This window comes from Diabrotica virgifera, chromosome 8, assembly GCF_917563875.1.
Source record: "Diabrotica virgifera virgifera chromosome 8, PGI_DIABVI_V3a".
Lineage (NCBI taxonomy): Eukaryota > Metazoa > Arthropoda > Insecta > Coleoptera > Chrysomelidae > Diabrotica > Diabrotica virgifera.
Window position 1 is genome coordinate 175,149,112 of NC_065450.1, and position 72,089 is coordinate 175,221,200.

General features: G+C 33.3%; 2 protein-coding genes across 3 annotated transcripts; one reads left to right on the forward strand and one right to left on the reverse strand.

Annotated features, from left to right (window-relative positions):
* The first annotated feature begins 21,609 nt into the window (after window positions 1-21,609).
* On the forward strand, window positions 21,610-48,184 carry LOC114328913 (basement membrane-specific heparan sulfate proteoglycan core protein-like). Its single transcript, XM_028277901.2, has 7 exons — window positions 21,610-21,745; window positions 39,777-39,956; window positions 40,622-40,807; window positions 41,648-41,821; window positions 45,935-46,120; window positions 46,644-46,925; window positions 47,654-48,184. Exons 1-7 carry the CDS (start codon window positions 21,655-21,657, stop codon window positions 47,911-47,913), a joined length of 1,359 nt encoding a protein of 452 aa, XP_028133702.1. The 5' UTR covers window positions 21,610-21,654; the 3' UTR covers window positions 47,914-48,184.
* LOC126890506 (uncharacterized) lies at window positions 32,967-37,712 on the reverse strand. Of its 2 annotated transcripts, none has more exons than XM_050659498.1 (3): window positions 37,356-37,712; window positions 36,815-37,011; window positions 32,967-36,643 (listed from the first exon to the last, which is right to left on the reverse strand). In XM_050659498.1, exons 1-3 carry the CDS (start codon window positions 37,627-37,629, stop codon window positions 36,485-36,487), a joined length of 630 nt encoding a protein of 209 aa, XP_050515455.1. In that variant the 5' UTR covers window positions 37,630-37,712; the 3' UTR covers window positions 32,967-36,484. The 2 variants fall into 2 exon arrangements, with proteins under 2 accessions (XP_050515455.1, XP_050515454.1); XM_050659497.1 differs by having other exon boundaries at window positions 37,356-37,691.
* Window positions 48,185-72,089: the final 23,905 nt, after the last annotated feature.

The window sequence follows — 72,089 nt, forward strand, 5'->3', positions numbered from 1 at the left end:
TTATGATCCAAATACAATAGGGAACTAGCATAAAATTTTAAATTCGAAAAAAATGTTATAAACCACAACAGAACATAATTTAAAACATGTATCAAAGATAACAAAGTTTTGTTTGGCTTTCGTTTGGCCCCTAAAGACGATTAAAAATTCAAATTATTCTAGCCAGGCCAAAACGCGTCGTGACGTCATCTGTTTATATGTTTACATTCTTCCAACAAAGTAAACAGAATTTTAAATTAGACGTTATAAACGTCAGTAGAAAATACAGTTATGTGACGTTACAAGTGTTTTTGATCGTTTGAACTATTCATAGAAAACTTATACTTTTACAAAATGGTTTTATTTTCCTTAGTAAACCTTCTTTCCTTTCCTTCAATAACTATATCAAACTCCAATGTCAAAAAACTGGTATATATTATTACAATGACATACGATAAATGTTAATAGAATATAAATATTTTTCACTTATACCGCGACGATGAGCTGGCCAAATACCCAAGTAGGCGGAGGCCAATAAACTAAAGAAGGAGAAGAAGAATATACCTAAATATAACGCTGTGTCTAGGTACACGCTAACGTGTACGCAAATAAAAAAGTCAGAGTGTTAGAATTTGTTTAATCGCGTTTTGTTTACACTTTAATTTTAATATTGATTAATAAAGAGATTTCTTATTTTTTATTTGTTTAGTGTTTGTTTTTAAATTAACTATGGAGTGTGGACAATTATTTAGTTCTTTTAATGAGTTTAACAACATTTTAAAACAGTATGAAAAAGATAAGAAACTATAAATTAATATATATTTTTTTAGTTATAAGTGAAATAGTATTACCGTCCAAAATTAAAATAAAAGGAAGACCTAAAGCTTTCACAATAATAATTAACTTGTTATGAAGCTATTTCTTTGTGGCATTTTTGTAACCAACTATTCTAAATGGGAACTAAGCCACAATTTAACTAAAAAAAGATTTTATTAACGTTTCGACGTCTAAATCGGACATCGTTGTCAAAATACAAAATATTATTAAATTAAACAAAAATGTTGTTGTTTAGTAAAAAATGTTTTCTAATAATTTATTTAATCCGACTAATTTTTGTATTTTGACAATGACATCCGATTTGGACGTCGAAACGTTAATAAAATCATTTTTTTTAGTTAAATTGTGGCTTGTTTCCCATTCAGAATAGTCGATTATAATAATTAACGTACGTATAAAAATTATTTTAACAATATTTTGTACGTGTCGTGTCAACTAAATACATATATTTATTTTGCTAACCTAAATATATACTTTTATATATACATTGATTTATTACAATTAAGTTTGAAACATCTGAATAGTTCTGCTTCCCTTCCCTAACAAATATTTTTCTATCAAACAAACACTAAACATATCAAAATAGCATGTACCAAAATATACAGTCATTGCGCACGCTAAATAATGACGTCACTGGCTTGATGAAGTTTAACTTTTTTATTTGCGTACACGTTGGCGTGTACCTAGACACAGCGAAATATAACCATAATAATAACTAATGTAAAACTATGTGACGTCACGGGTCGTTTGAACTATTTTATACCGCAGAAGACTTTAAATATGTATTTCTAAGTTATGAGTTTTTGAAGTGTGAAATTTTGGAAATCTCATTTTTAAACAAAACTGAACATTATTATGTAATAAAAAAATGTGCAAGTTCCCTATTAAGAAAACAAACATAAAAGTAAACAACTATTATTTCTGATATTCTTCAAAGCATTCTCCCACTTTTTTTATTTAATGGTAAATACATACAAACCTGGTAAAATGGAACACTTTGTACAATGGTAAGATGAGTCTTTTCTACCAGCATAATTTGCAACGTTTGTCCAAAACCCGTCCGGGTTCATTCCTCATTTCTTCAGGTAAATGATTTGGTAAGATGATTGTAGGCTCCTTTTGTGTTTTGTACACTAGGAAGAATTTTTCCAGCATTGATAAATGAAAATCATGATGACATCTCCATTTTACCAAATCAATGTCCGGCAGTACATCAACCGTATAATTTATAAATCGAGGATACGAAGGCGAGCATCAAGGGAATGGCCAGCACGATCCCCCGATCTGACGTTATTAGATTTCTTGCTAACTTGAGAATTCTTCATATGGTTAATTTTTTAAATGGCTGTTAGTTAGTTTATGCAAAGAATAAATAAACTCATTGTCTTATTGTGTATTTTAGATCTTAAATATGTGTTCACTTCAAACATTTCATATTTCAACTATTTATTTTCTTAATACAAAATTGATAAAAACTAATATGCCAGCAATGTTTTAATTAAAAACAACTGTTACCCAAATACTTATTAATAAAATAGTTGTTCTGAAGCTATTTTCTTGTGGCATTTTTACAATTTTAACTATTTATAATGGAAAAGGCCACAATATTATTAAAAAATGATTTTATTAACGTTTCGACGCCCAAATCGGGTGCCGTTGTCATAAATATTGGCAATATCATTTTAAAGTCTTCTACTTTAAAACGTATCATATGTATCTGAATTGCCGATATAAATGAGTCAGATTAAATAAATTATTAGAAGAATTTTTTTTTAATAAGCAACAACATTTTTGTTTATGTTAGTAGTATTTTGTATTTTGACAACGGCACCCGATTTGGGCGTCGAAACGTTAATAAAATCATTTTTTTAATAATATTGTGGCTTATTTTCCATTATAAATAGTTAAAAAATAAAATAGTATTATGCTATAAAGGTCTTCTACATTTTCGTTTTCATGTTTTAATTAAACATTATCATTATCCATCATCATTCCCAAAGTTTTGAGATCCTAGCTTATAGGTAAGTTCAATCAACTGCAGGGGCGGCCCGTCGGAGTAGGCAATGTAGGCGCCGCCTAACCTCTTCAAATGTACAATAATAAATTATTTGTTAATATAAATTACTTATTTTAAAATTGTAATTAATAAATTTTGACACAATACCTAAGCATCTAAAATAAAAAAAGCTACTTTTTAATTTCTTTTCGAAGTTGTAATTAGTGTACGCTCCCCGTAGTACGGCACTACTCTACTATGGCACTACCCTATATAGGCACTTTTAAAGGAGCCTAAAGAACAGAACAGAATGGCATGTTTCTCACTCTCTCAGCTAAGCACAGCGCTGTAATTGCCGCTTGTCTGGCCGTGGCGGGCGAGGAATTTTTTGGGACTAAAAGCTACATTTTTTTGCGCCTTTGACATTGGTTGTTCCAAGCTGCATCTCGGGACAGCCAATTGTGTATTTTAGGATCCTGACTACAAATACTGAAAAAAACTAAAAGTGCTAATTTTGTCATGAAATTTGGTATGTATGGTTAGAATAATATTTGGAACAACTTTTTCAAATAACTTTTTCCGGTATCTCTAATGCGAAGCAAAGTATCGAAAATTCGCCCTGTTTGTGAATTCGCAATAGGCCGCGTTTAAAATTTAAATTTCAGTTGCCTATCTTAAAAAATGTGAACCATCAAACTGTATGACTGCAAAATTTCAAATCTGTATTTATTTTGATAGCCGAAAAATAGGGGTGTCTTCATCGTAAATGCGACACACTACACAGTATGGTGCGAATGAAAGGAATAAATTCGTTATTTCGTAAACCGACGATTTTAAGGAAAAATCTTAAAACAGGTCGATTTTTATTTTAAATTTATGATATTTTGGCATATATGTTATACTAGTATGCTATATATGCCAAAATATCGTAATTTAAAAATAAAAATCGACCTGTTTCGGGATTTTTCCTTAAAGTCGCCGGTTTACCAAATAACGAATGTATTCCTTTCATTTGCACTATACTGTATAATAATATACAGTGCTAGTCAAAAGTCCTTACCACTCCTTGTATCTTTTGAACGGTTATACCTATAGTAGTGAAATTTGGAGGGAGGAAATAAACGGACTTAAGCTTCTTAACTAGTCATGACAGGTGACGTAATAGTGACAGATGACTTTACAGCGCCACTGTGACAAATAATTTTAAATGGGACCTTATGGCTAGTGACACCTCGTTTGAAAGGTATTGAAAATACCTATTCAGTCATACTAATTTTGGTTAAGTTTAAGCTAATTTTGATGAATAAATGAAATAAATATAAAATTGTAGTTTCGCATTTAATTAATAAAAATTCAAAATTCCGCCTACGATAACTTGTCAAAAAGGTTGACGTTGACGTAAAAACTACTAGAGAACTGAAAAACGTCAACCTTTTTGACAAAAAACCATAGGCGGACATTTGAATTTTTATTAATTAAATGCGAAACTACAATATTATATTTATTTAATTTATTCACCAAAATTAAAATCAACTTAAACCCAAAAAAAATAATATGACTAAATAGGTATTTTGAATACCTTTCAAACGAGGTATCACTTGCCATAAGGTCCCATTTAAAATTATCGGTCACAGTGGCTCTGTAACGTCACCTGTCATGACTAGTTAAGAAGCTTACGTCCGTTTATTTCCTCCCTCCAAATTTCACTATTATAGGTATAACCGTTCAAAAGATAAGAGGGGGTACGGACTTTTGACTAGCACTGTATATTATATGGTATATGTGTCGCCTACCCGCATACTGAGGTCACGAGCCGCCACTGGTCAACTGTACAGAAAAGTGATAATTTTACTGAAAAAACGTAGAAAACCCTTCAAAATGAGAGTTTTTAAAGTTATTTTGTTAATTTATTGCAAAAAAAAACTGCAAATGTCGATTTTTTGAAAATTAATAATAACTTTTCTATAAATGCACAAAAAACTTTAATTTCGCGTGAGAATGGGGACAATATCACTAATATTCAGGTATAAAACTTTCAAGAAGTTTCACTTAATAATTATTTTAAGTTTAATTATTAGCTTTTATATACAATGTTATGACAATGCGTAAACTATTGGGTCTACCTACATGAATTCTGAAAGCGCCACATTGAAGATAAAGTCTTATATTATCCAATTAAATCATTTAACGAGTTTATGTTAAATATTGTAAAATAGGTTTAGGAAAGTAACTAAATTTAAGCTTATAAACATTTAAAATATCTCAGAGGCATCAACGTAGGAAGTTAATTTTTTTACTCGAAGTGTTGGCATTACGAAACCTTGTAGATGAAAGCTTTTTGGGATAAAGAATTTCAATTTTGCAATAACTATTAAATGAAATTTCTTGAAATGTTTGTTAAATAAATTTAGTGAATTTTTAGAAAAAGTATTAAGGCTATGGGTACATAATTCGCAAATATTTTACGTGTATCCCTACTTTTTCTGTCTTTACACGGCAAATTACGTGTAGTAAAATTCACACTGGTGTGGATATGTAAACATTACTAGAATGTCATTCTACTTGAAAATGTCATAATTAATTTAAAGAGATGGCTTTTGAATGTTCTTGGATAACTGTTATTTTTATAATTGCAAATTATTAATTCAGTTAATAAATGTGATAATTTTTTCACTAACTATGTTTTCAGTGATTGTAATAATTTATTTGTACAACAAAAACTAATAATCAATCGAGAAAAGAGGAAAAGTGTTAAAGTGATTTTTTAATAATATGTTGTTATTTTGGAACGCTTACAATTTTGAACATCTCTAACAACAAAATACTTGGATCACAGGATATATCTGATGTATTCTCTGCTTGGATCTTTCACAAATAATACACAATAAATAACTTTTTATTAAGTTCACGTCTTAAATCAATTATTTATCAAATACACTATATATCAATAATATTTAATCAATTTCTCAAAATATTCCCGATGCAATGTCAAATATTTAAAATTGTCACTGATTGTCAGTGTCTGACTGACAATATATGCTGACAATATTATATTCGGTTGAGTGCGTTGTAAGACAAAGACAGATTTGGAAAATATTACCACGGCATTGTGTTCATTTTTTTCAAATCCTGAAAAAACCAATAAATATTTTTGAAAAATTTAAACGCAGAATGAAAGACTAAATTATTACCGAGGGCCGAAAGTCCCTTAGAATAAATAAAAAGTTTATTTTGAATGAGATATTTGAATTTAAAAATCACACTAAATTTTTTCTTAGTTTTTTCACCCCTGTAACTTATTAAAATAAACATTGTAGAAGTTCTCAAGGACTTTCGGCCCTCGCTAATAACGTAATCTTTCATTCTGCGTTTAAATTTTTCCAAAATACTTATTAGTTTTCTCAGGATTTGAAAAAAATGAATCCCCATTTGAATAGCATTGCAGCCGAAAATACGTTCCGATCCTCTTAATAATAGTCAAAAAATCAACTTTTGAAGTCTTTTTTCAATAACTAAGCAACAAAAATACCTTTTACTCCCATTTTAAAGGATTTTCTATATTTTTACCAGCATAAGTCAAGCCCTGGCCTCCTCTAGCATCTGTGTCCAAGCTAGTGATGTGGGAGGGAGGGGATGCGGCATACGGTGAAGTAGATGGGCTCGGTTTCACTCGCAAAAACGCTCCATCCAATATGGCGGAACAACTCTTTGGTAGTATATTTTGCTCTATATAAAATATATAACTATAAAATTATATTATATTATATAAATATATAAATAATTAATAATTTTAATAACTAATTAATAACATATTCCATATATAACGTATAAAAACCTGCCCGTCGCCATATTGGATGTAGCACAAAGTGTCAAATCAAGTGGTCCCATTTACTAAATACAAAATCATCCCTTATGTCGTATCCCCTCTCTCCCATATCACTGGTCCAAGCACTCTGCTCTGACCTTTCCCCTGACTGCTCTCCTCCACCCATCCACCCTCAATATTTCTTTAGCATCGGATCTTACTTCGTCTATCCACTTATTCTTGGGTCTTACTACTGGCAGACGTCCCACCATAGTTCCATTAAGCGTTCTACTAGGTGTTCTGTTATTATCCTATGTTTATTCTTCTTCTACGGCACTACAGCCCAAATTGAGCCTTGGCCTCCTTTAGATTTTGCCTCCACCCTTGTTTGTCAGTGGCTTGTGCGTCGCAGTTTACTGCGTCTTTCCAGCGCTTTCTTGGCTTTCCAACCAGTCTCTTTCCCTGCATTCTAGCGTTCAGTGCTCTTGTTGCTCTTTTTGCTATGTTTATTCCCCTCTGTATTAATTTGAGAAATCTATAATCGGATAGAATTCATGATTTAACCAAATTGAAAGTGGTTATTAGTTTTTAATATTTGAGATCTATTATTAACCAAAATTTTTGGAAAAACATTTTGAATACATAATTTATTATTGTTGTACTAAAATATTTGTGTAAAGAATATATGTATATTTTTACCAGTTAGCTCATTGCATAATTTATTGAATAAAAACACATCACGTTAACCTACAGGTTTTAATTCGTTTTTTTTTTAATCGAAAAAAGGAAATTTTTTTTTTAATCGAAAGGAAATTTACTTTAAGATCGATATCGATACATTATGTCGCAAGTATCAGTATCGCGATACAAATCTCATAGTGTATTTGGCTGTCTCAGTATCACAACTCTCTATCTTTGTCATTTACTATCGCCATCTGTTTCACACCGCGTGTAACAATTGTATTGTGTGTTTTCCTTAAAGTTCGGAACACCATGTGGAATATTCTAGCATATATAAAATATTGAAATTAAAACCCAATTGTAGCCTTAGGCTTTCCTGACATTTTCTTTTTTAATTCATTCGCTTATGTTCGATAATAAAAGAAATACATATGTACTTTTATATTACAAATGACTTATGCTGTTTGGTCTTGATCAATATTATTCCAAATCTCGAAATCTACTGTTTCTACCTCTTGTAAGGTTCTAGGGGTTGGCAAACGCTGTCGTAGTCTTCTGCCAATTATGTCACACAAATGTTCGATCGGGTTAAGAGCTAAACTACTATCCGATGGCCAATTCAAAGTCCGAATATTTACCTGTTGTAAATATTCGATTACAGTTTGTGAACGTGAGGTCTTGCATTATTGTGAATTAGCAAAAAATTGTTAACAATATAAGGAGCCGATAGCATGGTAGCTAAGTCCTTCGCTATGTAAGATCACTGCTTGCACAAACTCATCGCGGGTCAAATTCCTTGTAGCGCGTTTAGCCCATTTCCACCAAACAACAACAAAAATACGGACTTAATTGAAACGTTAAATATCAAATCTACTAATTTTACATTTGTGACTGTTAACAATTTGACATCTACTAAATTATTAATTTCTCGTATCCTACTGTAGGCTTGTCTATTAAACTAAGCCGAAAATGAGGATTTATTGAAGAAAAAATTACTTGTTAACGTACTTAACTTTTTTATTATTCAACATAAGCAAATGAATCAAAATAGAAAATGTTAATAAAGCCTAGGGCTACAATTGAGTTTTAATTTCTATATTTTATATGTGCTAGAATATTCCACAGGGTGTTCAGAACTTAGGAAAAATCACAGTATTATTTTTACACCCGGTATAAAATGACATTTATTACCTGTCTAGCAACTATAATAGGTTTGTTCTAGCAAACAGTCAAACTAGTCAGAAACCGTCAGCAAACAGTTGGTCAGTGAGAGAACATAATACAGTCACCAGTGCTATACCCTCTACTCGCGCTGGTCCGCTATTCGCTGATGGTTTCAAACCGTTTGAAACTGATGCTAGAACAAACCTATTATTACATCGATTTTCTTAAATAATAAGGCTATAACATACTAAAAGAATCACTTAAATCAGACAACAGGTTTAGGAAATTCGAGATATCTAACATCATAGTTCCGTTAATTTTGCCGCTTAATGTAGCATGGAAAGAAGAATAATTACCTACAGACTGGGAAATAGGTTTGATTTTACCTATCCTGAAGAAAGGCGATAATAAGAATTGCAGTAACTATAGATAGATTAATTGATGGATTCGACTGTTACTTGATATAAATTCATTTTATCTAACAATAAAACAGAGTTTTTGTTCTAGTAAAAATCTTTTAGACCATAATATTACAAATCCATTGATCACATATGAAATTTGCAGAAATCAGGACTACTTTGAATTGAATTATCAAATATACACAAACAACAGTGCAGGACTTATTTTGGGGAATCCTCTGAGCCCATTACTATTAGATACTTTTATGGACCATCTAGAAACAACGATTTCAAAACATGCCGTATTCAAATAGTTCTTATATTGGTAGAGATACGTAAATGATATACTATGGTTTCTTTTTAAACCATGAGGAGTGATTCAAATTTACCGCGCCGTAATGCTTGTTTGTAATTGGTCCAACCGCTGACAAGTCCACTGTTATGAAATTTTGACACTATTGGCATTTCATAGGTTAATTAAGTTATATCAGCGATTTTTTGTATTTTCTGCGTTATTCCTTTAACTTTTAGATTTTTAGTCTACTTTTATATAAAAAAAAAACAGTTGTTTTTAGAACTCTTTAGCGTCGTAGGTATTAGTATACCTAATATATGTAATATTGATGGATTACCGTCGAAGGCCGACATAATCAACCAAAAAAGAAGATGTATTTGGTGACTTTTCTAGTAACTTTCTTGGGTATGAATCTGTCTTTTTAGTTTACTCCTGGTTTAAAAACAAACCATAGTATACGTTACAGAAACTAACAAGCAACTTGACCAATTTTTATCATACATTCATTCACTTTCACTCACTCCATAGTAATATTGAATTTACAATAGAAGCAGAACAGAATCAGTCAATAAATTTTCTAGATTTAAAAATTACCAGACTGCAAAACAAAAATGAGTTCTCAGTATTTCATAAACCTACCCATACCGACACAGCCATGCACAATCCATCATCCCATTCTACACAACATATATTAGCAGCCTACCATAGCATACATAGATTGACAGAAATTCTCATGTCAAAAAATAACTTCGTTGAACAAACAAAATTTGAAACCAAAAACTGCTTAAGAAAGCCTTATTGAAATTAATATTCCTACTACTACAGATAAAAACCTAGTACCTTCTGCTCTATCACATGTACAGGCAATATATCAACAAAAATAGCCAAACACATAAAAGAGAGGAATAACACCACCTTTCAGAACTAACAATAACTTAGGCAAATACATTAAGAGCCAAAAGAAAAAGCAACTACAGAGTGGTGACTATCCAGAAACTTAAATCGGTCAAACTGGTAGAATTTTTGACAAACTCATAGCCGAACACAAATGGCTTTCAATAATAAAAAACAAATTCTAGACCAGTGGTTTCCAACCTGTGGGGCGCGCCCCCCTATGGGAGCGTGAGATTGTTGCAAGGGGGCATGCAGCTGTTTCCAAAATATTTTCGAATAAAAACCAAAAAAGTCGAATAGGTGTCAAAAAATGAACCTGCAAAATAAGTATACGTAATCCACAATCCTCGCCGCGAATTTTTCTGGTACAAATGCTAAAACATCCATCCATACTCTTGCTGGAACAAAAACATCTCGCTTTCGCGTTTGGAGCCGAACGCCAAATCTTCTTATACTTGTAGATATGTCGATCTCTTAATTCCGACGTTGAAATATTTCTTGAGAGGTAGACTGTCAGCTAACTCTCCCGGTGGTCTATCTACTCCCCATACCTTTTGGTGGTCTCCCTGGTGGACTCTTGCCAGCTGGTTTTTCTTCTAGCGCAATTCTTGGTAGTATGTGCTCCTCCATTCTTTTACATGACTGAACCATTCTCTTCGTCTTTGTCTACTCAATCTTCTTACATCTTGCACGCCACATTGTTCCCTGATGATGTTGTTTCGTATTCTATCCCTTCTTGTCTTCCCTGCTATGGCTCTTAGTGTCTTCATTTCGGCTGTACGTAGCATGCTTTTGGTTTTATTGAAGTGAAAACTTCTTTAGGGACGTTGTGCGATTTTTGGATGGGGGAAAAAGCATTGAATTCGCGACCGTCATCGCGACCTTCATCTTTAGGGACGTTGTGCGATTTTTGGATAGGGGAAAAAGCATTGAATTGGCGACCGTCATTGCGACCGTCATCGCGACCGTCATCGCCACCGTCATCGCGACCGTCATTGCGACCCTTATCGCTTATGCTATATATTATGTGTATGTATATATAAATTGTGTAGAGGCATTTAAGTTTAAAATAAATGTAAAACCTATTTTAGGATGCGGAAAAAGGATTGATTTCGCGACCATCATCTCGACCGTCATCGCGTCGACGAAATAAATTTTGTACATATATAGGTATATTATGTGTAATATATATATATATAAATTGTATAGAAGTATTTAAATTTAAAATAAATGTAAAACCTATTTTAGGATCGGGAAAAATTATTTATTTCGCGACCGTCATCTCTTCGGAGAAATAAATTGTGTACGTATCTACATTCTGAGTATGTATACATAAATTGTATAAAAGTATTTAAATTTAAAATAAATGTGAAATCTATTTTGGGATGCGGAAAAAAGATTGATTTCACGACCGTCATCGCGACCGTCATCGCTTCGACGAAATAAATTTTGTACGTGTATTATTATAATGTAGGTATAATAATACTAATATTATTAAAGTGAAAACTTCTTTAGGGACGTTGTGCACTTTTTAGATGGGGAAAAAGTATTGAATTAGCGACCGTCATCGCCTTGGCGAAATAAATTTTTGAAGTGAAAATTTTTTAGGGACGTTGTGCACTTTTTAGATGTGGAAAAGTGTTAAATTTGCGACCGCCATTGCTTCTACGAAATACATTTTTGAAGTGAAAACTTCTTTAGCGACGTTGTGTACTTTTTAGATAGGCAAAAATATTGAATTAGCGACCGTCATTGCTTCGACGAAATAATGTTGTGAAGTGAAAACTTCTTTAGGGACGTTTTGGTCTTTTTAGATGGAGAAAAAGTATTTAATTAGCGACCGTCATTGCTTCGACGAAATAAATTTTTGAAGTGAAAACTTTTTAGGGATGTTGTACACTTTTAAGATGGAGAAAAAGTGTTGAATTACCGACCGTCATCGCTTCGGCGAAATAAATTTTTGAAGTGGAAACTTCTTTAGGGACGTTTTGCACTTTTTCGATGGGAAAAAGTAATAAATCAGCGACCGTCATTGCTTCGACGAAATAAATTTTTGAAGGGAAATCTTCTTTATGGACGTTGTGCCTTTTTTAGATGGAGAAAAATATTGAATTATCGACCGCCATCGCGACCGTCATTGCTTCGACGAAATACATTTTTCAAATGAAATCTTTCTTAGGGACGTTGTGCATTTTTTGGATGGGAAAGAGGTATTGAATTAGCAACTGTTATTGCTTCGACGAAATAAATTTTTGAAGTGAAAACTTCTTTAGGTACGTTGTGCCCTTTTTAGATGGAGAAAAAGTATTGAATTATCGACCGTCATCGCGACCGTCATTGCTTCGACGAAATAAATTTTTGAAGCGAAAACTTTTTTAGGGACGTTATACACTTTTTAGATGGGGAATAAGTGTTGTATTAGCGACCGTCATCGCTTCGGCGCAATAAATTTTTTAAATGAAAAGTTCTTAGGGACGTTGTGCACTTTTTAGATGGAGAAAAATATTAAATTGGCGACCGTCATTGTTTGACGAAATAAATTTTTAAAGTGAAAACTTCTGTAGGGACGTTGTGCACTTTTTAGATAGGAAAAAAGTATTGAGTTTGCGACCGTCATCTCTTTGCCGAAATAAATTTCGTACGTAGGCACATAATATACAGGGTGTCCCGAAAAGATTGGTAATAAATTATACCACAGATTCTGGGGTCAAAAATAGATTGATTGAACCTCACTTACCTATATAAAATAGTGCACCCAAAAAAAGTTACAGCCATTTGAAGTTACAAAATGAAAATCGATTTTTTTTTTCATATATCGAAAACTCTCAGAGATTTTTTATTGAAAATGGGCATGTGGCATTTGTATGGCAGCAACATTAAAAAAAAATTAAAGTGAAATTTGTGCACCCCATTAAAATTTTATGGGGTTTTGTTCCCTTAAACCCCTCCAAACTTTTGTGTACGTTCCAATTGAATTATTATTGTGGCACCATTAGTTAAACACAATGTTTCTAAATCTTTTTTGCCTCTTAGTACTTTTTCGATAAGTCAGTGTTTATCGAGATATTTTGAATATTTGTCGAATCCGCCACATATTTGTATATGGTTAAGTACGGTTATAGAGACCTGTTAATGATCTGAAAATTTATTTATAATTTACATTTTTAGGTATATTTTGAAAAAGAAGCTACATCGCGGTAAAAGGTGACTTATAAAAGAAGACTAAGAGGCAAAAGTCTTAAAAACACTGTGTTTAACTAATGGTACTACAATAATAGTTTAATTGGAACGTACACAAATATTTGGGGGGTTTAAAGGAACAAAACCCCCATAAAATTTTTACGTAAATATATTGAAAAAGAAGGCAAAGAGCAAAGGCAAAGGCTTATCGAGGCAAAAAAGTTTTAAAAACGTTGTGTTTAACTAATGGTACCACAATAATGAATTAATTTTAACGCACACAAAAGTTTGGTGGGGTTAAAGGAACAAAATCCCCATAATTTTTTTATGGGGTGAACAAATTTCACTATAATTTTGTGATGTTCCTGCCATAAGAATGATACATATCCATTTTCAATAAAAAATCTCTAATAGTTTAATATATTGAAAACAATCGATTTTCATTTTGTAACTTTTTTTATGAGCACATTTGTACTAAGGTAAGTTAGGTTCAATCGAACTATTTTTGTCCCAGAATGTGTGGTATAATTTATGACCAATCTTTTCGGGACACCCTGTATATTATGTGTATGTATACATAAATAGCATAGAACGTACGCAACGCTTATATAATATAGGTATGGCACTTCTTTTTAGATGTGGAAAAGCATTGAGCTTGTAATTTATATACTATAGGTAAGAAGTTTTCACTTCTGTCGGCACTCCCATGAGTGCTTTAATTTTTTTTGTGTCTTCTATTGATTCAATGCCATAGGTCATAACAGGTCTGATGCAAGTTTTATAAATTCTAACTTTGCTGTCCATTCTCATACATGGGTTATTCCAGATCACATCTCTCAAACATCGGGACATGACTACGGCCTTGTTTATTTGTCCTTTTAGGTCTCTGGCTGGGTCATGATAACTTGATAAGTCTACACCTAGATATTTGAACTGGTTTAGCTGTTCTATGGGTTTCCCCTCTACCACAAGCTTGCATCTAATTGGATCTTTCGCAATGGTAATGCATTTTGTTTTCTGCGTGGATATGTTCATGTTGAGTCGTTGACATGCTTGGTAGAATCGATAAAGTTCTCTTTGTAGGTCATCCTCATCTTCCGCATCATCCGCATATATATTTGCAAATATACTCGTTTTGGCTACGAGTAAAGAACGAATTTCCTACTTTGACAAACAAAGTTTTAGAAATTTTATTGACATTTGTAACATCTTCATCTTACCTATGTGAAACTGATTTTTCTACAGTAGCTGTCTTAAACAATGATACCACGGTTTGAGAAAATTTGTGCTGAAAAACAAGCTCAATCGTCGCATTAAATTTTTATAATGTTGTATTAATAATATATTATCTTTTTGTATTTTTGTAAGATTTGTTTTTATTACATTTAAAATTATTATTTCTTATCATAAATAATTATTTTTTTATGTATATTTTTATATGATAATTTATATTATTTTGTAGCCCATTAAATAAGTTACAATATCAGTTGAGTATTAACGAAATTAGATTGTTTGAAAAATTAAGGGGGCGCAACAATTTTTCTTTTTAAAGGGGGGCGCAAGTACGAAAAGGTTGGAAAACACTGTTCTAGACTTTCAATTTCAACTAGATCAGACCTTCAACTACTGTGTTTTTCTTCCTTAAGTCTACCTCGCGCTCGTCTTTCTCTCCTCGCATAAAAATAAATCATGCATCGTAGAATCTTATTACTAAAGCTCGGATTATAGGCAAAATGCCTTTTTTTGCCTATTATAATTGTTTTTTGCACTTTTTGCCTTTTTTCGTAAATTCCGCCTATTTGTGCCTTTTTTAAAATTTCATGGTACTACCCATGATATTATTCTATTACTAAACCATTCTATAATAAAATTTTGGGTCAATAATAAAATATCAATGGTTTGTTTATATAACAGATTTCTAGGAAAATGTACCTGTGCCTAGATTCCGTGCACTGTAGATATCTACATGTCGCTTTCTATCGGTATTTGAATATCAAAATATATGAATTTTTAGCTTTAATTGAATTATTTTCTAGTTTTGCTCTAGTTTATCAATTAGAGTATAACCTAGCAAAACTAGAAAATAATTCAATTGAAGCTAAAAATTCAAATATTTTGATATTCAAATATCAATAGAAAGCGTCATGTAGATATCTACAGTGCACGGAATCTAGGCCCTGATCGAGACTTGAGGGTTAACTATTTGGAAATCCCTAAGCTTTATTAGTTTATTATCAGCTGTACAGTCGGTTACTGTATCAGAGTTTAGTCACAAATTGCTATATCCTAGTTTAGTTTTGTTGCGTATACCGAAAAGCAAAGAACACGTTTTAAAACGTTTTAGACATTTGTGTGAAAAGATGACATCTAAATTAAGGCTATGGATCGCACCTTATTCGGAACTTTCTCTAGAAGGAGATGGAGCATTTTGTAAACCATGCGGCAAATCGGTAAGTTTTATTTTTTCTCTTTTTTTCTCGTCCCACACCACAACATAACAAAATTCTAAAGCGGTTTTAGAATTCTAATTATTTTTTTAATTCTCAGATTTCAAGTAGAAAAAGTACTTTATTGACCAGCATTGTGGAACCACACTTCATAAACGTAATTTGGAAAAATTAAATTCCTCTAAGTTAGCCCAAATATCTCTGCCGGATAGTTTAAGCAGTTCAAAAAAAAGGAGGAAGACGCATTTAAATTTGATTTATGCCAGATGATGATTGCATCCAACATTCCTCTATAGTTAATTAGTTAATTACCCTAGTTTTAAATGCTTTTTCGAAAAATATCTTAATAAATCCTTACCGGACGAGAGTACGTTGAGAAAACATACTGTGGAAAAATGTTATGTGGAATGTATTTCAAAAATTAAGCGGGAGTTAGAGGGCAATTTTTTGTATATTATCGTGGATGAAACGACAGATGTATGCGGCAGGTATATAGCTAATTTAATGATTGGAATTTTGAACGAAAACTTTGCGAGAAAACCTTATTTAGTTGCCGTTAAAGAATTGGAAAAAACAAAGAATTTAACAATAAGTCGATTTATACAAGATAGTTTAACAAACCTCTTTTTACCCAACCCTATACCAGTGAATAAAATAGTTTTATTTAATGCTTTCAGATGCTGCGGCATATATGTTAAAAGCTGCTGTTAATTTAAAGATTTTTTTATCCTAATTTAATTCATTGCACTTGTGTAGCCCACGGGGTAAATAGAATTGCTGAAGAAATAAGAAATCTGTTTCCGTTGGTAAATAATTTTATAAATTTTATGAAAAAAGTTTTTGTAAAGGCTCCGTTGAGGGTGCAAATATATAAAGAAAGACTTCCCGGTGTCCCTTTGACTCCTAAACCAGTAATTACAAGGTGGGGAACCTGGCTCAAAGCAGTTTTTTTTACTTTGAACACTGCAATGAAATAGAATTAGTTATGTCAGAATTTGATGATGATATTTCCGAAGCCATTCGAGAAGCAAAAAAAATATTAAAAAATCCCAAATTGAAACAGGAACTCGCTTATATCAATGACAATTATAAATTAATAGTTACCACAATTACCTTATTAGAAAAACAAGAGATAAATTTATGTGAGTCAGTAAAATTAATAGATAATTTAAAGACGAAAATTAAATCGGCACCTGGAAGTAACAGTCAATTAATTAAAAAAAAAATGAAATATGTTTTCGACAAGAATGAAGGTTTTTCGTTTTTATCTAATGTTGCTAAAGTTTTGAATGGAACATTTTCCGAGGAATTACAAATTATGCCAGATTTATTATCCGCTCTGAAATATGCTCCAATTACATCTGTCGATGTCGAACGTTCGTTTTCAATGTACAAATTAATTTTAAGTGATCGAAAACATAGTTTTAAGACCGAAAATATTGAAAAACATTTAGTTGTTTCTATTAATGATAAAATTTTAAGTGGTTATAAATAATAAGTTATATTCCTTTATTGCCTATATTTTGCCTAAATGTTAATATTCCTGCCTTTTTTTAATAAAAATCTTTGCCTATATAGGCGCCTTTTTCTTCAATTTTTGTTACCTATAAATCCGAGCTTTACTTATTACCCTATTTGGCAATTTAAACACAAACACTGTTTTTTTTACCAATCCATTTTAGGTATGAACGAAACAGCCATGCTCCGTGAACACCGAGGTATATAAATATATTCGGTGAGATAGAAGCGGATTTTGTGCGTGATAAGTAATATGGAAAAACTATACGGAGGTATGTTAAATTAGTTATGTACATGACTTTCCCCAACGGACGGAAACCAGAGTGGGGGACGAGGGTAGTTATAAGGGGTCAAAGTCGCGGTTTTTATTATTTTTTTTTATGTCGCTCATGATCGAGATCATCATCATCATCATAAGGGGCTCGACAATCCGTTGTGGATCTTGGCCTGCTCACAAAGAAGTAGCCACTCCTGTCGATTCCTGGCAACTTCCTTCCATCTTCTGACCCCTAGAATCTTTAGGTCTTCTTCCATGATCGAGATAGTGCACCAAAATTTGGAAATAAGTAGGTCATGACGTAACTAAGTAAAATCTCTATGGGCGGATAGATGCGTCGCCGACAAAGGGGTGGGGGTAGGGGTGAATATAAAAAATATAAATAGTTTTTTGCGACGTTTGTGATTGAGATAGTGCACCAAAATTTGGGAATAAGTAGACCATGACATAACTAAGTAAAATAGCTAGAGCCGGAAACCAGAGTGGGGTACGTGGGTAGTTATAAGGGGTCAAAGTCGCAGTTTGTATTATTTTTTGTATGACGCAGCACAACATTTGTCCTTCACTCAGCGTTCCGCCCCAGGAGATTTTACTTAGTAATGTAATGATCTACTTAGTCCCAAATTTTGGTGCACTATCTCGATAACAAACGGCAAAAAACAACCCTTATATTTTTATACTCACCCCTGCCTACCACCCCTTTGTACACCAAGCAGCGTTCCGCCCCTGGAGATTTTACTTAGTTACGTCATGACCTACTTACTCCAAAAATGTGGTGCACTATCTCCATCATGAGCGTCACAAAAAAAAATAATAAAATCCGCGACTTTTACCCCTTATAACTACCCTCGTCCCCCACTCTGGTATCCGCCTCTGGGGATTTTACTTAGTTATGTCATGTTCTACTTATTCCCAAATTTTGGTGCACTATCTCAATCACGAACGTCGCAAAACACTCCTTATATTATTTATATTCACCCCTGCCCCACCCCTTTGTCGGGCACGCAGCGATCCACCCATGGAGATTTTACTTAGTTACTTCATGACCTACTTATTCCCAAATTTTGGTTCACTATCTCGATCATGAGCGTCACAAAAAAATAGTAAAAACCGCGACTTGTACCCCTTATAACTACCCTCGTACCCCACTCTGGTTTCCGGCTCTAGGGATTTTACTTAGTTATGTCATGGTCTACTTACTCCCAAATTTTGATGCACTATCTCTATCACAAACGTCGCAAAAAACCCTTTATATTTTTTATATTCATCCCTACCCCCACCCCTTTGTCGGCCACGCAGCGTTCCGACTCTAGAGATTTTACTTAGTTACGTCATGACCTACTTATTCCCAAATTTTGGTGCACTATCTCGATCATGAGCGTCATAAAAAAATAATAAAAACCGCGACTTTGACCCCTTATAACTACCCTCGTCCCCCACTCTGGTTTTCGGCCGTTGGGGAAAGTCATGTACACAACTAATTCAACATATCCCTGTATAGTTTTTCCATATTACTTATCACGCACAAAATCCGCTCCCAGCTCTTAGACTAATAGTTTATCTCTCCATATTCGTAGCCTATCTATAGCTTGAAGTGAGTAATGAGACGGCGTAGGTCCAATGAGCTTTCCCAATGATTCTTGCTTCCTCTTGGTGTTGAAGCCTAGTCCTTTAATTATGAAATTTAAAGTGCTTCATCAAACATAACAGATCTTTTAAATGACGCTAAATTTTCTGCACTTTTATATCAAAATATTTTAATACTAAGGCTACTTTTCTACTTGTAGTACTAAATTCACTGGCGAAGCGTCCATGTAATCACTGTTACCATTGGTAACAGTTAAAAATCTTGCAAATAAATATTTTATGAGAATGAATAATTCCATTTACCTATATTTTTACCAATAGAAATAATATATTATTATATTATGTGTTAATAGTACCTAATTCAGTAAATAGCCAACTACTCGTAGACACACGAAAATATTGGCGAGTTTATGTGACTCAGTTGCACTTTATTATACTCTGTTACCAGCTTCATTTCTGGTTACAATGGTTATACCCTCGCTGTCGCTCGGGACCGGCTAGTGTCTGAAAATTTTGAAGGAGCGACGGCGCCGGCGTGAGCGTGCTGTGTATATCAGTAGCCCTGTTACCAGATTTAAATTTGGTTACAGTATGTACCTATAAAAAGTGTGCGTGCAGTTAAATGGATGAGTGTTGCTGCGTAATCGACCAACTACATACTTGAAAAGTAATTCTCCTTGTATAATTTTGAAGAAAAAAATGAGACTATTAAAAATGAAAGACCCATTTTAAACAATTTAAAAAAGGAAGGAAAAATAGACTGTGTTTTTGGCCATGTCTTCTGGTTTCTACAGAAAAAATGGGTGGACCAGGTTCACGATTTAATTAGTTTTAGAGTTTTAAAAAGGAGACATGAAATTTCTCCGTTACCTACATGTAAGATGTAGACCCATATTCTATACCCAATTTGATTCAGTTTAGCAAAACAAGAATCGAAAGTTCTCTTAACCAAGCTTTTAAAGCAAATATTGCTAAACATAATAAGTTTATTAAAAAAATAGATAGGAATATCCTTAGCAGACTTATAATAGATACCGTATGTTTTTTGGTCAAACAAGAATTAGCGTTTCGTGGTCATTTTGAGGGCGACGACTCTGACAATCGAGGCAATTACAGGGGATTGTTAACATTAATTGCCAAAAAAGATCAAAAATCTTGCCAACATCTAGAAATATCAACTGTTTTTTCGAGAGTTTCAAGTGATACACAAAATGATATTATTGAAGCTATATATACACGGTGTCCAGAAACTCTGCCGACAAACGAAGACAGGAGATTCCTCAGATAATTTTAATACAATTGAACCCAATTCACCTAGTTCGAAAATGCTTCCTAAGGGAGCTAGAGCTCTTTGAAGATGGCGTCATGTAATTAGTTTTTCTTAAATACCTCCAGAACGCTTCTATTTAGAAAAGCGAAAATTGGTATGCTTATTTACTTTCCATAAATAAATCGATTCCATCCATTGCGAATTTCTAGTACCGGTCATAGGCGTCCGTTTTGGGTAGGTCAACAGTTATTTTATAGCATAACTTTATTGTCTTTAATTTTTAAGTATTTTTGACACTAGATTATTCAATTATGAGATATTCGAGTACCTAGTAAAAGTTACTCTTGCTTCAAATTGGTAAAATACTTCGTACAAATACATCGTTTTTTTTAATTGTTTTCAATTTTTTTTTCAAATTCCCAAAACTAAAAACTTTTAAATCGATTTTTCTAGAAAACGGTGTGTCCTACCGACTTAAAGTAAGAATACCTTTTAGTACTAGAATACCTCGCAATTTAATAATCCAGTATCAAAAATGCTTAAAAGCTGAAGACAAAAAAGTTATGCGATAAGATAACCGTTACCCTACCCAAAACGGACGCCTTCGCAATGGATGGAATCGATTCATTTCTGGAAAGTAAATATGTATACAAATTTTCGTTTTTCTAAATAAAAGCGTTCTGGAGGTATTTAAGAAAAACTAATTACATGGCGCCATCTTCAAAGAGCTCTAGCTCTCTTAGGAAGCATTTTCGGACTAGGTGAATTGGGTTAAATTGTCTTAACATTATCTGAGGAATCTCCTGTCTTCGTTTGTCGCTAGAGTTTCTGGACACCCTGTATACATTTAGCCATATTTTCAATTTTTTAAATAATATTTTTTGCATCTGGTTTTGGTAACACTTTAGAAAAAGTCACGCGTCGTCACCGACTAAATTACTGCAGGTAAGTAGACTATAATTATGTTCTAATAAAAATTCATTAAGAAAAAGAGACTTGGATTTGGACAATTTTTCGATTGCAACATCTAGGGAGACTCGATACGTCAATGTAGAGCAATATTTATCTAGAATATTGCAAAAGTATCAACAAATTTTCCAAAAATATATCACTTGCTATTTTTACTATTATTTTATATCCATAATTTTTATCCCATTTATTACGGAATTTAATTACCTGACCCATAAAAACTCACAATATGGAATTACCAAAATCAAAATAGTTTTTATCACAATCTCCGCTACTTGAATTTTGATATAAAAGCAGCAACAAATAATTTGCGGCTTTAATTATTTATAATTTAAACGTGCTAAATATTAATTAAAAATGATTGCAAAAAACATAAATCTAATCGTTTTGTCTATATATTTAATTTTACAATCTTCATATGGTGATGATTATACCAAAAGTATCCTAGGTATGTTTTGTAATAATGTTTAAGGTCTTGTGAATTGTTATAGTACTTTATTCAATAATTATATTTTATAATTCAAAGTCATTGCTCTATTGTCGTTACTTGACCTAACCCCTACCATGAGGCCTCATGTCCTTGTCCTGTGTCATCGCTCTGTCAACAATCACTTCAAGTGATCTATGATCACAGGACTTTACATTTATGAGCTATTCAGCCTCATGACATCTTTCCCTTCCTATAAAGCAGAGAACTTACAACAATAAACTCAGAATAAAATATTATAAAATACTAATACTACCTACGACTAACAATAATATTAAGTGATTACAAAACTAGTACATCTCGAAATCATTATATCGAGTTGGGGGTTTAATTACTCTTTTACCTCTGGTAGGAAACTGATTCGGTACTTCACTCTCACAGGCCATTGATGTTGAAGGTTTGTTACTCTGATTATCATCAAGATCATCTTCTAATTTAATGTGATGTTTAGGCGTATTACTAGATGGTCTCAAGTGATATTTATTTCTTCTTACCAATGTTCCATTTTCTTTCTCAATAACATATGATCTTGGCTCTTGTAAACATTGCCTGACCACAGCAGGTTTCCATTGCCCATCTTCCCTTATAACAACGTTATCGCCTTCACTTAATTCTTCTCTTGCAGCTGTATTTCTATCATAGTAGTGCTTGTACAATTTTCTTTTGTCATCCAATTTATTCTTTTCACTTGTTAGGTCTACTTGTTCTGGTAAATATTTTTCATGTAAGACTGGAAGTTTGCTTCTAAGTCTACGACTATTCAAGAGTTGTGCTGGGGACTTGTCTGATCCTAACAGTGGTGTGTTCCTATATTCTAATAAAGCTAACTGAAGATCACCACACTTTCTGAGAATATTTTTAGCTATCTGAACAGCTCGTTCCGCCTGCCCATTTGATCTAGGATATCTTTTAAATCATTAATTTTGCAAACTTTTTGAACAAAACCATTAGGCAAAATGTTAACCTGTGCCCCTGTATCTATTTTAAAAGGTATATCAACATTACTAATTTTTAAATTTTCGATCCAGTCTTTATTATTTTTATTCTTGATTTCATTAACAGTGATTGATGATATCATAAAATCACCTACCTCGTTATTTTCACTTTCTTCCACTTGTACTTCTCTCACTAACCTGCTATGATAACACACTTTATCGAAATGGTTATTTTTACCGCACTTTCTGCACTTTTTTCCATATGCTGGACACCTCCTTGGCCCATGGACTCTCCCACAGTTTCTGCAGCTATATTCATCTCTAGAATTTGCACTCCTGAATGTTTGGACTGAATTTTGCCCCTGCTTGGCTTTACTCCCAATTGATTCAATTTTAACCTTCTCCAAGCTGTTCTGAACTTCTTTTATTTGAGCTTGGGATATTTCATGCATTTTACATATTTCAATAGCTTTAGCCAGATCTAAATTAATGGTCTTTAACATGTTTTGTTGTGCATCCTTACTATTAGTGCCTAATACTATTCTATCTCTTACCATTGAAGATGCTTCTGCTCCAAACTCACAATTTTTTACTTTGTTTTTTAAATCTGTTAAAAAGTGGTCAAACGGCTCTCTTTCTTCTTGAATGCGGTTGTAAAACACATATCTTTCATAGACCACGTTTTTTCTAGGCGTGACATAAGACTCAAATGCTTCCAATACATCTGCTAGCTTGCCTTTTTGGGCCTCCGTTAATTCCAAAGTGTTATAGATTTCAATGCCTTCTTCTCCAATTAGATTGAGTAAAATTGCTACCTTAACGTCATCACTTTTACCACTTTTTCCAGAGGCCATCAGATATATTTCAAAACTTTGTCTGAATCTTTTAAAATTTTCGGCCACATTTCCTTCAAATGACAATGTATTTGGTAACCTCACTTCCATGATTTTGGTTTATTTTCCACTAGACTGCGCCATGTAATAATGTTTAAGGTCTTGTGAATTGTTATAGTACTTTATTCAATAATTATATTTTATAATTCAAAGTCATTGCTCTATTGTCGTTACTTGACCTAACCCCTACCATGAGGCCTCATGTCCTTGTCCTGTGTCATCGCTCTGTCAACAATCACTTCAAGTGATCTATGATCACAGGACTTTACATTTATGAGCTATTCAGCCTCATGACATGTTTTTAATGTACTAAATAATTTTTATATAATATTATAATACAAAAGTTTTATCATTATACCTGTGCTCTGGCATTCTTTGTACATGCTCGTATCACTGTAGAACTCTATTTTCTAACTTTTTTGTAATTGAGCATTCTAGTTCTATTCTGATCCATATTTCCTATGTTCTTATTATATCCCTTATGGTAAGTTGTAGACATCTTCTGATAAAATCCAATTTAACTGTTCCTATTTTATTTCCTATTATTTTTGTAATATGGCCATACTTCTGCTCCATATATGTATAGGCGTTGATTGAAATATTGATATGGCTCCAATACATCAATCAACGGTATAGGTAATATTCGGCACTATGCTGTAAAAGGTCCCTTTTTATTTTCGTTGGTTAAAGTGTCGTTGCTCTCAGCGTTGCCATTGTTCTTTCTTTTAGTGGTCAGACGTCACAGCTGTATAAAGTGATACTTTTACTATTAGGTACTCCACGGATTGTTTTTGTGGCTTGTTTTCCAGGTGCTATTTTTACTTCTTTATCTTTCTTTTTATTATCTTTCTATCTATTCAAACAAAAAATGTGTGATTACATAATGTGATAATAACTGTTGGCTTGTCCTCGGACTCACATTCCAATTATTGATAATCTCTCTGTAGCTGATGGTTTTACCATCATCAATAAACTACTCGTCTGAGCCCCAGGATAGCGGCTTTTCACCCGCGATATATAATTAATGTTTTTTTATTACTTCTACGAGGAATTCCATACTTATTGACTTGGATTAAGTGATTCTACTATCGTTGAAAATGCCCTAATCACCTTAGATAGGTATATATACACCGCTTTTTAGGCGTCATCTTCCTTCCGGTAGGGATCTACAGGGGAGTATCATTGAGCCGCAAGCCTTTATATCCCTTGTTGCTGTTCCCACATAGGCCGATCAGACACCTGCTTCTTCTTCTTTTAGTGCCTATTCGTTTCGAATATTGGCGATCATTCTGGCTATAATTATTTTATTAACTAAGCTTTAAATAGATTAGTTGTTGTTGTGGAGAACCATTTTCTCGGGTTCTTTAACCATGATATTCTTCTTCTCCCATTCCTCGCTTTCCGAATACTTTACCTTGAAGGATTACCTTCAGTAATCTGTATTTAGTGTCGTTTCTCATTATGTGTCCAAGATATTCTAACTTTCTCCTTTTAATGGTATAGGTACATCACCTATCTTTCTTTCCCCACTCTTCGTAATACGGTCTCGTTAATTATCTTGCCCGTCCATGATATCCTTAGGATTAGCCTGTATAGCCACATCTCGAAGGCTTCAAATTTTTTCTCCATTGCTTCAGTGAGTGTCCAGGATTCAACTCTGTAATACAATATTGAGAAGATATTATCTCCAGATTAAGGTTGTGGCTTTTAAAGAGTTTGGCCATGTTGCTGAATGTACTCCTAGCCGCCATGTTATTGAATGTACTCCTAGCCTTCTCTATTCTACGTTTTATTTTTTGTGGGTGATCCCATATATTTTTTGTTTACTGTTGTTCCAAGATAGGTACCTATACTGTTTTACTCGGTCCACTGCTGTATTATTAATATGTAGTTCGGCGTCTCTAATTTTATGTTTGCTGATGATCATAAATTTAGTTTTTGATATATTTACTTGAAGTCCAAATCTTTCACTTACTTCATTTACTTTGTTTATTAGTTGCTGTAAACTGTTCAAACTGTCTGCAAAAATAACGGTGTCGTGTGCTTAGCGGATGTTGTTTAGGCGTTCTCCATTTAGAAGTATTCAATGTTCGCAATTTTCCAAGGCTTCACTAAATATTGCCTCTGAATATAGGTTAAATAATATAGGTGAAAGTATACAACCTTGTCTAACGCCTCGTAGAATCTGGATCGCTTCCATTGATTCACCTCCAAGATTCGATCTTATTGTGGCTGATTGGTTCCAGTATAAATTTTGTATTATACGCCGGTCTTTATCATCCATTTGGGCTTTTGTTAGAACATCCATCATTTTTCGGAACTGTATCAAACGCTTTTTGGTAGTCCACAAAGCAGGTGTAAATATCGCAAGTCATATCTCTGCATCTTTGAAATAATACCTGTAGACTAAACAGTGCATCTCTTGTACCTATACGCCTTTCATGAATCCAAACTGTGTGTCTTGTATTCTCTCTTCGCTTAGCTTGTATATTCTACGATGTATAATTTTAAGAAAAAAGTTTTAATGTATGGCTCGTTAGACTTATTATAGCCTATATTCTCCGCACTTTTTTGCTCCCTGTTTCTTTGGTAAGATAATAAATTCTGAAACTAGCCAATCTGTTGGGATATTGCCTGTGTCATAGATATTATTGAAGATTTTACATAGTATTCTAGTATTCTTAAAGATTCATCATCAAGAAGTTTAAGAAATTCAGATTGTACTCCATCTGGTCCTTGAGAGCACTCCCTTCTTTTAGTGATATTATGGCTGCTCTTATTTCTGCCACTAGTGGTCCTGTTTCCGTAGGTATTGGGGACTGGTTCTCCCTCTCATCAAAAAATAAATTTCGTATGTAATTTTTCCAGGTATTATTGATACTCTCTTTGTCCACGATTATCTCTCCATTGCCATTAGCAGACACCTACTTAGTCCAGACTAAGCAGTAGATCGTTAGAATTTTATACAACGGCGTTAGCCTTTTAATTTTTCTGTTCACCGGGCCATTAGTTCGAACTCAGATCCACTAGATAGAATGCCTCGCACCGTTTGGCTATCTGGCCGTTATCACCTTAGGCACCTATATGCTGGTTATTTTAACAGTTCCATAGTGCCCAACCCTTTTCCGAATTCTAAATTTTGGCAAACATTCCGTGATTGTGAGATGCAGATTTTCCAAATCCTGACTATTGTGTCTCACTGCTACCCAATGTCCAAAACCTTTTTACATTTCATGTAGCAAAATTTGTAAAGCTGTCATTTTCTTAGCATGTAAGGGTTTATACAAGGATTTCTAAGTTAAGCCCGAGCAAGCCTTATAATCTTGTGATGTTCTCCCCCCCCCTGTCGGATATTTGTCCGACCTTTCTAATGAATAATTCAATGAACAATTATTGTAATATGTTCTGTATACTCGTATGAGTTTTTAAAGCATGATTCCTCGTTGTCTCATGCCGTTGACCATTTGTTGATTCTTCCGACCTTTGGACAAAAGAGTGATATCGCCATATCTGACTACCCTCACCCTTATCTCATTTACCATTTGTTCTTCATTAAGGTTTTTCTTTTCAAGTCATTGTTTATGGTAGGGGAGCAAAGTATGCTAAATTTGCAGTCACTCGAGCGTTATGGGGACCTATTGGGTTGTGATTAGTAGGTCAAAAGTTAAGTAAAATTTTACATTTTAGTGGGGACTTTCCATTTTTTAATTTAATTTTCCAACAATAAAGAATCCAAATCTGCATAAAAATTTGAGGGTCCCATTTAAGATTTTAAAGTAACCCCCACCCCAACACCGTGGGGGGTCGAGTTAGGTGCCATTCGATAGATTTTTCAAAAATATTTTGAAAGTGTATTTTGCAGTTTTTCGATTTGATGTTCATTTTGCGAAATATCGCAGGGTTTGTATTTAAAATTTTAAATTTACCCCCACCCCTCTCCGTGGGGGTCATGTTTAGTACCATTCGATAGATTTTTGAAAAATATGGAAGACGTATTTTTTAGTTTTTCGATCTGACGTTCATTTCGCGAAATATTCGCTTTTTTTTGTGAAACTTTTTGACTCACCCATTTCTTTACTTTCTTTTTTTTATATAGTATTTATATAGTATATATATACTATATATAGTATATTTACATATAGTATATATATATATATATTTTTGAGCTCAACTCATCAGATTTTTCAAATATACACTCTTTTGCATGTACTTACCCAAGCAGCAAGAGTCAGTCGAAGAGACGTCGAATGTATGTCACTACTCGACGTCCAAATACGTCGAAACAACGGTCGGTTCAACGTGAATTCGACGGCACAATGTCATAGTTGAAACGACGTCGACTTATGACGTTTAATCGACGACGAGATATACCTCACTGATAACGTTATATAGACGTACAATAGACGTTGGAAGTTATTTATCGCAGGTATAGTTTCTTCGAATGGCAGCTTTCAGTCGTCAATTGGATGTACATGCACTTCATTTTTAGCATTTTCAAGTTAAAAAATAAACAGGGCATGTGTCTTCCGATTAGCAACTGCTGCTCTAACAAACGTAACCTGTGTCAAATAGTAAAGAAATCAAAAACTCTGTCAAAACTTTTATTATATAAAATACAAAAAACTTTGTAAAATGACATATGGATATAAAATACAAGAAACTTTGTAAAGCAAATGGCAGGTAGGGTGGCTAAGATATACCTGGTGACGAGATCAGGTAACAGTGAATAACTTTTTTGTTAATAAACCGATTATTTTGAAATCACATAAATATTCAGCTTTTGGCGGTGCTTCAATTATTACTTCCGGTTTAACCGGAAATCAGAGTCGACCACAAACCTTAGACCAAAGCGGTCGCATTTCGTCCAGCAAATTTTAAAATATTTTATACTGTAACCGTTAATGTGATTTTAATTATTTTAATGTGTTTTTAATATCATATATTCGAATGACCCGGTACTTGTTTTAAAAATAATAAACTCAGTTTTTATTATTGATAAATTGAAAGTGATTCCAATGACAAAACGGAAAAAACTCTCAGCGAAATGGATTACAATATTACTTCGCCGTTTCAACCGATGCAGCCACAGCCACAGCAGAATTTATACGGAGTTCCAACACCAGCGATGATTCAGCCAGGCCAATTTACAACTCAGCCAGTGGCGTACGCTCCGCAAGTTCAGATCAACAACGACCAACTAGTACAAGGTAACGTTTCATTTCCTCAGGTTTTACCCACACCATATTACCAAACAACACAACAACCCCTATACTTTAGCAATATCCCAGCCTTGCCAAACAAAAATAGCCAAGAAATTAGCCAAGACGAAGAATGGAAAACTGTAGAAAACACTAGGAAAAGAGTCAGACTTAGCCCTGAACACAGAGTAACTAAACAGACCAAAATTAATGACTACTGGCTAAATTCACCTGTTCATACATCAAATCGATTTGAGGAGTTGTCTAACGACGCAGATAACGAAGCAAAAAATGAAGAAGTTCAAACTGAAAGAACTGAGATTCAAACTGAAAAAACCTCAAAACCACCTCCCATATTTGTAAATGGAGTGAAAAATGTGACCCCACTCACCACACTATTAAATAATATAGCCAAAAATGGATACGAAATCAAAGTTTTAAATCACGATCAAGTTAAAATACAACCTAAAGAAAAAGAAAATTATAGTACAATAACTAAAGCTTTAACTGAGAAAAAAACAGAATTCCATACATTTAGGCCTCGTGACGAACGCAGCTTCAGAGTAGTATTAAAAAACATGCATTACTCAGCCAATCTGACAGAATTAAAAGAAGAAATCGAAAAGCTGGGGCACTCGGTAGTAAATATGTGGAACATTAAAAATTACAAAACTAAGCAACCTTTATCAATGTTCTTCATTGACTTAAAATCAGCAGAAAATAATAAAACAATTTACGACGTTGAACACTTGCTAAACTACAAAATTAAATTTGAACCACCATACACAAGGAGGGAAATTCCACAGTGCAGTAGATGTCAAAGATATGCGCATACAAAAAAATACTGTCAACATAGGCCCAGATGTGTAAAATGCACCGGAGATCATGCTACTGAACACTGTACAAGAAAAGAAAGATCTGACGATGTTCAGTGCATTCTTTGCGAAGGAAACCACCCGGCAAATTATAAAGGATGTACTATATATAAGGAACTGCAGAAAAAAACATATCCAACCCTACGGCAAAAACAACCTACAACCCCACTAACGAGTAATATTGGAAGAACCATCAATCCAGGCATTAGCTACTCACAAGCAGTAACAAACCAACTACCTCAAGCAAGCACATCTCAGAATACTTTGCAAGCACCAAATTTAACGCATCCTACTCCTGCTAACGACCTGTCTGAACTAAAATCGATGTTTAAAGGATTTGCGGAACAACTGTCCACACTGCTAAACCTCCTAACGATAGTCGTCAATAATTTAACAAAATGAATAAGTTACTAAAAATTGCACTTTGGAACGCCAACGGGCTTGCCAAACATTGTCTTGAGGTAAAAACTTTCATCATTAGTCACGAAATTGATATAATGTTAATATCAGAAACTCACTTCACAAGTAGAAGCTACTTTAAAATACCTAACTACACAACTTACAATACTAGACACCCAGATGGTACAGCCCATGGTGGAACTGCTATTATAATCAAAAACAATATCAAACACTATGAGACTAATGACTTTAAAAAAGACTACTTGCAGGCTACTAACATAGTTATTGAAGATTGGCATGGCTCACTAACAATCTCTGCAGTCTATTGCCCACCAATACACAAGATAAAAAAAGAACAATTTGAAGAATTTTTTAAAACATTGGGTAACAGATTCCTGGCTGGAGGAGATTACAACTCTAAACATACACATTGGGGATCAAGATTAATCACCCCAAAAGGACGACAGCTTCTAGCGGCTATGAATAGTAACAACTACTCGTATATTTCCAGTGGTGAACCTACTTATTGGCCAACCGACGTGAACAAAATACCCGATCTACTTGACTTCTGCATAACAAAGGGAATTCCAAAAAGATCGCAAAGAATTGAATCTTGCTTTGACCTTTCCTCGGATCACTCGCCTGTATTAATCACGATAAGTACTGAACTTGTTGAGGTACAGCTACCACCGAAACTGGACAACAAATATACGGATTGGGAAAGGTTTCGGCGGGTGATTGAGGACAACCTAAACCTAAACATACCTTTAAAAACAAACTATGAAATAGATGAAGCCATACAAAATTTTAACGTAATTATACAGGAAGCAATCTGGCAAACAACACCCCTAAAAAACACGACGCTCATGAAACAAGAGCTACCAAACATAATCAGACAAAAAATCAAAGAAAAACGATATTTAAGAAAAACATGGCAAAGAACGCACGCGCCTCAGGACAAAACCAGACTCAACCAGGCTACACTTCAACTTAAAACTCTCCTAAATAACTACAAAAACGATGGGATTAAAGAATATCTTAGCAACCTATCAGCAACAGAAATTACAGACTATTCTCTATGGAAGGCTACGAAAAAATTTAAACGACCTCAATCAAGCAACCCTCCTATTCGCGCAGAAAACGGCGAATGGGCCAAAAGCAATAAAGAAAAATCAGAAGTGTTTGCAAAATATCTCACAGACGTCTTTCAACCTTTCCCTGCTGAGAATAATCAAAACTTTGAAGCATCCATCCAACAATTTTTAGAATTTCCATACCAGTTAGAACTTCCACCGGAAAAGTTTAAGGTAAATGAAGTGATCAAAATAATACAAAATCTTAAATCGAAAAAGTCCCCAGGCTTCGATCTTATATCCAGTAAAATTATTAAACAACTACCCAGGAAAGGAATTGTGTACCTCACTCAATTATTCAATGCAGTATTAAGAACCGCATATTTCCCTCTCCTCTGGAAAGTCGCAAAAATTATACTAATTCCCAAACCAGGAAAGCCGCTGGAAAATGTCAAATCATATCGACCCATAAGCTTACTGCCGATAGTGTCAAAGATCCTAGAAAAACTGATACTCTCAAGAATTCAACCACTCCTATCAGATCGAGAACTAATCCCTGCACACCAGTTTGGATTCAGATCCCAACACGCAACCATAGAACAGGTTCATCGGATATGCAGAACTGTTAATCAAGCATTGGAAGACAAAATGTACTGCACTGCCGCTTTTCTAGACATCTCGCAAGCATTCGATAAAGTCTGGCACACAGGCCTTCTATACAAATTAAAAAATATGCTTCCTCTCACTCACTTCCTAATTTTAAAATCCTACCTCCATAACCGTTACTTTTTTGTACAACATAGAGATGAGTGCACGTCTCTATTTCCAGTTGGATCTGGAGTTCCACAGGGCAGTGTTCTGGGGCCAGTGTTATACCTATTGTACACAGCAGACTTACCAACAAACTTTCAAACCACTACAGCTACATATGCAGACGACACAGCAGTGATGTCAGTACATCAGGACCCACGGATAGCTTCTCAACTTCTGCAAACCAGCCTCAACAAAATGCAAACTTGGTTAAAACGGTGGCGTTTTCAAACAAATGAAACAAAGTCGGTTCATATTACCTTCACAAACCGTAAAGGTCACTGCCCGCCTGTATATATCAACAACCACCAACTAAAACAGCAAGCAACAGTCAAATACCTTGGAATGCATCTAGACCAAAGATTAAACTGGAGAACACACATTTTTATGAAGCGTAAACAACTTGGTCTCAAATTACACAATCTTTACTGGCTGATTGGTCACAAATCATCACTTTCGATGAAAAATAAAGTACTTGTCTACAAAGCAATTTTGAAGCCAATATGGACTTACGGGATCCAACTTTGGGGTACTGCATCAAACTCCAATATCGAAATCTTGGAGAGGTTCCAGTCGAAGGTTCTTCGAATAATCACAAATGCCCCATGGTATGTTGCAAATATTATTATTAGACGCGATCTAGAAATTTCAACAGTAAAAGAAGAAATTACCAACTTTGCACAGAAATACGAAGACAGACTGGCACAACATCCAAATGTACTAGCCAGAAACCTGATGAGCCAACCAGTCAGACGGAGACTTAGACGAAATACACCTAGTGATTTACCATCGCGATTTTAGTTATATGTGCCGTAATTCCCAGAGACAAACAATTTTATATCTATGTAAAATATTTGTAAAGAAAATGATTATTGAATCATTTTCTCCAAGTCACCTACACTAGTGGTTACAACATTTACTTATTGTAACTTGTTTTACAGATTGTAAATAAATTAGGACGTTAAATAAAAAAAAAAAAAAAAAAAAAAAAAAAACCGGAAATGAGATAATTTTTTTGTGACAATTTTGTTCTTCACAAAATTTCAAATCTAGTGATGTATCATACTTGACAATGTATCTTTTTGAAAATCTTGAATCGCATCCCCATGGCTATTTAAAAATAATATTTGAATGGTCATAAATAAGTATTTTTTTTTAATAAATATAACTTTTTAATAATAATCTTTTTCATAAAATTTGCAAAATATTGATGTGTAAAACATACTTTTTTAAATAGTCAAAAAATTTAATTCATTAAAAATTTGAACATAATCGAGAATATTTTTATTTTTAAATTTTTTGACTATTTTTAAATAAAGATGTTACATTTTATACATCAACATCTTGCAAATTTTATACTTATCCTTAAAAACTTGTGTTTATATTAAAAAAAAATACTTACGACCATTCGAATATTGGAATTTTTATTTTTGTTTTGTTTTTCAAATATTCTTTTATCGAAATAAAATTTTAAAACAAATATTCGGCAGAACACAAGATAATTATTAATTTTTTTATATGCAAGCTAATTTTTCAAAATAATATGTTTAAATAGTCATGGCGGGATGTGATTCAAAGGAAATGACAACTTTAACAATTAGTCATCAATAATTTAAGGATGCGGTTACGTTAAAAATGGGATGAAAACGAAAAATGCAAACCATTTAAATTCCTTTCATAAATTCTTAACCAAAATACTTCATAGAATACCTATCTTACTTAGTCCATGTTGCAATAAAATATCGTTCTTAAAAATTACTTTGTAAAGACAGTTATTGCGCTTCAGTGAAATATCACCAAATTTCATCAAACTATTTTTTGACAACGATATTTTAATTCAACATGGAAAAATATGCGAGGTATTCTATGAAGTATTTTGGTTAAGAATTTATGAAAGGAATTTAACGGTTTACAATTTTGATTTTCCCACCATTTTAAATTTAAATGCACCCTTAAAAACCATATGTTGCCACTTTACAATTTTGACAATATCTGATAGAAGACTTTAATTTATTACTATTTTTATTTAATTTATTTTAGATTCGAAAAAATAAAAATGTACTTTTACATTGCTCATTTCTAAATGTTTGAAAGAATTTAATTTTTTTTCATAAATGGCCAAATGTCCCTCTTAAAAGTATACCCTCCTCCATTAAAAGTAACATTTATTTTTGTAAAAGTCTGCCGAAGTTTGTTTTTTTCCATAATAATGCTAAAATATTTACTTTATAATAAAGGAAATGATAACCATTTACTGTTGTTGGGTGGATCAAGAGGGAATAACATACATTTTGTAATTATACTGTCGAGATTAAAAAGTTCCATATTTTGAAGTAGTTTACTTACGATGCAAATATTAAGTGATTTTGATTCAAAAGGGTAATTATAGAAAGATTCGTAAGATGTAAACTTTTGACCTATTAAAAAATATTCATTTTTAGCATTAACTATGTTATTAATTTTTATTACACAATATTCGTTGTTTAGACAATAACAGTTGACATTGGAATGTGCTTCTACAGTATACACAATATTATTATATTTAAGCTTATTATACTGTTTAGTAGAATTAAAAGATAAATGTAACAGTGGACCATTAAAATGTTGAATTTCACATTTCTTTGTGACACTATCATTAATTACTGATATAGTATTAGCTTCTGTCAGGCGACAAAACAATTGTTCTAATGGTTTATTAGGCGATTTCACTGACTTTTTTATTTCATTTAAATAGTTTTCAAAAGGAAAAGCAGAAATCTGGTCCAATGGACCAAACAACCGAGCTTCTTCACTCAAGTGACACAATACATGAACATTATAAATTAAAAACTCTAATCCATACAGGTCTTTGGAATGGGTTATAAAGCAGTCCAGTAATTTTCTAGGAACATCACAACCAAAATTTGCTAAGTGCCTTTTAGATAACAGGATACTAACAGAAGAATGCAATAGAAGAAAGTGTTCATACATAGCCTTATCAATATTTTTTAAAACTAGGACTCCTAAATAAAGCAAAAGAGTTCTAAATTCTGTTGCTTTAAAACGAGCTACCTCTGAAAGACTTCGAGGTTTTCTATTGAACTCTGAGACAACAAATTTTCCATAAAAAATTAAGTTTTCTGATATGTTTGTAACATCCCTACCACATAACCGAACACGCAAGTCACCACATATCCATGTGAGAAGAAGTTTTTTCATAACACCTAAGTATAAACAATGCATAGAGTCAATTGGAAATTTTGAAACCAATCCTATATTTAAGACTTCCAAAGGTGAAATTCCAGTATGATGATTCTGATCAGATTTTAGCAAAAATGACTGATCCGATCTCCTTGGTGCCAAAATGTTATTAAAAATCATCCTATGTTTAAAGTAGTCTCCTTCTTCAGTACATTTATCACACCCTGAATAACCGTTGTGCGATTTTATACATTTTATAAAGGCTCGAGCTGGAGCATCACAAATGAAACTATGAACATGTATCCTATATTCTTTATCTTTAAAGGTTAGACCATTCTCCAGTAAAAATTTAAGATCATTAATAAAGTCATTCAAATAATCAGCCAGTGGGCTAGGTTTAGAATTTCCACAAAAAACACCTATAGCGAATGGTTTCACTTTTATACTGCTATTTACAATTAAACCCAAGATAGGCCAAAACTGCACTGAAGAGCTTTTAAAAAGAGGTAAACCATCAATATTAAAAGATATTAGAATATCGTTTGAAATTATTGAATCATTTGTAGAAATATAGAATTTAAGATAATTTTCCAATCCAAAATGAACATAACTGCCTGAAGTTAGTTCTTTTTTTAAGGTAATAATAGTTGGTGTGTTCAAAAGAGTCTTAGAACTCAGAGGTAATTCTGGATGAACTGGAACTAACACATGAAGAAGATCAGTTACTGTACTATGAGTGACTTTGTTACGAATTGCCCATCTCTTTAGTTCACCATGTAAGTCGTAAGAGTTTTTTTTGAAATTTATTGGAGTTACTTGCATTATCTAAACAACTTATTAACTCTAAATCCATTTCAAAGTCAGATTCTATGCTCGTGTCATTTTCAATTTCACTAATATTATTACTATTAATTAAATTTTCAGAACTAACTTTAGAGTTGGTGACATCAGTACTAGAAATTATATTAACGGAATCACTATCTACTACTGTTTTACTAACAAGTGAAGAAGTCTGATTTAAATTACTTCTAGTGACATCAGTACTAGAAATTATATTAATGGTATCACTATGTACTACTGTTTTACTAACAAGGAAGAAGCCTGATTTAAATTACTATTAAGACCTTCAATCGTATTTTTAAGTTCCTTAGCCACCCTCCTACACATTTGGCGTTCACCTACAGATTCTTTATAAAACCTTTGCATGTTTAATCAAATAAAAAACTAAAATTAAAACAATTCCAAATTAGTAATTTTTCTTGTTACGGTTAGGAGCATGTTTTAACCAGCGCTCTACCCTAGAGCAACTCACCTAGAACCACTTTGTTTAAGCGCAGTTAATTAAATGGTCGCTTATTTGATACTCTGTCATGCCGCCAGTTGTTACCGAAGTAATTAAAATGCTTCGCAATATTATCTGTCAAAAGAGATCTTAATATCCTATTATTCTTCTGGGTAACATCTTTCAGGTTTGAAATTGAGGCACAGTTTGATTTCTAAAAAAATATAAATTAAAAAAAAGTTATTTTACATTTAGGTGCAACTAATTTCTTTTAATTTATACAAAGAAAGTTTATTAAGGGAATAATTTTCTATTATAAACAAATCAGCAAAAAATTTAAATTTTCTTAATTTCTACAATTGGGTACAAGATGTATACAACTTACAAAAGTGTTGAAGTTCTCTTCTTCTGCCAAACATATCTCTAGTTCTTCCAGGTCTTGTAAGGATTCTATTGGCAATTTTATTTTGAAGTCATCAGGTAAATCTGAATTTTTAAATGGTTTTGATTTCTCCAAAATATTTAGAATTTTTCTGTTCTGTTCCTTAATTGTTAATATATGTTTAAGTAGAACCTTCAATCCTAGAAACAAAACATATTTACAACACATTGAATAAAGTACAGAAGGTTTTCCATTAGTTTTTTGCAATTATTCATTGATACTTATAATGAATGCATGCTAACATTGTGTACCTATATCGTTGGTTGTACCTATGCCCATAAAAAATTGTAAGTTTGGGGAAAACACAATTTGACCATTTACATTAATAGTATCAGTAATAACAACTATAAAAATTAGATGATTTGTTACACTATTGGAAGCTTTTTCAAGTCAATTTTTACGGTGTGCTTTAAACCAACAATATTTTTGGCAAATCAATAAGGTAGTGTTGTGCAAAATTACTCCCATAAATAAAAGAACTTACCATTTGTATCCTGAAGACTATTATCAAAATTTAGAGACTCGTTCAGAGTCGGTGTTTGTATTTCAGTTGCTTCTTGCCTACCAAAAGACGATGAAATAATCCAAATATAAACTAATTTAATAAACGAGGAGCCAATGGATGGAAAAAAGCGAACTCCTTGAACACGATGGATCAAGAAAAACAGGAAAACGTAAACTAACGGAAGACGGCATACACCACCATAACCAACAAAGCCATTTTGTTTGATTTGACTGTCAAAAACGTCAATTGTCATCCAAAATACACAGATAGCGGCAAGACTTTTTTTAGCCAATCACTACATAGTATTTCAAAGTAATAATAATTTGATTGGTTAAAAAAATGAACTCGATATTCTGTGGACAGGACCTTTTTCGCCGTTATGAGTGGTTATGACAACTCAATGAGAAAGTTTCGCGCAAAATTTGAATTTATTTAATGATAAGTTTTTTGAAGATCGATGAGTGAAATCATTGGGTGCATTCAGCAGACACAGTCGCTAACTAATCGATTAGTGATTTTCTGCTGAATGCCACATAAATTGTGACATTTAGCATGTAAATCACAAATCGATTACTAATCGATTAGTTAGCGATTGCGTCTGCTGAATGCACCCATTGTTATAGGTACTAATATTAAATTTATAGGTCTAACGATTAAAATAATGTTGTTTTGCTTTGTACCTCTGGTGTTTTACTGTGTTTTTACTTTGAACTAAACTTTAGAATTGACGCGCGAAGTATTGGTACATTATAGAGTACCTACGCATTCGTTTGTCTAATGTCTATTTTCAGTTTGATTTATAGATATTTCTATATCAAATAACTATAATATTGATGGTTACTTTCATAACGTCTTTTCAACGTTCATTTTTGGTCGATAAATTCTACCGCCCTACAATCGACGTTAAATCAACGTCTATATTATGATGTCGAAAAGACGTCTACAAATCGACACCTAATCGATGTCGTTTTAAGGTCGATCGACGTCAAGGTCTACAAATGACTTAGTATCGACGTATATTCGACTAACTCTTGCTGCTTGGGTATAGACAAGGCGAAAACGACGGGTTCGTTGGAAAAAATATTCCCATGAGATTTTTTTGCATAATCACATTTGTAATACACCCCAGAATAAGGTTCAAGAAGTCGCCCACGAGAATAGTGGTCCAAATTTTTTTCAACAATTTTTTTTGCAAAAATTATTATTTTTGGTCTGGACAATTTTTCTTAGGTTTTTTAGACCATTCTGGACAAAAAATGTCTCTTGTAATTTTTTTCTAAAGTTGATGGGTTTCGAGTTTACGCAATTTAAAATTTGAAAAATGCAAAAATGGCCATATTTAAGACTTAATAACTCGGTTAAAATTATTATAAAAGTCAGAAAGTGACTAAATCAAAGTTTAAAGCTCCCCCACATGATCCTAAAGAAATGTGTGTCATTAATTTATTACTAAGCTGTTATTTTTAATTATTAACAATAAGCCGTAAGTGTATTGACGCGGCTGTAAATGTGAGTGCGAGTAAGATGCCCCATTGGAATCTCTTTCGCACGCACCATAGACGGCCGCCTAATACGTGCTGGCGCTCATTATTATTACTTAAAAATAACAGCTTAGCAATAAAATTATGACAAAAATTTCTTCAGGATCTTGTAGGGGGGCTTTAAACTTTGAATTAGTCACTTCCTAACTTTCATAATACCAATTAACCAATTGATTAAGCCTTGAAAATCGCCATTTTTCATTTTTTCAATTTTAAATTGTTTATAACTCGAAAACGACCAACTTTAGAGAAAAATTACAAGAGAACTTTTTTGTCCAGAATGGTCCAGAAAAGCTAACAAAAATTTGTACGGGACAAAAATATTGATTTTTGCGATTAAAAAAAATTGTTAAAAGAAAATTGGACCACTTTTCACGTGGGTGACTTCTTGAATCTAATTCTGGGATGTCTCACGAATGTGATTATGCAAAAAAATCTCATGGGAATATTTTTTCTAACGATCCCGCCGTTTTCGCCTTGTCTATTAACTTACCTTATCTTAATCTGCATGACAATTTCGAGTATTTTTAAGGATAGATTTTCTTTCGGGCCCCCCTTAACTAACTTCCCTGTGTTAAGAGCCAATGTATGGTAGAGGTAGAGGTACATCTGCAGGGTACCAGGTTTCTCCCCATATGATAATCTGACGCGCTCGAGTAACTGCAAAAATCCCCACTTGGGCTCCCCTACAATTATTTTATTTTTCTGAGATCTCTTTTGTGCAGTGTCACCCTGTTGTAATAGTTCAGTTTGTTTACTATTTGATTGGCAAATTGTCATTTTATTAAATTCAATAACTAAAACCAATATATCTTAAAATCTCTTAGGTACGTTCTTTACAATATTAATTATTTCTTAGGTGAAGACGACGAAGACTATATCATTGCTGGCTCAGGAGAAGGCTTGGAAGACAACGAACCATCCAGACCACATTTCACAACCACCTTCAGACCCGATGAGTATCCCACTAGTAATCAAGAATTTAGAGCACATTTAGGTGGTAGAACTGAGTTACAGTGCAGCACTGGAAAATCAGATGGTAAATAATAAAATTAAATATATGTTTGGATGGAAAAATTCACCATATAAGGGGTGAGCATGCTGCTCAAATATGTCAGGAAATTTTTAATTTTTATGTTTCCTCTTTGGATGTTATTGAGTATATCAGTTATTGTTGGCGAATGCCAACAACAAAGTTGTTATTACCAATATGATCGCCAACGTTCGATAATCTACAGGGTATTGAAACCGAAGATATATTATTTACCTTTGCTTTATTCACAATCTAAGCAGTAAATGTCGGACTAATGTAATTGAAGTTGAAGTAAACTGTAACGAATGCTCTGTCTTCGTTACGTTCATTTTTTCCAATTACTCCTCTTCGCCAAAACTGGCATTGAAAGCTTCGCTTCTCAAATACTGAAGACAAAAAAAATGCACATTCAGACAATAACGATCAATACCAAAATTGAAGAAAGTTATAAACTTGTTATAGATAAGATTAAGTGAAAATCTTATAAAAGAGAAAATTTAATAGATAAAGATAGGAAGAACAATACCAAGCTAGCGTAGACACCACTGAGATGACAAATTCGTATCAAGAAGGATAGTAAGACAGAGGAGGTTTGATAAAGAGACGTGGCATGTGGTCTTAGATATATTAATGATAACAGCAAACCATTAATATTTTTTCTACATTTCAAGGTTCTAACTTAAAACTAATTTGGTCAAGACCAGAAGGTCGTTCATTGCCTACCAACTCTATCCAACGAAATGGAATATTGTACATCGACAAGGTCGAACAAGAAGATGGAGGAGAATACAAATGCACAGGTTTCGATTCCAGTACCAGACCAGTCTTCAACGGCAACGCTTATCTCACGGTTATACGTAAGTATGATTTGCTTTACCCTTCTTTGGAACTTAGGTACAGACTAGTGTCTGCATATTCTAAAGGTACCGGTGGGGGGATGGCGTCTATGCGCAGTATTATAGTCGGTGCATGAGAGGGAAAGTATTCGAAACAATGAAATAGCAAATACTATAAAATTTGTCATTTCAATATTTCGAATACTTTCTCATACACCGACTATAATACTGCGCATAGACGCCATCCCCCATCGGCACCTTTAGAATCTGTGCACTGTAGATAAGTCGATGGTCTCCAATACACGCTGTACGCAGCCTACGGCGTCTATAGGAGACAACCGGCTACGTCGGTGGTCACTTCAATTCACCCCGTAATTTGAGGTTGTTTTAGAATTACTCTTTTTTAACTATTTTCGGTTGCAAGATAGCTTTTGTCCTTCAAAGTTTATTAAGAGTAACGAAAATGAACAATTTTCCTACGGCGTGACGTTATACGCAGCCTACAGCCTTAAATAAATACGTAAACTCATATGCGTATACCTTGGAACAGTCGTTACCGAAATACGATCTAAAGTTAAAAAGGCCAGAGCAACATTAACAACATGAGAAATATATTCACCCATTGCGACAGGTATCTTTCCCACTAAAAATACGGCTGCTAAAATGCTATTGTATTTCCAGTCTTGCTGTATGGTGCAGAGGCCTCGACAATAACGGAAACGGAAATAAGTTATAATAAAATTTTCAATTTGCTAACTTACTGTTTAATTAACAAATACCTAGTCCTTTTATTAAATGCAATAACCAAAACCAATATATTTAATATTTCTTACGTTCTGTGCAATATTAATTATTTCTTAGGTGAAGACGATGAAGACTTCTTTTCTGGCTCAGGAGGAGGCTTGGAAGACAACGAACCATCCAAATCACATTACATCCCCACCTTGAGGCCCTACTATCCCACTAGGATTCAAACATTCCGAGCACTTTTAGGTGATAGAACTGAGTTACAGTGCAGCATTGGAAAATCAGATGGTAAATAATTAAATATATAGGTACTATACAGGGTGTATCATTAAGAATGTCCAATCCCCGAGTTGTAGATTCTAGACCTCAAAATATTAAGATTTAACCCAAATCATCATCATCAATGGTGCTACAGCCGTATGAAAGAGCCTCGATCTTCCCATGACTATTACGCCAGTCAGTCCTATCCATTGCCAGTTTGCTGCACCTATTTTTCTCCCATCCTCGTCTACACTCTAATGGTGTATTGTTGCTTGCTCCCGGGGGTGGTTGATTTGGATCTTCTACTTCGATAGCAAGTAGTTCTTTATAGTGTTCCACCCACCTTTTCAATATTTCTTCTTTTGTATGTGTCCTTCCTTATCCTTACATAGTCTTAGCCTTGGTTTGCATTCCTTTCTTGCATTATTCAGAGTTTTATATAGAATTTAACCCAAATCACTTAAATAAAATAAGGCTCCTTACTGAGTTACGCTTGGGCTACAAGGGCGATTTTTTACGGCGCCCATTGGTTTGACTACCTCCTCCACCAAATCATTTCATCTAAAATTGGTGAAGTATGTAGTCAAACCAATGGGAGCCGTAAATTATCGCGCCGTAAAAAATCGCCCGTGTGGCCAAAGCCTTACAGTGTGTTTTATTTAAAAATTATTTATATCCAGTACTTTAAAACTATTTGACGTATCCTTAGCATACTTGGCAGAAAGTGTGGCTACTGTACACCCTATTAAATTATGATAAAAATAAACGTTTCTAGCTACTACCACATGCGTACGACAGGGGATAGTGAATGGTTGACCCTTTCCAAATTCGACGCCACTATATATCGAAAGCTAATGACTTTATCGTTACCAATGAAGAGTATACTATTTACATAGAAAGTATTGGAGAATCGAAAAATGCGCTAAAATAGTAATTCCCCCAGTAGCGTAGAATTTGGGAAGGGTCAACCATTCACTATATCCTGTCGTATGCCTCTGGTAGTAGCTAGAAGCGTTTATTTGTCATAATTTAATAAGGTGTATATAATAGCCACACTTTCTGCCAAGTATGATAAGGATACGTCAAATAGTTTTAAAGTACTGGGTAAAAATAGTTTTTAAATTTTTAAATAAAACACCCTGTAACTCAGTAAGGAGCCATATTTTACTTAAGTGATTTGGGTTAAATCTTAATATTTTAAGGTCTAGAATCTACAACTCGGAGATTGGACATAATTAATTATTCGCCCTGTACAGCACAACCAGTTTCATTTTGTATTTGAGATTTGGATGCGAACTGGTGTCGACATGATGTTTTTAAATTTTATTTTGGTAACCTCTCGCCAGTGGCGGCTCGTGGCTTTAGGGACAGGGTCGGCAAGGTTTTGTCTCCTCAGATAGGTATGCCATCTAATTAAAAGGCTTCAATTTCATAGAAGATTTTTGGTTCTTTTTTTTTATTTTTTTTTTGTTTTTTCCTATAAATTTAGAACCTAAACCTGTTTATAAATTAACTCTAGTTAATGTTGTTTCGAAGTAGCAAAATGGGTTATAACGTCATTGTAAAATTTATTATTGTTTTGGAGAGGTTTTAAAAGTTTTTTTCTATTGACATTTGAGACAAGTTTGACATTCTCTCTTGTTTCATGGTGTTTCGACAATAGTTTGACTCTTTTGAGACAAGAGAAATCCCGTTCATTTGAGGCAGAATTTGCCCACATTTGAGCACAATAATTTATTAATTTCGGGAACAGTTTGTTATACCTAATGAATTGCAGTATATAAAATTAAACATATTTTGAAACTTATCCCACCTTCCGAAAATATTTAGATCAGCATATAAAACTGTTAATCCATTTTCTTATTTTATTTGATTAAAGAATGATGAATAATTTTTGGAAATAATAATTGAGTTATCCTTCCACTCAAAAAGGTCCGGAACATTGTTTAAATAATCAAAATGTCAAAAAATCAAGAAAAAATTCGATTTTTTTCTTCGTTTTTTGAGTATTCACTTCTGAGAAAAGTTACACTGACATAAAAGTTGCGTAATTAAATTTCCTATAATATAGGATTGGTTAAAAATTTTAAAAAGTGTCATCCTTGTTGCAAAACAGCAATAATGGCGAAAAAAACAAGTATTCGCATTTTACGTTTTTCAACCATTTATGCTACACTTACGACCTTCATAACCAGAAAACCTTTATGATATAATAAAACAATACTGTATATTTCATTGAGATCGATTCAATAGATTTTGCAAAAAAAATTAATTTTTTCAAAATGTTGCAGTACTGACAATAAAGCAGATAGCAAGTCGATTTTTTTTACATATAAGTACATAGAAGAAAGGTACAGTATTCTTCTATTCGCGGTGTGCAAGTACTTAGAAAGGGGAAACGAGAAACGACCGTGCGCGAGTCGCGGAGAAATATTGCAACTATCTTAAATAATTCATATTGTCAATTGAAATTGTCAAATTGACTTATATTTCATACCTTCTGTCATTGAAGCAAAAAAATTATATATTGCTCCACAATATTGATATGATATGCAATTATTATATAAAGGTAAATTTAATTAATTGTATTTTGCTTGCAGTACTGCATTTTAATAACTAATTTTATTTACTACAAACAATTATTTCCGTTTGCTTAACATAACCTGCATCTTATTTTTTTGGACTATGGCCTTGACAATTATCCAGCAACCAGGACTAATATAATTGGCCAATATAATTAAAAGTGCGAATAATAGTACAGAGCGTAGAAATAGGGGTCGCTTTGCCGAACTTGCACGGTCCCACGTAAAAATAAATTCAACTTGCTGTCTGCTATATTTTCAGTTCTGCAACATTTTGAAAAAATGAATTTTTTTTTTGCGAAAGCTTGATTGCAAAATCTATTGAACCGATCTTACGAAGGTCACGGTATTGTTTTATTATATGATATAGTTTTTCTGGGTAAAATTATGAAGGTCGTAAGTGTATGGTAAAATGCGAATACTTGTTTTTTATGATTTTTTCGCAATTATTGCTATTTTGCAACAAGGGTGACAATTTTTAACTAATCCTATATTGTAGGAAATTCAATTACACAACTTTTATGTGAGTGCAACTTTTCTCGAAAATGAATACTTTTAAAGTTATAATCAAAAAATGAAGAAACAAATCGAATTTTTCCTTCATTTTTTGGCATTTTGATTATTTAAACAATGTTCCGGACCTTTTTGAGTGGGAGAATAACTCAAATATTATTATATGAGTTATTTTCAAGCAATTTCTGCAAACAAATATGAGACACCTCTCAACGTCCAAATTAATATACTAATATTTTTACAGATACGCCCGGTCTATAGGTACGTGTCTTGTTGCCGTTTGCAGATCACCGCTCGGCAGATTGTTTATCTGCCGTACTTACCATTCAAATAAATACGGGGAATGTATAATTGGTTGCATATCGGCTAATATTCCATAATGTATAATTGGTTGCATATCGGCTAATATTCCATAGATAACAAGCAAATGGTCAATCTGGGGACGGCTTGCCGAAGCGGGCCTTATAAGAATTCACACAATCGCAATCGGGTGCATGGCTAGGGTCATTAATTAAAAAAGTTACGCACAGCGCACAGGGATCACTTAACGTATCGGATCGATCGAATTCTTTTAAAAACAATGTTTTCATTTCACAGAAACGAATATCATCAACTCTGATTAACTTAAATATTTAAAAAAATCTATGTGTCCATAAATGTGTGGGTCGGCACTGCCGACCCTGACCAGCCGCCACTGCCTCTCGCCAAGTAAAATATCTACACGGTACCAAAATAAAATTCAGAAAATATGGAAAAATCGAACGTCAACAACAGAGTGCGCATCCAAATCTCAAAAACAAAGTGAATCTGGTCGTGCTGTATATGAAAAAAAATTATTAGAGGTGAGCGTGCTGCTCAAAATGTCATGAAATTTTTTATTCATGTTCGTCATTGTACTTATGTAAAATTTCCCACCCGGCCGGGACTTAAACTCACGACCTTTGGGTCAAAGCGTAGGCTCTCTTACCACTGAGGGCATGATACTTGTTATTTATAGTATCATGACTGAGGGGTTACCATTCATATTCTTTTTCTGCATTTTAAGGTTCAAACTTCGAAGTAATTTGGTCAAGACCAGAGGGTCGTTCATTGCCTCCCAACTCTATCCAACGAAATGGAGTTTTGTACATCGACAAGGTTAAGCAAGACGATGCAGGAGAATACAAGTGCACAGGTTTCGATTCCAGTGCCAGACCAGTCTTCAACGTCAAAGCTTATCTCACGGTTTTACGTAAGTATAATTTGCTTATCTTTTATATAACTTACAGACTAATACTTAGCTCGTCTATAGCTTTATATACAACTAGGGGCCATTCCACGAACATACGCCTATTTTGGATTACTTCGACAACGAATATTTTACTGTGCAACATAAGAAGTACGAAAGTAAATGGCGCTAATAATTATTCCAATAAACAACAATGTAATTTGCAATCTACTTTCGTTCTTCTTATTTTGCACAGTAAAATATTCGTTGTCGAAGTAATCCAAAACAGGCGTATGTTCGTGGAATAGGGTATAACTCCATTGTTGTTAGATTAGATAATAGTATTTTTAATTCTTTGATGTAGGGATTAACGTTAATAGAATTTTCGTCTACTTGACCTGAGAAACTTTTAATCAGATAATGAGTCGGATATGTTTATTTGTTTGAGATTTTGATTTTTAACGTATCTATTGACATGTCCGGGCCTAGTCATTTTAAATGAACTAGTCGGCTGTTGATCTAAAATGCTGATTAAATCTCTTTCAAGATCACGTATTAACGCCTGCTATCAAAGCCGAACAGAACGAACAACAAGCTCTTCTCGGCATGGACGTCAACCTTCGTTGCAGAGTAATCAATCCCAGTTACCCCACCACTATCCGCTGGTACAGAGAGGATCCCCCTGGTACCAAAGTTATGTTCGACGACCAAGAAAACGGAGAGGTCCTCTACCTTAGAAACGTCCAAAAACAGGACCAAGGACGGTACTACTGTGAGTTACAGACCAGGAACGGCACAGATGTCGATTATATTGATCTTCTGGTACTAGGTAAGGAATTTTTCTATGTATAAAATTATAAAAATATTTAGTATTGTATGATTGCTTGTTTTGTAAGTAATAGCTATACGATGTTGTAAAAGCCAAAATATTGTTGGTGGTTACATAAAAACTAAATTTTCAAGTCATCGGAAACCGAAGACTTGAAAATCACCCGTATTTATGCACTTGAGTTTCAATTCACTGAGCGGTGGAGGCAATTCTCAAGTCAATCGGCCAATACCAAATTGAAGGTGAGAGCAATACACACCGATACAATGATTGAACAGGACCCAGGCATAGGTACGTATGGTGACAATAAGTATCTTTAATGGTTTTGCACTTTTATGTAAAAATGTATGAGCTGGATGTAAAAGCTCATATGATTTGGTACGTATTTTGATATCATTTTTAGAGAGCTTGATATGTCTCATTTTTTGTACCACAACCCATCAGAACAAACAGCCCGAGAGGCGACGATGTCTCTTTTTTTGGAAAAAGGAAATGGTAAAACTGGCGTTTTATTATGCCATGGACTATTTCGACATAAATTGCAGGAACAAATATGAGGTATTGCTTGCAAACAGGTCTCTTCCTTACTGAGACCATTGCACATGAGGATTTACGTCAATTAAGATCAATTCATTGACCACTCATCGCATTCCGCCAGATTTAGTGCCGTGCGAATATTTCTGCTGTCATTCATTTTACAAAAATTAAAAACAATATAATTTTTTTAGACCCTCCAAGGATTACCTTGATTCCGTCTAGACAAGTACTCCATCCAGGCGATAACGTTCATATCAACTGCAGCGCCACTGGCGAGCAACCCATCGACATCTCATGGTCGTCTTTAGGACGTGATATGCCCAGATTTTACGCCAAAGGAGGATATATACAATTCGACAATATACAATTGCAAGATGCCGGTAGATATATGTGTGTGGCTACCAATAGAGTTGGTCGAACAGAGACTATGGTTAGTCTCAAAGTACAGTAGAACGTTGGTAGATATCGTATCTTAAGCTGGGTACACATATGCGAGCCGAACTGTTCGCGTACAGTTCGTTGAAAATATATTTACAGCGAACTCATCGCAAACTCACACGACTCATGGAAAGCGACGAACCAACTAGCGCAAAGTTTATGTCACGTTCTTAATGTAAATAAAGACATCAATTATTTGTTTATCAACTATAAAATAAAAATTGATTAGGTACATTGTGTTTCTCATCAGACGAAAAATTGTCCCAAGTGATTTTGAATTATAATTTTTTTTATTAAAGAAGTTAAATGGCGTGCTTTACAAGTATTATTTTAACTAAACTTTTCATGGTTTTCCACAGTAGATATTATATTCACGTGTTCTTAAAAATTTTTAGAGTTTTTAGCTTTGCGAATGGGTGTGTTAACAAAGTTAATACATAATAAAAATTCGAGTAATTTTAAATTATTTATTAAAAAAAATGTACAAAGATTGAGTAATGTAGAAATCAGCGGTGAAGGCAACTGCATACATACTCCCATTAGTTTCTGTAACAAACTTTGGGAAATATTAAAATTGTAAATCAAAGTACCTACCCAAATGTGAATTAGATTCACTTACGCTAGTTGATGCTTTTGCTTTTGTTCATTTTGGAATCCATTACTAGAGAAAGCGATACAATCACCGGTTACCTAAAGGTTCGTTTATTGTACAAAAATGTACTCTTAATTATGACATGTACATAACATTTTTTGCCGAAAAGATTGGTCATAAATTATACCACAGATTCTGGGGTCAAAAATAGGTTGATTGAACCTCACTTACCTATATACAATAGTGCACACAAAAAAAGTTACAGGCCTTTGAACTAACAAAATGAAAATCATTTTTTTTTTCATACCGAAAACTCTTAGATTTTTTATTAAAAATGGACATGTGGCATTCTCATGGCAGCAGCATCTTAAATAAAAATTAAAGTGAAATTTGTGTACCCCATAAAAAATTTATGGGGGTTTTGTTCCCTTAACCCCCCCCCAAACTTTTGTGTACGTTCCAATATAATTATTAGTGTGGCACCATTAGTTAAACACATTGTTTTTAAAACATTTTTGCCTCTTAGGACTTTTTCGATAAGCCAGTGTTTATCGAGATATTTGAATATTTATCGAATCCACCACATATTTGTATATGGTTAAGTACGATTATAGAGACCTGTTAATAAACTGAAAATGTATTTATAATTTACATTTTTAGGTATATTTTGAAAAAGAAGCCACATCTCGATAAAAGGTGCCTTATCAAAAAAATACTAAGAGGCAAAAAAAGTTTGAAAAACACTGTGTTTAACTAATGGTACCACAATAATAGTTTAATTAGAACGTACACAAACATTTGGGGGGTTTAAAGTTTAAAGGAACAAAACTCCATAAAATTTTTATGTAAATATACTAAAAAAGAAGCCTCATCTAGATAAAAACTTGCTTATCGAAAAAATACTAAAAGGCAAAAAAGGTTTAAAAACGTTGTTTTAACTAATGGTACCACAATAATGAATTAATTCGAACGTACACAAAAGTTTGGGGGGGTTTAAGGGATCAAAACCCCCATAAAATTATTATGGGGTGGAAAAATCTCACTATAATTTTGTTTTAAGATGATCCTGCCATAAGAATGATACATGTCCATTTTCAATAAAAAATCTTTAATAGTTTTCGATATATTGAAAAAAAATCGATTTTCATGTTGTAACTTCAAAGGGCTGTAACTTTTTTTATGAGCACATTTGTACTAAGGTAAGTTAGGTTCAATCGAACTATTTTTGACTCCAGAATGTGTGGTATAACTTATGACCAACCTTTTCGGGACAGCCTGTATATTAGACTACATTTACAATACTTCATACAATTTTTAAATAATAATTAAAATTAAAGTAAAGATCCAAAAACTCCTGATAGTGAATTTACTCGTCCAAACATGTCATTCATATAATTTCGGCCCAGTATCGGGCTACGTCGCACAATGGTTCCAAATGCTGAAAACGTGGTCATGAGGTAAATTAAAAGTCCCTATTTAGAGATTTTTATGTTTACAGTTGTTTTCTCATACTACCGTAAAGTCGTAATACGCAAGTATATGGATCAGACCGGATTTATTCTTATTCATAGCTCAGGGAGAAGTGAGCCATGTACGACGTTTATTTTGGCAGTCAGTGAAACTGAAAAGAACGCGTATATTGAAAACCTTCGAGGGTATGTATACCGATGAGGACAGTCTCTGCATATAAGATATTCTATATTTTGTAGGTATTTCTCCACAATCACAGTTTACATCGCCTTGGTCTATTTTCCCCCATTTTGCTGTTTGATTTTACTGAGCGACCTCCGTTCTTATCCTATTCATAGTTTTCCACGTTTTTAAATTCAAAAGATTGACCGGTCCATTGAAGCTTTTCCTGGATTTTAGTCGCTTTTGTGGTGTTCCAACTCTGTATAGAGTATGCCGCTCGTCCGCGATTTGTTTGATGTTCTCTATGTGTTCTGTCGTTTCAGCGTGTTGTGTGATATGCAAAACACGCTGCTTTATACAGATTTGAGAGTGGCGTTGATTTCATGCATCCCGTTACCATCCTGCATGTCTCATAAATTTAGTGTATAATGAAGATAAGAGTTTTTATTTTTGGTTGGTGCTTTACTCTAAAATTCGCTAAACATCCCTTTTAATTTTGGAGTAAGATTAGGTGTACTCAACAGGCATACAACCACTACAAACGAATCAGAAACGAAACGAATACTTTAAGTGAGGCAAATAAAAAGGGAGCACTGGCAGAGTTTCTCAAAACAGATGGAACATGACTTCTACGGAACACAAAAAGAAGTATGGAGAATGATCAGGGGACAAAGAAAGGAGATGAACGAATTAATAAAAGCGAAACACATTCAGAAGGAAACATGGGCAGACTACTTCCGATCTCTATTTGCTAAAGGCGACGATAATGAACGACCAACACCTGAAGTTAGGACAAACGAAGAAATAAACATCGAGGAGAGAGAGGTAAAGGAAGCATTAAGAAAATTAAAAAATGGAAAATCTCCAGGAAAGGACAGAATATCGAACGAACTCCTAAAGTACGGAGGACAAGATCTAACTAAACAACTATTAAAACTAATACAAAAAATAATAGAACAAAACAGAATACCACAAGAATGGAGATCAAGCGTCATACCTCTCTTCAAAAAAGGAGACAAATCAGACCCGGAGAATTACAGAGGGATTAACTTATAAAACACAACATTAAAATTAACAACAAAAGTGATAACAACCAAATTGAATGAAATCATAACATTAGCAGAAGAACAACAAGATTTTAGGTCGGGAAGGTCATGCACAAATCGTTGGAATACAACAAACTGACATATTTATGTTTCGTGGACCTTAAGAAAGCATTTGACAGGGTCACATTAAAGGATGTTATCCACTTGTTATACTCGAGAGAGTTACCTCTGGGAATAATTAAAACGATAGAAAACATCTACCAGAACAACACAATAAAAGTAAAAGTGGAAGATGAATTAACTGACCCAATTGAAGCCGGCAATGGGATAAGACAGGGGGATTCCTCGAGTCTATTATTGTTCAACCTGATCATGGACGAAATAATAAAAAAAGGATACCAAATGGGAGAAAAACAACTTAAAATAATCTGCTATGCGGACGATGCAATACTAATCTCACAAAGTGAAGATGATTTACAACGTATGCTGCACCAATGCAACATAATCGCCAGAAAATTTAACATATCAATTTCCTCAAAAAAGACAAAATGCATGGTTATAACAGCAGATCCAATAAGATGTAAATTGGAGCTGGAAGGTCAGATAATAGAACAAGTGATGTAGTTTAAATACCTAGGCTAAACGAAAGGCAGAATTTACAAAACAGTCATGAGACCAATAATGACATACGCGGCAGAAACACGACCCGACACAGAGAGGACAAAAAAATTGCTCGAAACAGCTAAGATGAAAACCATTCGAAAAATCGATGGTAAGACTCTATGGGACAGAGCTAGAAGTACAGATATACGACGGAGATGCAAGGTGGATAACATTAATAACTGGGTAAGAAACAGAAGAATAGAATGTAATGACCACATAAGCCGAATGACAACAAATAGGGTAGTCAGGACAGTGAGAGACGGTTCCCCAATAGGAAGACGATCAGTGGGAAAACCACGAAAACGATAGAACGACAACTTACTAGAGGCACATTGAAAAAAACAGACAGAGTCACGTCTATACAAAAAAGAAGATTAGGTGTACTTAAATGGAAAAGAGTAATAAAGACTTGTTAAGGGATTATTTGTAGTGGTATCAACATTGGGCTGAGAAGCCGATAAGAAATCGAAAGGATTCAAAATATGCAAAGAAGGAAGATTAAATAAGCAATGAGACGTTTACCAATTTAAATATATATGAATTTTCAACGAAAATGTTACGTAATTTCAGTAAATCTTTTGGAACAAACTGCTGATGGGAAAGCCCATTAACACGATTTTTCAATGCTATTATCAAATTATACTTCATTTTGGTCGGATGACAAGAATTCATATGTATCAATTGCTCACATTGGCTTTAAAAATATTGTTGTCACATCTCAATATCAACATGTCATACAAAGGCAGGGTTTTACCATACATTTTCCTCGCCAATGTTCATTATCCAGAGACATGTAAAGAAGATAGACTTAGCTAGGGATATGCCACTCAATGCATCGGGGTGTAACGTCGACATAGGATTGAGTCTCTTTGTCAGCCACATGCGCGGGATCGTTTGGTTAAAAGAGATAGATAGACGACCGATCGACTGTTTCCATGATGTTTCCGCGTTACGCTTTTTTTGGTGAGTATGCCGAGTCTACGCTTATACGCCAGTCAATGGGAACAAGAATAGGATATTCCGAATTCTATCCTACTGCATGGATTTTAATGAAATTTTGGGCCTAGCCTCTACTTATCTCCTAATTCCGGTGGTTCCCACCCCTTCTTAGGGGTGGCAATTTTTTGGTTAAAATTACCACGGAATTCGCTAGAGAACCTAATTCTAAGCCAAAACTGTTCTATAATTTTTTTTTTTTGAAAACTCAATACTTTTTTAGATATTCGTGGTTGAAAATTGGCCATTTTCACTAGTAATACCACTAGAGGTCAAATTATTTCCGGAAATTTTTTTGAGATCATGAATATTTTGAAAATTTCCCGAGTCGCAGACGAGGGAAATTTTCTAAAAATATTCATGATAAAAAAAAATTTCCGGATATTAATTTGACTTCGCGTGGTATTCGGTAAGAAAATTCCACACCAAATTTGCATTTGAAAATCCAAAGCTGCATGAACAGATTAATAGCGCGCCATAGCTTTGTCAGCAATTATTTAGGCTTTCAAATTCGTAATTTCTACTCATTGTAGTTGCATGGGAATACCATTTCAAGATAGAAAATAGTATATTCTTCAATTTTACATAAGTTTTGAGTAACTACAAGTGATAGAAAATTATTTTTTGGCGTTTTTAAAACTAAACTACGCAAAATTGAAAGTACTGAATGGGAAAAAGGTAAATAAATTAGTGTCTAAATATTATATATATTTTATTAGACATAGAGACTTAATTGAAAACATTCAAAGTCCTGCATTTTCGCCATTAAAAAGAGAGGAGGTGTCCGAAGAATATAGAAAACATCTTAGCTTTGTAACTAAAATGAATCAAAACTAAATTATGTAAACAAATAAAAACCAGTCTGTCAAAAATGTTCTGTTATTGTAAACGTCAAAAAATTTCCACTATAATTCGCTGTTGGGTACCCCACGAGCAAAAAATTTCCGATAAAATACCTCCGTTGCCATGGTGATCTGTCAAAACAACGTATTTTGATTGGTTCAAAATTACAGGTGTGGAATTTTCATTGAAACATAATACCTTTTCGAACGGTTTTTTGCGACTACCTTAAAAACTACGCATCCAACTAAAAAAACTATATTAAACATTTTTGTAGGTTATAAAAAACAAAGAGACACTTGCCTTCATAAATCTTCTGGTTATAATATAAAAAGAGATATGGTATGTGAAAATAGTTTGTTTTTTGGTACATTCTCAAATTGGTGTATTCAACTTGAAATAACAGAGAAACGGTCGTTTTTGGGTGTATAATGCTACTAATACCTTTTGTAGTGCTTTTAAAGGTCCATTACGTTAAAACTAAGCGAGATATGCTGCAAACAAAATTGATAACTGATGTATTTTAAGAGAAAATGAGAAGTAATTTTAACCCCCATCCAAGAAAATGTAAATGCATCGTTTTCCTTCCGCAATACCGTTTATTATAGTGTTATTTCTATGTTCAAAGTTGTTCAAAAGTTGGACGGGTTTAAAATGAATGGTTTTTGAAAAAAAGATCAAATTATAGGGAGCATTTTTCAATTTTCTTAAAAATCTCCCTTTTTCTCCATGTAACTTGAAAATGATAAGAGATACAGTAATGAAAAACAAAAAGAAAATTTTTATCTGAAAAAGCCCTACATTTTTGTGTGGTACCTTTTTTTCGTATCTCTTATCTTTTTCGAGTTACATGGAGGAAAAGGAAGAATTTTAAGAAAATTTAAAAATGCGCTCTATAATTTGATCTTATTTTTTTTTTTCAAAAACCATTCATTTTAATCCAGTAAAACTTTTCGAACATAGAAACAACACTATAATAAAAAGTATTGTAGAAGGAAAACGATGTATTTAAATTCTGATGGATGAGGGGTTAAATATACTTCTCATTTCTTAAAATACATTAGTCATCAATTTTTTTGCACAATATCTCGCTTAGTTTGAATGTAATCGACATTTAGTATTACTCATTTTAAAGGTCTTTTCAAGCACTACAAAAATTATTAGTGTCATTATACACCTAAAATCGACAGTTTCTGTTATTTCAAGTTGAATACGCCGATTTGAGTATGCAGCAAAAAAACAAACTCTTCCTACCTACCATATCCCTCTTTGTATTTTAACTAGAAGATTTATGAAGGAACGAATCTCTTTGTTTTTTTATAAGCTACAGAAATATTTTATATAGTTTTTTTGTTACTTGCATAGTTTTTAAGGTATTCGCAAAAATCCGTCCGAAAAGGTGTCATTTTTCAATGAAAATGGCCAATTTTCAACCACGAATACTCAAGAAGTATCGAGTTTTCAAAAAATAATTATAGAACAGTTTTTGCTTAAAATTAGGTTCTCTAGCCTCTTCCGTGGCTATTTTAACCCAAACATTTTTTACCACCGAGAAGGGGTGGGAACCACCCCCAAGATAACAGCGCACATCGGCATAGGGTAGACTTTGTTTCTTGGGCTATTCCCTACTTACTGTGGAAATATCAAGTAAGTCGATGTAGTAGAATGGAATTCGGAGCCAAATACCCTCATTGACTGCCCTATTAAGATGTCAATGTCATTATCACTGTTAAAAATTTGTAAAGTATGATATTTTTTGGAGGAAGCGTTAAAGACTAGTTCATCCACATATCTTTTATCAAATGGAACATGATATTCCGCCGACTCCACACATGAGAGCCAACGTTGGGTCAACTGTGTTCCCATGTTCGGTGGGGCATCCACACATTGGGTTGAGTATTAGGCCATGTCATTCTGTTCCCTCTAGAGCCACGTCAATATGTCCTACATGGAAATTGCCGCGGCTGCGATTGACGTGATAATGGGTGCATATGATTGTATTTTGCTAAAAAAAAGGCGAAGGCCTCCTCGTCGAAGAAGAATGGTGGATGACAACAATTCATAAACTGAGAAATTTATCTGCTGATGAACCAGAACGAATTGAGTATTTTATCTTCTTATTGCAGAGTCGATATGTAGACATCAAAAACTCTTTTCTTTTTTAATTCGGTAACTGAAAAAGTATGCATACTAAAACTGGCATGTAAACGTTGCCATGCATCAGCAATTGCATTTCGGTTTTTATGTTCCCTGACGGTTGAATTCCATAGCACTCGTTCGGCTTGATAAAGATCCAGAAATTCTAGCACTTTTTCTTTGTCCCACACCGTCTCAGATGTGACAAAAGATGTTCGATTTCACCGAAGAAGTGACAAAACTGTAGCGCCAATTTGTGGTCGGCATCAACGGCAACACAAGTATTGGCGCCAATTCCTTCGATGTGTACGCAAAAACCGACAGCCGACGGAAAAATCCCAAGGTTGGAGCAAATCATAAAAACGTTGGCGCCAACATTGGCTCAAGCTCAAACACAGTTTTGTCGGTACAAACATTGGACGAACGCTGTTCCCAACGTTGGCTCCTATGTGTGGAGCCGGCCTACTAATTTACCAAGATAATATGAAACCAAATTATCTAATATGAAATTGCATAGAATTGGTGATATAAAAGATCCCATTGCAGTGTCAAATACATGCTTGTAGTGTTGATCATTGGAAATGAATATGTTGAATATATGAGTCAAAAACAAAATTGATACATTTCTTAAACATCGATAGTGATCGAAGTATGTAACGCAATCTCGTCCCAATGTCTCACAATAGGTACTCTGAAAAATTGTGCTCAAAGCTAGTTTGATGAATAAGGAGACAATGTCAAAACTAACTACTAGGTACATATAGTATTTTTACTACAAAAGCGATATTACGTAGGTCAAAATTTTTGACGTAAGAGAACTATCAAAACAGAATGTGACTTTTCATTATTGCCATGTTTATTAATAAACATGGCAAATTAATGAAAAGTCACATTCTAATGTTTTGACAGTTCTCTTACGTCAAAAATTTTGACCTACGTAATATCGCTTTTGTAGTAAAAATACTATAGTCATTGGGAAGCTTAAAATCATTTTTTATAAATTCACTAAATGCAAAATGTTTTATTTTTAATGATCAATACTACAAGCGGGTACATATTTGGAATTCCAATGTGATCTTGTATATCACCAATTCTATGCAATTTCGTGTTAGATGATTTGGTGCCATACTGTCTTGGTAAATTAGAATACCATGTTCCATTTGTTAAAGATATGTGGATGGTCTGTCTTAGCGCTTCCTCCAAATAAAATCAATTATCTATACTTTACAAATTTTTCAGTTATAATAATCATTTACTATTCAATTGCGAGGAAAGTGAATAGAAGTAAATAAAACACTGCATTTCCTTGACCCGTTGATATTCAGATGTGACAACAATGTAGTTAAAACCAAATAGTAAAGAAAGCCAATGTCTAGGGGAGTGCAATTAGAATGAAAACATGCATTGTTTCGGAAAAATTCAAACAAGCTTATATTTTTCTAAAACTTTTTTTGTTAGTTTATATACATGTTAAAGTAAAAAGTTCTACTCGTAGATTTGGCCGCTAATTGTTTATTAATTGTTTAAACAATAACAATTGTTTTGTATAATGTTAAAAATATCGTTAAATTCATCTTTTTACTTTGATCAAATATGTTTCCATTTTGTTTTTGATAATGCTGAATCCGAATATGGCATTGCAATTTGAAAATTCTTATACAGAAGCTCTTATACAGTGTGTCTGCGTAGCTAGGAACCACATGGAAATCTTGTTTATAATCAATTCTACGAAAAAAAGTTATTCTTAATAAAATGCTCTGGATAGTCAAAAATCTAAAACTCAACCATCAGATATCAAATTTTATCAATTTTAGACCAAGTTGAATAAAAATGGTATACATTTTTATTTTTATCAATTTTATACGAGTTATGTCAAAAATATGAATTTCGTTAAAGAGTAAAGTACCTTTATATTCCAGAATATCAAAAAATGCTATTATGAAAAGTTGTTTGAAATTAGAAACTATGTCTAAATATACAATTACATCATTCTAATCGAAAAAAAAAATTTCAATTTTTTCTCAAATTACCGATACTCATCATTTTATTACAATTATCATAACTATTTTATTATCACTTTTACGAAACAAGTTATTCTTCATAAAATGCTCTCCCTGGTCTAAAATCTAAGATACAACCATCAGATATCAAACTTTTTAAATTTTATCCGGTCAAACTAACGTCAGAACGTGTATGTATCGATCCGTAAATTGGTGCCGAAATTTGTAATTATTACTGTAAATACTAGTTATTAAAATTAGTTTTCGCTCAAATAGTGACTAATAACAATTGTGTTACGTGTTAATCATCAAGAACAAGCTGTAACTTCAGTCAATAAGAGATGCTTTACTTAATAATCTTCCAACTTAAACACAGTCAGTGTCAAACTATCAATAGTTTTTCACTGTTGCTATCCCGTTCCAACGGACGCCAGCGGTTAGGCAACCAGTATTGCAGTGATGTATCCAAGGTTATCACTTATTTCCAGACATCCAAAGCGTTAATATAAACAAATTCAAGTTACTTTTGACTACATGAGTAACAATTTAAATCAATGTTCCCCCACTGTTAGCAACACCATGTCTGGACCCAATTCTTCCAGTAATCTTACTAGTTCATATGCAACTGCTACTATGACTAAACAACGTCCGAAGTATCCCAATAAGACCGAAGCAATTTTATAATTAGTTGTACGTCTCTATAGTATCCAATGATTGTATATCCAATTTTTTTTTCTTCATAATTTTTACCTAATGTTATTTAAGATTTAGAAATTAACTGTTATAATAATTAGTTTTAAGTCCTTATTGTAATTAATTATTGTATAACCAATATTGTTTGTGTCAATGGCCATTGCTGCCGAGACACATAAATTAAAAAAAAAATTTATCCGAGGTATGTAAAAAATATGATTTTTTCTTAAGAGTTAAGTGCCTTTATTATTCACAATATTTTAATTAGAAGGATGTAATTGAACACTAAAACAAATTTTTTAATTCCAAACAACTTTTCTTAATAACAATTTTCGATATTGTGAAATATAAAGGTACTTTACCCTCGAGTGAAATTCATATTTTTTTATATACCTAAATAGTATAACATTAATTACATTTGATATATATTTGATGATTGCATCTTAGATTATATACGATGCAGAGTATTTTATAAAGAATAACTTTTTTCGTAAAACTGATAATAAAAAAGTTATCAATAGGTTCCAAGTTACGCAGACATACTGTATAAGAGCTAAAAAAAATTTTTTTGCTGAACATTTATTATTGTTGAAGCTTAGAAGCTTATTATTAAATGTATTTTAGGTAAGTTTTACAGAAAAAAGTTTTGATCACTTTGTATAAACATTTTTTTAGCTGTTAATTTTCGGTTTTTGTATGTATTATTACATTTTTGTTATCTTTCTTAATTTTTGAAGTTATACTTCTTTAGGCGCGATTGAGAGTAAAATTTCATAATTCTGCGCGCATGCGCACACAGACAGTATGTGCTTAGTTGCAATGAATTGTTCAGAATTAAAAAACGGCTCCGAACTCTGGAGAGGAAACAGATAAGAGGTAGAGCATTGGACTAGAGATCGAGACTGTTTGGAATGAACGTACTTGCTCAAAGATGTCGAGATATATCTGTAGACATATACTGTTGTTTTATTGACTTCCAAAAGGCATTTGATCGTGTTAAGCACTCTATATTGATCGAAGCTCTAAAAGACATTGGCTTGGACGGCAGAGATGTTCTAATAATTGCAAATTTATATTGGAATCAAACAACATCAGTTTTAGTATATGGTGTGGAATCACAGGCTCTTAATATTAAAAGAGGAGTACGGCAGGGATGCCTCTTGTCACCCCTGCTTTTCAACGTTTACTCCGAAAGAATTTTCAGAAAAGCACTTTCTGAAAAACAAGAAGGAATACTTGTGAACGGTGAAGTCATTAATAATTTTCGATATGCGGACGATACAGTACTCCTAGCTTCTAGTCAAGAAGATCTGCAAACACTACGTGATAGTGTCGTTGAGAGTTGTAGGGAGGCAGGTCTGGATCTGAACATACGGAAAACCAAAATACTCGTAATAAGTAAACAAAAGCATATAAAACCGTCTAGAGATCATAAAAAGCACCAAGCAGAGAAAGCTCGAGTATGTCGGACATGTAATGAGAGGTCCCAAATATAGGTTGCTACAAAATATCATGCAAGGAAAAATAGCAGGCAAACGCAGTCCAGGACGAAGACGAACCTCATGGTTGAAGAACTTGCGAGATTGGTATGGTGTTGATACAAGCATGCTATTTAGGGCGGTAGTGAATAAAATTAAGATAGCTATGATGGTAACCAACGTTCTGAAAGGACATGGTACATGAAGAAGAAGAATCAGGACATTATCCTAAACACAATGCAAAAAGTTGCCAGTCGAAAGGTACTGAATTTAAGAATCGATGTATTCCGGTGTTTTTTGTTCGAACTGCCCTGGTCTAAATATATGAATGCAACTACAAGAATAAGGTCGATGATTGAATTTTATACTCAACAATTTTTATTGAAATTATACGTATAATACCTTAACGTGCGTCGAACGTGTCGGCGTGTGACGTGAAACGAATGTGAAATTTTCATCTTTGTTATCTGAAATGTGTCATCGGGATAGTTATCTTTGATTGACAGTTGAGTACATTTCTTTGGGTTTAAATTGAATTCTGTCATTTTTATCGTTTGAAGGCACCCGAATGAAATAATAATAAAATGATATTAGGTTTAACAATTATTACACAGGCCAACAAAATGCAGAAAAAATTAGTGATGCACAAGCAATAATGAATTTTAAACATTTTTATGTGCTGACATCAAAAACCTGTTTCTTTTTTTGTAGCAACTATATTTGATTGTTAATAATAGAATAGTTTTCCTATATGCTCGCAAAAGTGCGTACTCAGAGGACCTTCTTGGTGAATATCAAAGTAGTTTTAGGTCTGGTCAATCGAACAGAACCAGAATCGAAACTAACCAGATTTTTTGTGATGAGGCAGATACCAAAAAAATCAATATCGATACCCACCAGCTCTTCAGCAATATGAAATCAGCCTATGATAGTGTGCTATGCAGTAAATTGTATGAATCCATGGACGAATTCTACATTCCCGATAAACTAATAAGACTGGTACGGTCCATAATTCGGAAAAAAATTTTTAAAGTAGAAATACAGGGTGAATCACAAGCGTTTCAAACACATGTCGTACTGCAGCAGGGAGAAGCGCTGACATGCCTCCTTTTCAACATAGTCTTGGAAAAGCGGTTAGAGACGCCAGAAGACTCAACAGAGGAAACATCTTTAAGAGGATCGGTACGTATTTTCAGCTGCAATGCTATTCAAATGGGGATTCATTTTTTTCGAATTCTGAGAAAACTAATAAGTATTTTTGAAAAACGCAGAATGAAAGACCACGTTATTAGCGAGGGCCGAAAGTCCCTGAGAACTTCTATAATGTTTATTTTAATAAGTTATAGGGGTGAAAAACTAAGAGAAAATTTAGTGTGATTTTTAATTTCAAATATATCATTCAAAATAAACTTTTTATTTATTCTAAGGGACTTTCGGCCCTCGGTAATAATTTAGTCTTTCATTCTGCGTTTAAATTTTTCAAAAATATTTATTGGTTTTTTCAGGATTTGAAAAAAATAAACACAATGCCGTGGTAATATTTTCCAAATCTATCTTTGTCTTACAACGCACTCACCCGAATATAATATTGTCAGCATAATATATTGTCAGTCAGACACTGACAATCAGTGACAATTTTAAATATTTGACATTGCATCGGAATATGTTGAGTTATTGATTAAATATTATTGAAATATAGTGTATTTGATAAATAATTGATTTAAGACGTGAACTTAATAAAAAGTTATTTATTGTGTATTATTTGTGGAAGATCCAAGCAGAGAATACATCAGGATAATTATATTCTGTGATCCAAGTATTTTGTTGTTAAAGATGTTCAAAATTGTAAGCGTTCCATAACAATATATTATTAAAAAATCACTTTAACACTTTTCCTCTTTTCTCGATTGAGTATTAGTCTTTGCTGTACAAATAAATCATTACAATCACTGAATACATAGTTAGTGAAAAAATTATCACATTTATTAACTGAATTAATAATTTCCAATTATAAAAATAACAGTTATACAAGAACATTCAAAACCCATCTCTTTAAATTAATGATGACATTTTCAAGTAGAATGACATTCTAGTAATGTTTAAATATCCATACCAGTGTGAATTTTACTACGCGTAATTTGCCGTGTAAAGACAGAAAAAGTAGGGATACACGTAGTAAAATATTTGCGAATTATGTACCCATAGCCTTAACCAATCCTCACATATTATGGCACTTTCTCAAATGCCTCAAAAAATACGAGCCTACAAACAAATAAAAAAAAAAAACAAAATGATGGCATCAACACCTAACAGTTCCCAATTCACTGTTTGTAACTCTACCTGTGAAGTGGTGGGTAGATTCACATACTTAGGCTTTCTGAGAGAGAAAGAAAGAGAAAGAAATCGTGAGCACAATTAAACAAAAGAAACTTGAATATCTAGGGGAAACTTGATTGTCCCGGGGAAAATATACAGTAGGCGAGGGCCAGGCAGGAGAAGACACTCATGGCTCCAAAATCCGCGGAAGTGGTTAGGGTTTACATCAGTCGAACTATTCAGAAGTGCCGCAAACAAGATCAGAATTGCCATGTTAATAGCCAACGTTCGTAACGGACAGATGACAACGTTAATAGCAACGTTCTGATGACCGATTTATATACTTGAGAAGAATTATTGAAAGTTGTAGTAAAGAAAAGAGAGACGTTCTCACAAACAATTTATTTTACAACTGACGACCGGTTTCGCTGTCTACAATATTCACAGCATCTTCAGGTCACGGTAAAAGTAAAATTAAATGCTACAAATAACAAAAAACCAGAGTTAGTTAAGTGGTCTGGTTGAAATCAAAGGGTAATGATCAAGCCAATATTAAAGTATATATACTCATGCATACATATAAATACTAAAATGTACGTAAATATGGTTTAACAACCCTCACTCACATACATGCACGCATTCAAATGTAGTGGCAACTAAAGTATGTCAAGTATAAGTATAAAATGTACACTTACTTTCCGGTCGCGGGTTCAAATCCCGGACGATTCACGTTTTTTCTTTAATTTTTGGTAGTTTTAACAAAAAATTTTTGAAAGTGGTAGGTAAGAAAGTTAGTTTAATATTTAAATAAAATGCAAATATAAACAGTTAAGTATATTTATTTCGTTGAAATTATATAATAGAAGTATAACTTCTTACGTGCGTACAAAGTACACACACATTCTTTTTCTTAAAAAGAAATAGTTTATTTCATTTTTAAAGTAAAATAATTTAGTGCATTTTAAAGAATACATCCTAAGCTTCAAAAAGCACTTATAAAACTAATAGATCTGTTCAAACTTGAGTAATACCGCCTTAAAGTGGTGGTAATTCTATAAAACTACGAAGATTTCAACAATTACATTTTTTGAGACGTCATCATTTGAATTAAATTTTTGAGATTTTTTTTGAATAAAGCATCATTTAGTAAGATGCTTGAAAGGTAAGTTGTGCAAACTTGAGAGTTTTATAAGAAAAATTGTATTAGTTACACATTTTTAAACAAAATTCATGTAAGGCTCACTTTCCGCCCACACCGTATACCCTATTCCACGAATATACACCTGTGTTGGATTATTTCGACAACGAATATTTTATTGTGCAAAATATGAAGAACGAAAATAAATTGCAAATTACATTGCTGTTTAATGGAATAATTATTAGAGCCATTTACTGTCGTACTTCTTATGTTGCACACTGAAATATTCGTTGTCACGATAACCCAAAACAGGCGTATGTTGGTGGAATGAACCATACTTATGCCCATACATTTTAAAACCGTAAGATAGCTTAATTATTCTGATTTCATTATCGATTCGTAAAATTTCATTTGATCCATTAGTTAAATAATTACATTAAAATAAATCAACCGTGTACTTCGCCGTACGTTAGTTTACAGTGCGCCAATGTTTGTGAGAAGTGTGACTTTAACGTTATAAATAAAAAATTATAGAAGATACAGATTTAATTTTAGAAAATTCTTTATATAAGGTTTTTTTTGTAAAATTTTCTGAATTTTTCAATGGTCGTCAGTTTTTTTTCTAAAATTTATATTTTCGGAGGTATTTAAAAAACATCTTATTTCGTAGTTCATTTGTTTAATAAAAAACGAAGCACCCACTTCTCGAGTAGAACTTTTTAATATGTTGTTTATTGAACATTTCTTAATGAAATTACAAAAAGTTCTATCTTGTTTGATTTTTTCCGAAGTGAAAATCTATATGCACTCCCCTAGTAGCAATGGAACATTATTAGACTAAGAGCCGCTATATATAGGTGAAATTTGCTAATCATTTTAGGCACGGTGAGACCCTATAACTTAAATAGTAGAACCTAAAAGAAAACATATGAACACTGTGCCTTCACTTTTTAGTGGCACATGCGTCGACAATGGCGCATCAAACTTTCCACCTATGGTCGGGATAAGTAAATTAAAAGGTACCCTCCATCACTCCCAGAATTCAATTTTTTTCATTTTTTAATGGTAGGGGAGCAAAGTATGCTAAATGTGCAGTCACTCGAGCGCTTTGGGGACCTATTGGGACCGTGCAAGTTCGGCAAAGCGACCTCTATTTCTACGCTCTGTACTTTTATTCGCACTTTTAATTATATTGGCCAATTATATTAGTCCTGGTTGCTGGATAATTGTCAAGGCCATAGTCCAAAAAAATAATAAGATGCAGGTTATGCTATGCAAACGTAAACAATTGTATGTAGTAAATAAAATTAGTTATTAAAATGCAGTACTGCAAGCAAAATACAATTAATTAAATTTACCTTTATATAATAATTGCATATCATATCAATATTGTGGAGCAATATATAATTTTTCTGCTTCAATGACAGAAGGTATGAAATATACGTCAATTTGACAATTTCAATTGACAATATGAATTATTTAAGATAGTTGAAATATTCTCCGCGACTCGCGCACGGTCGTTTCTCGTTTCCCTTCTAAGTACTTGCACACCGCGAATTGGGTTGTGAAGAGTAGGTCCTAAAACCAAAAAAAGTTAAGTAACGTTTTCCATTTTAGTGGGCGCTTGCCATTTTTTAATGTAATTTTCCATTTCCAACAATCGTTTTTTCCGATTATAACGCCGTCTATGCATAAATTGAAAAAATGTTTCGAATAAAAGTTACTTATTTTTTCGTAAGGAATCCAAATCTGCAATAAAAAATGGGGGCTCCTATTTAAGATTTTAAAGTAACCCCCCACCCCACCTCCGAGGGTGGTCGTGTTTAGTGCCATTCGATAGATTTTTCAAAAATATTAAATAAGTGTATTTTACAATTTTTCGATCTGATGTTCATTTCGCGAAATATCGCGGGATTCGTATTTAAAATATTAAATTTACCCCCCACCCCTCTCCGTGGGAAGTCGTGTTTGGTATCATTCGATAGATTTTAAAAAAATATTGAGCACATATTTTTTAGTTTTTCGATCTGTCATTCATTTCGCGAAATATTCGCTTTTTTCTTGTGAAACTTTGGGACTCGCCCATTTCCTTACGCCCGGCTCAAATCGTCAGATTTTTGAAATATACACTCTTTTGCATGTACTTAACTTACCCTATCTTAATCTGACAATTTCGAGTTTTTTTAAGGATAGATTTTTTTTCGGGTCCCCTTAACGAACTCCCCTGTGTTAAGAGCTAATATATGATAGAGGTACATCTGCAAGGTACCAGGTTTCTCCCCATATGATAATCTGACGCGCTCGAGTAACTGCAAAAATCCCCGCTTGGGCTCCCCTACCATAAGTTCTATGTGATTAAAAATATTCACAACCCCACCATCAAAAACTTCATTTTTTGTTTTTATTTTTTAAGGTGGGATCCAATCAATTTTAGAATTTCAAGAAATTCATAGGCGTGGTTGACGCTTCGACAAAACATGTCTATTTTTTATAGATTCGTATGTTGAGTGTACCGGGTGTCCCAATAAGAATGGCTCTCGGCCATATCTCAGGAACCGTTTATAGTAGAGCTTTGAAATAAAAAATTTTATAACAAAAGTTGCCTCAGGAAAAGCTTGGAAATTATTTTCATAATTGTGGGTCCACCTCTAGAGGGCGTAATTGAATATCAAAAATAAAAAAATCTAAATTTTACAAAATTTTCCTAATGAAGAGGCACTGGAAATCCGATTATTGTATTCTTCATCAAATTCTGCGCATATTTGATTTAACAAGTTTAACTCTACCTTTGCAAATAAGAGGTGGGGGTGAGTGGGAACCTTGTTATGAAAAAATAGCTGTAAGTCCGGTTCTGCTAAATCAAATTTTGAAAACTGGGTCTTGTTGAAGACAGATCTTTTTCTTCAATGTAAGCGTGATAATTTTGAACCATCCTACTAAGTAATAAGCCAGCTGGGAGGCGTTATTTAATTTTTTTCAGAAATCTAGTTTTCTTTGGAAAATATTAAATACAAGTATACATTTTTAATCATACTTTATAAAATTAGATTAAATTCCCAATAGAATAGCGAAAACCGCATGTCGATACCTTTTTTCTATCTCAAGATATCTCGAGAAACGTGTAAATTTTATACATAACTGTTACTATCACCGGTAAACTAAGTTAATGAAAAGTAGTGTGCTGTGGAAAAAAACAAAATAACATTTTCCAGATGTCAACGTATAAAAATATAATTAATTAAAACAACAATATAAAGAGAAACAATACTATTAAAATTAAATATAACACAGAACAAAAAGAACTACTTAGTGACGAACTAAATATTCAAATTGTTGCCCATCATACACTACTCTAGAATACATTATCCAGAGAATACTAAACGCCATTCAAAGCATATCGAGAGCAGACATTGAGACTGCTGTTCAATCTACTCTTGAAAGAGTAAATTTTGCAACGAAAATGATGGACAAAAATTTGAACGTTTATGTCATCACTAAATAGTTGTTTTTATTTCTTTGTAATAGGACTTTTCAACGCTTCTCATTTGCTTCGAGCGTCTGTCATATGCCGTATAATCCGTGTATAATATTAATATACGAGATATGAACGAGGCTCGAAACAAATGATAAGCGTTGAAAAGACCTAATATACTTTGACATCTGGAAAATGTTTCTTTGTTGTTTCTATAGCACACTACTTTTAATGAATTTCGTTTACCGGTGACAGTAACAGTTATGTTTTTAAATTTACACGTTTTGTAAGATATCTCGAGATAGAAAAAAGGTATTAACATGCGGTTTTCGCTATTCTGTTGATAATTTTGTCTAATTTTGTAATATGGTATTAAAAATGCATGTTTGTATTTAATATTTTCCAAGGAACACTAGATTTCTGAAAAAAATTAAATAACGCCTTCTAGCTGGCATATTACTCAGTAAGTTGGTTCTAAATCATAACTTTTACATTGACGAAAAAGATCTGTCTTCAACAAGACCAAGTTTGCAAAATTTGATTGAGCAGAACCGGACTCACAGCCAGTTTTTCATAACAAGGTTCCCACTCACCCCCACCTCTTATTTGCAAAGGTAGAGTTAAACTTGTTAAATCAAATATGCGCAGAATTTTATGAAGAATACTACGATCGGATTTCCAGTGCCCCTTCATTAGGAAAATTTTGTAAAATTTAGATTTTTTAATTTTTGATATTCAATTACGCCCTCTAGCGGTGGTCCCACAATTATGAAAATAATTTCCAGGCGTTTCCTGAGGCAACTTTTGTTATAAAATTTTTTATTTCAAAGCTCTACTATAAACGGTTCCTGAGATATGGCCGAGAGCCATTCTTATTGGGACACCCGATACATAACCTCAAAAAACTAAAAAAAAATTTTTTTGGAAAAAGGCGTATAACTTTTCTTGGAGGGAGCTGGAGGTCTACATTTTTCCTATTTTGTGTATTTTATCAAACACTATGTTTTTAATTTTTTTCAGAATTTTCCGAAAGGTTCGCCATCTTCAAAAATTCAAAAAACTGTTTTTTGGGATAAAAAATACTATGGGATAATTTTCATTGTCTATCTCTGAAAAAGGAAAACTACCAACGGTGAGTATTATGCGTACTGATTGTAACATTTGAGCATCAGGCGAAAACAACCGCATTTGGCTGAGAAGAAAGCATTTTATCATCAAGAAAATTCAACAACTCACATTTCCCTTATTGCAATGACCAAAATTCATGAATTAAAATTGAAATTGCTATCTTATGTGTCACATTCGCCAGATTTAGCCCCCTCAAATTATGTTCTGCTCGCAAACTTAAAAAAATGGCTCAGTGGTCAAAGACTTTCCAACCGTGAAGAAGTGATGTTGGCAGTTAAAGGCTACTTTGGGTAACAAGACAAATATTACAAATAGGGCATAACAGGGAAAAGTGTTTAGAGCTGAAACAAGATTATGTCGAAAAATAAATGTTTTTTCAAATTTTTTGTTTTCGTTGTAGGGTCGGGTACTTCTGGGACCACCCACGTAGTTTAGTTATGCAAAATTATGTACCAATATTTCCATTGTACTACTACATATGAATTCCTTACCTTTCTTACTTTTACCATGGAGTAGAGTTCCTGTTGTTTAAATTAAAAATTATCTACCCCTTAGTCAAGACTATTAGTTCATAGCAGATTATTAGACATAAATATAATTATTGCCATTAGTTCTATTGATTATATTACAATAACATATTTCAGTTATTGTGGTATCGTGAAAATTAAGGTGATACAGTAGCAATCAACAGGTAGCCAAAACGCGTTCCAAGATTGCGGCTGTAATTTTGAATATTTTTTCGAGATATTTGGCACACGTATTCTTAATATAATAAAGAATGGCGGTACAGAGCCCAATTTGAAAAATATATTAATATGTGGAAATTACTCTGTAATTAAATACAATATTAAAAAAACGAGCCTGTACCGCCATTAAGAAGAAGAAAAAAATACACTTTCTTCAAATAAACTTTTTTATCCGATACCTAGATTTTGTGTCATTTTGGAACTACTAATGAAATAAAAAAAATTAGTAGTTCCAAAATGACACAAAATCTAGGCATCGGATAAAAAAGTTTATTTGAAGAAAGTGTATTTTTTTCTTCTTCTTAATGGCGGTACAGGCTCGTTTTTTAATATTGTATTTAATTACAGAGTAATTTCCACATATTAATATATTTTTCAAATTGGGCTCTGTACCGCCATTCTTTATTATAATACGAATATGTGTGCCAAATATCTCGAAAAAATATTCAAAATTACAGCCGCAATCTTGGAATGCGTTTTCGCTACCTGTTGATCGCTACTGTTTCCTCTTAAAATAATTACTTTTTGTTATATAATTTCCAGATTTCATTTATTTATGTACAGTTGAAAGATTCTAAAGGTGCCGGTGGGGGATGGCGTCTATGCGCAGTATTATAGTCGGTGTATGAGAGAGAAAGTATTCGAAATAATGAAATAACGAATTTTATATTATTTGTTACTTTATTATTTCGAATACTTTCTGCCTCATATACTGACTATAATACTGAACATAGACGCCATCCCCCACCGGCACCTTTAGAACCTTTCAACTGTATTTATTTAAAGATACATATTACGTTTTCCTGTACATACTTGGGTTCTGAATGTTAAAATATATACAATTCAATAGCCGAGTAAATAGAGAACAGGTTAATACTTTTGCTTAAGTCTCATAGAAAATTGGCAGCTTCCTGATTGATACTCTGTCATAATTTTCTTAGTCTTGACTCTCATTTTCTGATAAGTCATTTTGTGCCGCGACACACTGGTGGCACACTAGTTGGGAAGCTCTGGGCTAGAGATTGTTACGCCCTCCAATATTTTCTGCAGAAACCACTATTGGATGGAAAGTGCATCAGTGAGTGGTTAAAAAGTCGATCGTTTCAATGATTGCCGTGCAGATATATTTTTAAAATAGTCAAATTGAGATATATGCAATTTTGTAGATTCAATTTGTATTTATTGATATGGCGTATTGTTTGCTTGTCAACTTCGCTATAGATTCGTGATAGTGATCTGACACGTTCATCCTTTTCACTTGTTTAAAATCCATATTTTTTCAATTGTTAAAATATTTATTTGCGTAATTTACTAGTTATTGCCATTTTAAAAACAAGTGTTAAGGATATAGCAGGCTAGCGACTGTTTTTAGCGCGCAACTAAATCTCACATTCGGCTTGACACGTAGCGGCAGATGACAAGCGAATTTTTAGCGACAGTATTTCCATAAAACCTCAAAAATGCAATTTGAATAATGAAAATCATAACACGGATAATCTACAGTCCGGATAATCCTCGCACGGATAATCGGGGTTCTACTGTATACCGGTTTAAAAAAAAACTTTCGGCCTTATCAGACCATCATCAGTGAAACATTCTACTCGTAGTTGAAATTAGCCCACTTTCGTGTTATAAAAACCTCAGTGTTACATGATTTTGATGTTATATGTAATTAAATTTTGAAATGACACTAGGTCAATGTTAAAAGATTAATTTAAAGGGCAACATGGATGTCCCTGTTTAAAAAATGTAGGGTACTTATCTCTTCAACTATGAGTAGAATGTTTCACTGATGATGGTCTGATAAGACTGAAAATGTTCTGGAATTTTTGTAATCCATTTGGATGGTGTGTTAAAAGTTTTTTTAATAAAACATCATTTTACACACGAAGTTTTTACTTCTTTATAAGTTTTTTGTTAATACTTATTATTATGTTTGAACAATTATTATTATCTGTTTTTTTTACTGAATGTTGATAGTTCTAAATGTCTTGATAGTCTATCTTGTAAATAAATCAAATAAAGGAAATTGCAATATCTAGGACATATAGCAAATGACATAGGTACAGCAAAATAGAGGGCAAGAGTATAGGAAGATGATCTTAAATGAGCAATGGCGAGAAGGGTATGCTGAAAAAAAAATCGTTCCGCTTCAAAGGTTTGAGTGACTATGATAATAATTGCCAACCTCCATAATAGATATGGCACTTAAATAAGGCAATATTTGTTAACAAATTTACTAAATCACTTCCACTATACTATAATATAATCATTAAACTCAAATTATATTAAAAAAAAACAATTTTCAATTTAACTTAAAATAAAAATCGATTGTAATATTTCTTCATATAAATATCTTGAGTAATTTTTGTAACACAGTTCTATGGTCACCTAATAGGAGTGAAAGCCGGGGTAAGAGAGCAAATGCTAAACGAATGGCAACAAGAATGGGAGCAACAGATAGAAAAAGCACAATGGACGAAAACACTAATTCCAGATGTGAAAGAGTGGTACCAATGTAGGTTTAAAAGAACAAATTACTTTTTTACTCAATTCCTGACCGGGCACGGCTCATTCAGGTCTTACACATATCGTATAAGGAAAACTGAAGATGACTTATGTATAGAATGTGGAGTGCGTGACGACGCAGAGCATTGTGTATTCCATTGTAACGTTTTCGACGATAAACAACAAGCCATGAGAAGAAAACTAGGTGAGATAACACCAGAGACTATAATGAATGTAGCCATGCAAAGCAAAGAAAATTTCAACGTGATAGTAGACCTAATAACAGAGATAATAAAAAAAAAAGGAAACGCGAGAGACAGCGAGACAAGATGGGAGATGAGAGAGTGACAGAAGACATCGTCAAGGATATTTTATCATTTATTTTACTTATACACCTTTATCTATACACTTTTATCTTTACAATGTTTTATGAATACTTATTTTATCTTACTTTATTTTATTTCAGTTGTGTACACTTCGTTTTATTTTAACGTTTTCCATATACTCTTTTTGTACACAGTATTCAATGTTTTATTTCTAGAACAAATAAAAGAACAACTACTCCTCACAGTCGGCTCCACCGACATGGAGTAGAGATAGGGTCAGCAGCGGGGCATCTGAAGTAACGTTTGTTAAAAATAAAATTCCCATTCAAGTACAGTTTAAAAAAATATATTATAGAGAATAAGATGTGTTGAATGTATTTGTGTTGCCTTGTATGTATACTTATTGTGCTTACATTAATCGCATTGGTATTTTATTCAAATGTTTGTGGCTTTCGATATTGACATTTTAATTAGTTTGT

Coding starts and splice junctions, on each gene's coding strand:
- LOC126890506 (XM_050659497.1), bottom strand. CDS start 35,969: ATGCAAGTAACTCCAATAAATTTCAAAAAAAACTCTTACGACTTACAT.
- LOC114328913 (XM_028277901.2), top strand. CDS start 21,655: ATGATTGCAAAAAACATAAATCTAATCGTTTTGTCTATATATTTAATT. Junction 21,746..39,776: donor TTATACCAAAAGTATCCTAG/GTATGTTTTGTA, acceptor ATTATTTCTTAG/GTGAAGACGACGAAGACTAT. Junction 41,822..45,934: donor CAGCATTGGAAAATCAGATG/GTAAATAATTAA, acceptor CTGCATTTTAAG/GTTCAAACTTCGAAGTAATT.